General features: G+C 35.5%; 2 protein-coding genes and 2 long non-coding RNA genes across 4 annotated transcripts; 2 read left to right on the top strand and 2 right to left on the bottom strand.

Annotated features, from left to right (window-relative positions):
* Window positions 1-3,015: 3,015 nt before the first annotated feature.
* Window positions 3,016-5,874, bottom strand: LOC147077015 (uncharacterized). The gene is made up of 3 exons (XR_015069401.1): window positions 5,267-5,874; window positions 4,267-4,361; window positions 3,016-3,397 (listed from the first exon to the last, which is right to left on the bottom strand). It is a non-coding gene; the product is annotated as an uncharacterized LOC147077015 (long non-coding RNA).
* Window positions 5,875-12,292: 6,418 nt separating this feature from the next.
* LOC147077014 (uncharacterized) lies at window positions 12,293-23,245 on the top strand. Its single transcript, XM_085940966.1, has 5 exons — window positions 12,293-12,521; window positions 15,356-15,439; window positions 19,579-19,758; window positions 22,027-22,194; window positions 23,237-23,245. Exons 1-5 carry the CDS (start codon window positions 12,345-12,347, stop codon window positions 23,243-23,245), a joined length of 618 nt encoding a protein of 205 aa, XP_085797092.1. The 5' UTR covers window positions 12,293-12,344.
* Window positions 23,246-24,831: 1,586 nt separating this feature from the next.
* Window positions 24,832-54,270, bottom strand: LOC147077013 (uncharacterized). Its single transcript, XM_085940965.1, has 5 exons — window positions 53,958-54,270; window positions 51,796-52,155; window positions 49,468-49,647; window positions 36,508-36,687; window positions 24,832-25,041 (listed from the first exon to the last, which is right to left on the bottom strand). Exons 1-5 carry the CDS (start codon window positions 54,138-54,140, stop codon window positions 24,832-24,834), a joined length of 1,113 nt encoding a protein of 370 aa, XP_085797091.1. The 5' UTR covers window positions 54,141-54,270.
* Window positions 54,271-57,376: 3,106 nt separating this feature from the next.
* On the top strand, window positions 57,377-62,233 carry LOC147077012 (uncharacterized). Its single transcript, XR_015069400.1, has 2 exons — window positions 57,377-57,609; window positions 62,097-62,233. It is a non-coding gene; the product is annotated as an uncharacterized LOC147077012 (long non-coding RNA).
* Window positions 62,234-72,089: the final 9,856 nt, after the last annotated feature.

Here is a 72,089-nt window from a genome sequence, read left to right as displayed (position 1 = left end):
TCGAATTAGTGTCTTCTGCCAGAACAGTGACGATTAGTACTGGACAAACAAGAATACGAGCTAATAAAAACGTGGTAAAAAATACAGTTTTAAAAATCAAAGTCTTTCATCATAGATAAACAAAATAAAACCTACTTAAATGCATATGGTAAATATGATGCACTTTGTCACTCAACAACTGGTTATTTTATCAGTAAGTAGGTATTTATTTTTGCAAAAGCGATTTCGTTAACTCAAAGAAAAAAAACACTTAATACCAAAACCATTTTTGTTTTCACGGATTTTAAAATAATATTGTCAGCCTAGCTTTGACGTCATGCGTACTTCAGCTTAGAAATTGACTGAGCATTTGTCAACAAAATAATGAATGCTCTCGCCTAAACAAAATATTAGGAATCGACTTACCTCTTTTAAGTGTACACTATTATTGCTGTCATCTTCGATATTTTCCTGTTTGACAGACACGTCAAATCGACCCACGCTCTTGAAGTGGTTTACATCAATCCATTGGTATGCACCGTCGCTGATCACTTCCGCCGTTTTATCCGGCAGTATGCATTCATTGTTTTTTTCGATTTTAACCTCCATCTTTTGCGGTATTTGGTATCAAAACTGACAATAGCTTCACGACGGGTGCGTCCTGGTTTATTGGTTAATATGCAGAGGGCATAGACTAAAATGGCTTCTATAATGCAACCATAGACATCGGGAGTTCGGCCACAATTTTACAGCTACTTTGACTTTATACCTACTTATGGCACGCAAATGATTTAAAGTTCATTATATATTCGAAACTGAATCAAACAAACCATACCAAACGATAGACAATACACGTACAGATATTGTATGCGTAGAAAGTAAACTGGAAATGGTTTTAGATTTGACGTTTGGTTCACTGTTCCATTGGAAATCAAACCATTCACGGACCGTCATAAATGGTTGTGAATGAAACCTCAAACCACTTCTGACGATCCATAGACTAATGACGATCAGTGAAAGTGACGACGGCCCAGACATGACCTAACCTAAAAATTACCTATAATATTTTTTTTATTATATTATTATTCCGTATCTTTCATAATTTCGACATATTGCCTATGAACATTTTTTTTCAATTCATCCATCCAGGGACATGGTTATCTATGTCTCTGCTGTTTCGTACAAGGTGGTTGTATGTAATTTTGAACAATCACAAACACCCAGGCTCTAAGAAAAACACATAAATATTGTATCCTCACCGGGTTTGAACACAGAACTCTCGGGTGGAATGCCAGTGTCTTACGCACTGCACCACGAGACCCGCCTGCCTATGAACTTTATAATAGTTTTAAGATTAGGAAAAATTTAGATGATAAGCATTATTCGGCATCTATATTATCGTGATATGATCATATTAATATTTTAGACATGTACACTATAGGAGTTCACTTGATATATGTATATTATAGCATAACAATCAATATCTATCATTCATAAGTAACCATACGCAAACAAGAAACCACTTTTGGTCTTATTATTCCAAAATTATAGCCATATTATTGTCTATGCAGAGTTCGATTTATTATCTTTACCTGCCTAGGTAGGTATATTATCATTCTTTTATATTTTCTAACGGAGATTCTAAGCTACAAACTGTGTTAAATCAACGCGGAATGATCAGGTTTTATATTACCTAACGAATTTTATCAATTTATGTTCGATTGTCGTCTAAGTTACAATATCATAATATTGTAGACATGAAAACAATCAAACAAGTGGGCAATTATAATGAAATATTTGGGCGATTTTAATTTTTAAAAACCTTTGTCATACGTATAAATCTTATAGATGAAGTGCTACCGATTCATGAAGCATTATTTATATTTTGTACATTTAAAATAAATGAATACGACAGTTATATTTGGGTTATCGTACACGGCGGGCTATAGGAGGTTATGCCAGCGCTCCATTGGCGAGCCAAAAGTCCGAGGACAATAAGTCTTCAGATTTTTCTACATTCTGCTACTGGCTAACAGACGTTCAACGAAACGAGGTATATTATTAATTTGACGAGTAAAACCGTCGACTTTGACAGCATAGATAATATACGTAAATTTGACAGTTAAATCGTGATGGCGTTAAATGATACCGACGTTTTGTGTTTTTTGGGTTATTGGGTGGCAGATAATCTAATAACGAAGCAAAGGGTACACAAATACTGGGTGAAACAATGGTTAAGGAAACGAACGACATTATCCCACACAAATTTAATATGAGAATTGCGTTTGCAACCGAGCGATTTCCGCAATTATTTGCGAATGTCGGAGGATGTATACACAGAACTGTATAATTTGGTCTCCCCATTTATTAAAAAAAAATACTATTATGAGGGAAGCTATTTCTCCTCATGATAGATTATGTGCAACCCTGCGATTTTTGACTGCCGGCGGAACGTTCACTGACTTGCATTATAGAACTGCGATTGGAAGACAAACTCTGGGCAAGATAATTCCCGAAACTTGCCAAGTCATTATTGACGTTTTGAAAGGAGAATATTTCAAGGTGTGTATTATATTATATGTCATCTAATAAAGTTGGGCAAATTTACAAATATATAATTAACAAGTAGACGTCGGTTGGTCTTATAAAGTGAACGTTTAGTGGATTGTTTTACCTATATAACTCATAGACGGCAACAGCATAAGAATGACAGACAAGATGCATTTGAGATAGGTACCTATATATATAGTCACAAATAAGGCCATCGTTGACATGCTAAATATTCAATAGACCGTTAGAATTGTGTACCTAGCCAGGACTCTCCATATAGGCTGTAAGCAAGCTACTTAATTATTCCTGTTGAATGTATTGTAATACTAGTCATATTCTTCGAAAAGCAAGCATGGAATTTGATTTCTAAATGAGGCCACATAATAATATAGGTATGCCAACATAACTCAAATACTTACCATTTGTTGTATCGCTTAAGCCTTAAGGTTTATAGGCATAAAAAACAAACAAAAAAACAAATATTTTACAAGATATTTATTCACACAAAAAACATTAATTTATTATACCGGCTTTTGTACATTTTTGCTTAATATATGATAAACTGGTTGAGTATGAACAGTAGTTGCTGCCATTATTTTGTCACTTTGTCCCATAAAGGCAACTTCATGCATCAGCTTCTCGGCCAGCAATCTTTGTCCCTGTGACATCGATCGTAGTTTCATGGCCATCATTTTGCCAAAAACATCAAATTCATCTTCAGTCTTGCTTAGTTTGTCGGTGATTAATTCTAACACTTTGTTGGCGCTATCATTCGATTTTTTTCGTTTGAACGATGGGGTTCTGGTGCTCTATTGAGATTCGACCTTGGAGTAGTCGACAACGTTGATGTTGAAGGCGAATATTCTATCTGTAAATAAAATATTGATTATTTTTTGTTGCAGTTCCCTGATACGCACGAAGAAATGGAGACGATTGCAGAAGAATTTAATAGTAAATAGCAATTTCCAAATTGCCTGGGCGCAGTTGATGGTAAACACATTGCAATCGTGCCACCTGCAGGCGCCGGCTCCCACTTTTATAATTACAAACATTTCCACAGCATTGTTTTGATGGCGATTGCAAATGCTAATTATGAATTTATTTATGTTGATGTTGGAACAAATGGACGTATTTCTGATGGAGGCGTACTGAGAAATCTATTTTTTTCAAACGTTTAGACGAAGGCAGATTAAAAATACCTGCACAAAAAAAACCTACTGCTAATTCTGATGCACTGCCATTTGTTTATATTGGCGATGAAGCCTTTGCATTACGTAACGATTTCTTAAAGCCGTATTCACAAAGGCAATTAAATCACAGTAAAATAATATATAATTATCGGACATGCAGAGCCAGGCGAATTATAGAAAATGTTTTTGGCATTTTAGCTGCTAGAAGCTCCAATAAACATGAAAATTGAAAATATCAATACAGTTGAATTAGCTTGCTGTGTGCTGCACAACTTTCTTCGTCGCAAATCAACACATTCTTATACTCCTTCTCATGACCTTGATAGGGAAAATCCTGAGACAGGTTTAATAGAGCTCGGACTGAGGTTACAGGACACCTTAGCGCCTTTGGAAGCAACGACTAATCGGAACTCGACTGCCAATGCTAAGAAAGCGCGAGGAGATTTTGAAAAATATTTTAATACTACCGGGGCTGTCACATGGCAAGAAAGTATGATAAGCAATAGATAAATTAAACCAATGTAACAGTTTAGTTAAAATGTTTTACCTCAATACAATCTTCGTTGTTTAACGAGTTGGAGTAACTCTCATCAGGAGACATGTTTTCCAAATCGTCCGCCATGCTGGATATTGAGCTCGATTCTGTAAAACAAAATGTAAATTGTTAAAATACAACATAATACTCAAACTTGTTTTTTATTATCTCTCCCCTAAGTACCCATTCCTTCATACGGTTAATATTGATATGATTATTTATATTGGTATAATTGGTGTAATCCAGTATATCAGGTATTTTCAAAATGTGTTTTCCGCTGTATTCCTCATAACCAAACTGTACCATTAATTTTGATTGATGATTGACGATTTATTGATTGTCTCTGAAGGAACCTAACTCGAGCGATTTTTGATTTCATGATCATTTCTTTTATTCTTCTTTCGACCATGTCCGATCATAATATGGACCTCCACGGAGTGGAGGTTTGTATTGACAGATTTTGTTTTTACGAGAAATGGATGTCAGCCACTTGCTCAACATATTAGGTCCATACTCTGACTCATACACAAATTGAAATTCAATGTGTACTTGTCAGACCCAGGATTTGAACCTGGGACCCGACCACGACTCAATAAGCCAACGCTTAAGCCGCGCTTCCACCGCCATGATCGTACCTATATATTATTATTTCTTACCTACCTCAGCAAAGAATAAGTAATTTTATTGTGACTAGAAATGATTCATAGCTGTATGTTTTAATTGCTTAATAGTTGCTAATCTAATGCGATGTCACTTTCAGAGCTACGACAATTTCATAATCTGCACGTGTATAATAAATAGCTTTAAAGCATTCCCTCGTACCTATATATTATTATTATTTATTACCTACCTCAGCAAAGAATAAGTAATTTTATTGTGACTAGAAATGATTCATAGCTGTATGTTTTAATTGCTTAATAGTAGCTAATCTAATGCGATGTCACTTTCAGAGCTACGACAATTTCATAATCTGCACGTGTATAATAAATAGCTTTAAAGCATTCCCACGTACCTTCCATTTGGTCGTTCAAGAACTCCAAATTTTTATAGTACCACAGTTTGGGTAGATATACTGCGTCTGTGCCGGCTCCGCTTCGATATGATGTCCTTACTTTATTTCTCTCCTTTCTGTAACCCGACCTCAATGTCTGTATTTTCTTTTTGACATCGTTGACCGTTGCCTGCGGGTCCACCTTGATTAATATTTCCAAAAGTTCCGCATACGCCAAGGACTTGGCATCACGATTCTTGTCGTCTTCCACAACGACGGGTTGTCTTTAAAACAACTAATAAAATCTTCCAAGAAACTTTTCGAATGCACCGTAGATCTACCATTGTTGTTTTCGATGTCCGAACACTTTGAATGACAGTAAAATAATGATGGCGCTCATAGACTAATATATGGCGCTGTCGTCCGTCGGCATAGATATAAATAATGTGACGGTAAAGCGTGGTGAACGTACGAATTTCAGCGGCTCGGCGAGTAAAATATCAAACATGTTTGAAATCCAACGAGCCTAGTCTGCGGATTAAAAAGTCCGCAGACCTGGGGTGCTCCACGCGAAAAAAAAGTCCGAAGACTGTAAATCGTCTGACTTGCGTGCCAATGGAGCGCCGGCATTAGAATTGCATAGAAAGTTGCCATTACAATAAATGTGTTGCTGTTTTAAAGACGAATAAGTTATTGAATTAATTTTAATACTGGCAACACTAATTAGTCATAAGAAATTGCGTTCACGTGGAATTTCTGCCAAATGGTCCGAAATCCAGCCTTTCGTTTGATTTGTTTGATTCAGTTTTAATGGAACGAAACTTTAATAACAATAAGACAACAGGAGACACGTGTCACATTTTAGGTTATGACAGACTGTCAATCACTTCCTTAATGGCAGTTTTTACATAACTAATCCATACAGCAAACTAGCAATCACTACTATATTAAAATGTAAAATTGACACACATGAATGTGTTTTAATTAGACTTTTATTGGACGAGAATAGGTACATACTTTGTAGGGTGAGTCTATCAAAATAAAGAATGAGAAACAAAATGGCGTCACATTATTTAGAGCAGTGCTGCCTACACTTAAACTACCATATACAGTAGACACAAAATGCTGTTGAGTTTTAAAAAATAATGAAAGGAGTTTTACCTACCAATAAAACTCTTATTATTCATGTTGATTTTGAAGTCCTTGAGATAGGGTTTGCTCTTTCTTCTTCGCGTGAGGATATATTCTACTAATTTATTTTCCCTTTTCTTGTCGTTGGTCGTTCCTGTTTTTATTTACTGGTCATACCCGCGCGTAAATTTTTTATGTATGTAATTTGGGATTCTTTTGTCTTCATTATGATATGACTCAAGGAACCAGGTAGAAGTTACCTGGACTTCAAAGTCAACATGAATAATAAGAGTTTTATTGGTAGGTAAAACTCCTTTCATTATTCGAATTTGACTTTGAAGTCCTTGAGATATCTGTTTGTTATCACCTGGTGTTGGGTATGCCAAATTCCTGTATGTGACAATGATTCATTGACGAGGTAAAAGGCCATCGTGACTTTCCATGTATATGGTTGAATAGAGAAGTTAATGGGTTCTTTTCCCCTTCTGATGGTGGTGTATCCATCGTTCTCTGGTAGTTGTCGTGAAATGTTGACTCACTACGCCAGATACCTCTCTTTAAGATTATCATTGGGTATATGTACAGTTTAAGGAAGTCACCACTGAGCGGATACTGCCTGGTGGTTCTTGTACCCCTGCTTCCAACAGTACTGACCTTATCCAATTCCCTATAACTGTCCTGGTGGCTGGTTTTGGTGATCCTCTTGAAGATATAAATAATTCCGAAATATCCCTACCTTCCCCTCTCCTAGGGTTTGACATGCAGACGAGTTTCCGTAACCAGAATAATACTGGGTCGATGTTTTGACACGTGGAAGCGCTTAGCTTCCATTCCGATTGACGATGCTTGGCGGTATTTGTATTTGCGCCAAACATTGGCCATACAATTATGTAGTCACGTTTTTCCACCAATCCATTGTCTACTATTAGTAGTGTGAGGCCATGAACCCTTCGTCCCGATGCGAGAAGCAGCCGAGTAGGTAGCTGTCCTGCGAGAGGTTTCGAATAGGTTGTACTCCACCGGTGTTGTTTTCCTAAGATGATCTACCACTCGTCCTGGATCCCAAACCGGTGGTTTGACGGGTTTCGTTTTATGTACCGAAATTGCCTGTAACATATTGTGTTGTACTACCACGTTGATGCTGATATCTACAATGATAATCGGTTTGCAAAAAGTGGTTATGGCTGACTTATGCACCAGGATGGTGTTGTACGACAAACCCTCTTTGTTGTGCATGTTGCCTAGGTATCTGGCCAATTCCATTCGTTGAGGGCTATTATGATCCATTAGGTTCTTGTTACTCATGTCATTGTCTTCCATTTGTTCCAAGCTGGTTTGTAAGTTTTTAGAGTCGAAGGCCGCCATCTGAAAGTAAAGAGTGCCCTTTCTTCCACCATTCAATTTGATGTTATTTCCACCCCACCCGAAATTAGCCATAGTTGAAGGAACAGGTCCTGGGTCCTTGGAGGTGGACGGTTGGTCTCCATACCTACTAGTGTCGTATGTAGGTGCGGCATTGTATAAGGAGGTACTATCGCCCTTTTTCGTAAGTCCACTCCCCAAAAGCATTATTTCCAGCTCGGTGCCACTAGTAAGTACTTCCCTTTTTCTGAGTTCAGGTGCGCTAGGACTCGTGAAATTAAGTTTGGTGGGGGAAATATTCACGCCAATCTGAAGTCATACACTCGGCTGAAGGCGTCGTGAAACAGCGCGCCACTGTTTGTAACGTCTCGTGACACATACGTTGCAATGACATGTGCTGTTTCGCTTGCGAATAAATCCACCTCGGGAACAGAAACAGGGGGGTGGTTGCGGTGTTGATGAGGTGCCATTCGGGAATGAGTTGTCTGCGGGAGAGATGATCTACCACGCAGTTGTGTATAATGTAGTAAACATGATGTTGGCTAGACTGGTAAATACTAGTGTCTGTCGGCATAGGTTTAGGAGGGTGACAGATTTTGTGTCGCCCTCGTTGTTGATGTATGGCACCACTGTTTTGTTGTCTGTCTGCAGAAGCAGATCTGATCCTATGATTGATTGTACCTGAGATTGAATTGCAAACATTTCCTTCCTGTTGGAATGCCATGCCATGGTAACTGGTCTTGTTCCCACGTACCTGATAGGTGGTGTTCATTTAGTTGGGCTCCCTAGCCTGTGTCAGCTGCGTCTGTCATCAGGAAGTGATTGATGTGTGTCAACTCTGAGGAGCCTATCACCTGAAGCCACCACATGATGTCCTGTTAGGCCTGTGGTGGGATTGTCGTCTATTGGCGAGAATGGGACCTCGACAATATTAATGACTGGAGCTTTGTAGCCGTCGGCAATGCAACCTTCCTCGTGGAGGTAGGATGCGAAGTTAAGTCGCCCCAGAAGGGATTGAACATGTGTCTGCCTGAGGGACCAACTGCCTTTTTGTACCTGCGTTATGTCAACTCTGAGGATCCTATCGCCTAGAGCCACCACGTGATGTCCCGTTGGGCCTGTGGTGGGATTGTCATCAATTGGCGAGGATGGGACCTCGGCCATATTGATGACTGGAGCGTTGTAGCCGTCGGCAATGCAACCTTCTTCGTGGAGGTAGGATGTGAAGTTGAGTCGCCCCAGAAGGGATTGGATATGTGCCTGTCTGAGGGACCAACTGCCTTTTTGTACCTGCATTAGCAGATGGTGACGGAGTGCTACACAATTCTCCGGCGACAGGAACCTCCGCTTGGTGTGTGTGTCCTACGTGATGTCCAGGGACCCTCATTGTTGGCTTGGGTTCAGACAGGATCTTTTAATATTTATTAACCACCCTAAAGACTGTAGGAAGGTTATCCTGTATTCCACCTGAACCGAGACTGTTTCTCGTATTGGTTGGCTACTAAGAAGTCGTCTAGGTTAGTGAATATTCTCAGCCATTCTTTCGTAGGCGTTCGGCGACCCAATTGGTCAGGGATGCCAACATAATCGGAGCGGTTGGCAGCACGAACGGGAGTCACGTGAATTGTAGGAGCTCCCCTTGATAGGCTAGTCGAACAAATTGACGATGTTGAGAAGCCATTGGTACCTGGAGGGACGCCTGGCTTAGATCTATTATTACTAGCCAGTCTTCTGTTTGTAAGACGGCTGCAACCTCGTAATGGTGAATTAGTTTGAATGGCTTTGGCTGTAGGAACGCATTCAAACGCTTTCGGTTGAAAACAGGGCATAGAGCCCCGTCTTTTTTCTTGATCAGAAACAGGGTTGAGAGAAAAACTGGGGGTTTGACCCGCTTCTTCTAGAACCCCTGAGTTCTTTAAGTCCTCGATCTCGAGAGTGACCTCTGCTGATTGTTGCGTTTTAAAATCTTTCCGTAAAAGTAAAGAAGGACTTACCAATAGTGGTATCCGCACAAAAGGTATGCGGGCTACGGCTATTATTTTTTACCAATGTTGGGGGGGGGGGGTACACTACGCCATCCAGACTCCACGAAAGTCTCTTAGGCGGTCCCCAATGTTATTGGTCGTCCAGATGCGGTCACCTTCGCTTAGAGTACGGATCCCTGGTGGAGCCCGTACCTCCGATGGAGAACTCCCTTCCCACAGGACGTCGCCCCTTGGGAGTACCCCGGCCATAATTTGAGTTCGAGGGCCTTCCGGGCTTTAAGCTCGGAGGAATCCTTGATAGTGCCTCCCGAGTGAAGGTATCCTTCCGGTAAGGATCTGAGTCATGTTCTCGCAAATTTTATTATGTGTTGTCCCCAAAACCCCCTTCGATTTTTTGGTACAGGCTCATCGCTGTTATGATTTTTTGAGGATTGGTTGCCCAATCCACTAACCCTTGCATACGCTTTCAGAAGCTGTCCCGATGGGAAAACATCGCATTCTGGAGGGCCGCGATGGTCCTCTTCGTCAGATGGTTAGCTGATGACGAGTGGTCGCACCGACGCAACTTGTCATTTAGATCTAACTCTACGACCATAGGAGCAAGAATTGTTTTTTGGGCGTTGTGGCACTCCTTGCTGGTCCCCCTGCTGAAATAAGGTACGTAACGAGGATACCTCAAACATTAGCATCTTAATCGACGCTCGTACCTACGTTGAACTTTTCCTCCTGTAGCAGTTCTGCTTCGCCGTCTGTTGTCCATTGCTTTTAGAATATCCTCCTCACGGTAATTCAGATGTTGCGCCATAATCACTGATCACTTAACGTTCACTTAACTATCACTTAACGTTCGTCCAAGATAATTTTTTTGATCGGTAATTAGAAACGTCAAATCATAGGCTACATCTGAAACTGTCAAAAGGCAAATCCATAATGAAGACAAAAGAATCCCAAATTACATACATAAAAAATTTACGCGCGGGTATGACCAGTAAATAAAAACAGGAACGACCAACGACAAGAAAAGGGAAAATTAATTAGTAGAATATATCCTCACGCGAAGAAGAAAGAGCAAACCCTATCTCAAGGACTTCAAAGTCAAATTCGAATAATATATAATACATCATATTATTTGAACACAATATTACCTACCTAACCATTTTAAATTCATTTGTATTAATTTGGACGTTGGCACGCAAACTACTCTACTTGATCCTAGTCAAATGAAAATTGTGCCGGCTGAGAGAATAATAATATATGCCTTCTACCCGCATCGGGTATTGCTTATTTGAATTCGACCAGGGCTTATGAAATCGCCTTGCAAAAACCCTCGAAAAGTCTTTGTAGCGCAAGGCGGTGGTGATTCTGATGAATATTTTGTCGTATTCATTGGGAGCTGAGGACTGCGATTTGTAGCCGAGTTTTTCACGTGGTAAAAGAAATGTCGCATAAGACTGATACTCTGAGCATATTCATAGCACTGGATCTGAAAGGAATGAATCATCATTACGTCATGTCACGATTTATTATTTTAATTCTTTTTATTATATCAATACAGAAATTAAAAAGTGCATCTCTTCCGGCCTCGTTTGCCAGGGTCCACGGAAGGTCTCGAAAGTCCGCATCTGCCATCAGTAATAAAAAGTTCAGGTTATGCCGCTCCTTGCTAAAGATTTGACAATCTAAGTGTAAATGTAAGACATCCTGGTCGCTTCCGTCATCGCATGGGCACTTTCCATAAGTGATGTTATTTTAAACCCGTGCAGGTATGCTCGCATGACTCCGTGACCTGAAAGAATCTGAGTCATCTCAAAACACAGCCCCTTATGCACCCTGGCGTCTCGTGCTGCTGAAATTGAAGGTAGAAACTTTCGGACCAACCCCCTTGTCGATTAATTTAGGTATCGTGAGTTCCATTGGTTTTTCACCATATTCTGAAATTGTAATTTTCGCGTCTTGGGTTCAGAGGCACCGAGCCTAGTCCATTTGTTGGTTATTTCATTTCTTTCTCTCGTGTATAACCATTATTTTAGTAAATCTACCAGGTTAAATTATTAATGTTGTTATTAAATGCAGGAGGACGACACCGCAACCGCATGCTAACTATCAATAGATGATAATATCATTATCAAGTCATTGTTTGATGTAAGAAATATACAATAATTGAAATATTATGGAAAAATGCCGTAGAATACACACGCCTTCGGCAATACGCTTATAAAATACCTACTTGCTTTTCAACTACATAGCAACACATTCTCCTATCCAAGATACGATTAAGGTCATAGTATTAATTGACATTATACCTACCCATTTCGCGGACCTAGGGGCTGAAACTGCGGACCTCTACGCTGCAATTAAATATTCCAATAATTCTTTCCAAGAAAAAGCAGACACAACCGTCATTAAAATCAGTCAAATTTATAAAAATAGTCAATTAGATAATTGTCTATTATGTAAAACAATATAAAATTTAATTATTTTCCCTAATAAGCATAGTAGGATTTTTTGGTCGAATTCCTGATGTCTATGGTACAAGCCATATTTTTAATTATTAGCCGAACAAGCACGACGCACGTGGTTAAAAAGCTATTGATAGGTTTTGACATCAAATACCGTATAAAATGGATATAAAAACTGAAACACCCGATGAAGTTTTGGCTGACGACACGGTGGACGTAATCGGTGACGGTGTATATCAATCGATTGACGTAAATCACTTCGAGAGCGAGGGTCGATTTGACATGTCGCTCAAGCAGGAAAACATGGAGGACGACAGCAATAATATCCGCTTAAAAGACGTGAGTAGTTCCCTAGTATATTTTATTTAGGCGAGAGTGTTCATAAATTTGTTGCGCAGTCAATTTCTATACGGAAGCTAGCACGACAATTCTTCAAAGTTAACAACGATAATTGCCTGTGATCTATTGCTACACAATATTGTTTTAAAATAGGAAGGAACAAAAAAGGTTTATACAGTGATTGGAAATCAGTACCTACTGCAAAAATGAATAGTTATTTAGACAACAACAGCACTTACTGATATCAGAATACGTTATTTGTTGAATGAGACAGTACCTATAAGGAAATCAATATTCAGTGGTATCATAGGCACCGGAAAACTGCCTTGCAAGTGTTGTGGTATTGTTTTCGGTGTTTACTTCCATTTTATGCTTATTTGATATCAAAATATGACGAATGGCATAGACTAAAATGGCTTCTACCAGTCTAGCATAGACATTAGAAGTTCGAACACAATTTTCAATTGTCTTTGCTGTTTGGAAAAATTCAATATTATATTTTCTATGATGCTTTAACTATTCTAAAACATTTTTTTTACATGAATCGAAACATTATTATGTTGTCCCATAACTATTAAACTGTTCGTTTGTTTATTACACCTTTCTAGTAATAGGTGTGACATAAAAAAATAGTATCAAGAACATAAAATGGGTAGGTACATTATTATTAAAGTAATATATTATATTGCATACGCTTAGTTATTTAAGTATTATCTTGCGAACGTGAAGTAATGGGTCTTGGAATATGTACACTTTATATTATGTAGTTGCCTTAATTTTATTAATTATAATTAATAGGTAATTATAATAATATTACAATCAACTGGGCTTATAATTTTATTTACCTCACCAGAAGTATAATTAATATAATAATAATAAATTAAGTATCATGTAAGCAGAATGATAATATTGACCATGTTGAATTAAACAGTACCCTCTAAATTATAATCACTGCAATAATGCAATACCTTCATTATCTTAAAAACTGGAGATAAAGGTATGTACTTACATTATTACTGTAATCAATTGAAAGGTCCTTTACCTGTGGGACCCTACATTAAATTATTTCCCCCAGTTAAATGGACCTTCAATTTTTAATTTGACTAGAAAACTGTTTCATTTTTAATTAAATTTTTCAATTCAATCTCAAAGCACAAAACCTTGACCTTTGTTTTAAATGCACATTATGCAATGCGGATGATTTTATCAGAAACCTTTTTATCTTTTTTTCGGATTCCCTTTTTTTAAATTATAATTCATGGTTATATTTTTTAAAAAACGGAGTAATTTTCACCCACACGATAAGATTATGTCTATAATAGTGTTGCCAACATTGCTCTAAATGATTCGATGCCAATAATTAGTTTCTTTTTTCACCGCTGCCCGTTTAATAAACTTACACGCTACAAATAATAATGATGTATTATCGTCCTATAAAAGGCTATTTAAAACACTTTGATGAGTGTTAATCTTTATATTTTAAGATAATAGTCAGATAGATTACATAATGAATTTGTTATGTAAAAACTGCTATTATAGCAACACTAATTTATACTGATTGTCAGTCTTTCATTGCCTGACACGTGTCTCATGTATTATTGTTAAAATGGACATTAAAAGTGAACCGCTAGAGCAGTGCTCTAGTAGACGATGCTAGGTGTGCCGCGATGCAATACCCAAATTTGCGTACATGGCTGGTAATATATTTGAGAACCTGCATGGATTTAATAAAACAATGCAAGGTCAGAGTGAAAATATATTGACGTGCTCTGATAAATTAGAAGAATTCAAAAATAAACTCGAACTTTGGCAGAAGGAGTTAAGACAAGGATTTCTACAAATGTTCCAAAGGAACTACCAGACCACCATTGAAAACAAGCAAATAATTTTGGGTCCGTCTCAAAACTTTTAACTTTGCTGCAAAAGAAATTTCATTAGTACTTTCATACAATCAATGCGACTGGAGACGAAACCATTTTGCAACCAATGCCGAAAATTCTATAGAAGCGCTTTTCCTAGAGATTCGAGAGGAATTTGTTGAATTGATTAACGACGGGACGCTAAAACTGAACTTACATTGGCTATTTTCTGGATTTCAGTTAATAAAAAATATCCTCGGATTTCGACAAGGCTATCGCAATTCAGCTCCTATTTTCGATTCAATTCGAGGCTATCTTTCTACACTAGTATTAATATTTTAAGACATGTGATTGTAGGGTACAATTTATTATTATTGTGTCAATACTCGACAAATAATTATTCCTAACCCGACAACTAAACATAATTATATTAATATAATATAGCCATACAAAAAATCGCTAAACATAAAACCAATCCCATTAATTTTACCTCGAACACTATTTGAAAAAACACTATTTTAGAGTATCACACTGTCTTTAGCCATAGCGATAGGTAGAGGGGACCCGCCAAAGATCTTGTCATGGGGTCATCCTTAAGGATATGGGGTCCATGTTTTGGTGTACAAATTGTTTTACGTGTGGTGTGCCGCGGAATTCTGGGAAGACCTTTGGTGTGCCGTGGGTGGGAAAAGGTTGCGGAGCACTGCGCTAGAGGTTGTGTCAGATGGCGAAACACTGCACAGTGATATAGAATACAATATCCATTCGTTTTGTCCGGTAGGTCATCGATCATCACCAGAACTTGTCGATACCACAATAATTATTACCAGATACCAGAACTTGTCGGTTATTTTGATAATGTTTAATTATTAATACCTATTGTATTAGATAATGTTTTTTACACATTACTCTGTCTTCGAAACATTCTATTGACAAAGTATCCATACTAATTAATTAATATTTGTTTGCTTGTAGGTTGATGTCAAACATGAAATCTGTCATCCGTTTGACGAATTCGGTGTTTGCTCGACTGGGCCGCTGTTAAATGATGATTCACAGGTGAGTTACCTAACTTATCGATTGTATTGTAAAACTATAATTCGCGGCATAGGGGTAGCATTTTCAAGAAATAATGATTCATCGAATTTATTTTTATTTAATAGACTCCTCAGTTTAAAGCTGTCGTCAATCAATGGTGCACTCAGGATTTTATATTGGGGGAAGCCCAAGGAAGAGATTGTAAATTAGTCCCATAGGCCTTTTTTCTTCTTCATATAATTATTTTTACATATTTTCACAATACACGGCGGCATGTTTATACAGTTTTTCCTAGTTTTTATTAAATTGTGAAGTGACTAACAGCAACCATGCTGGACATGTGCATCATTACTCAAATAATATCGGCTGAACTACCCGCTTGGTCCAGAGAGCTACAATATTTATGCCGAATTCCACTGAAAAAATGTTCTTTTGATTTACACCACCACTGACTGTAGTGGGTGTAGTCGTTCTTTTCGCCGAATATTTGTCGTCGACTTTTGGTTTTTTAATATTGAGGTTCCTTCCAAAGACAAAAAAAAATATTATTGCATTTTTTAACTTATACTTACACAAACCTACTCAACACAACACAGCCTAATTTCTCGTTTATCGGTCTTTTGTCTATTGCACTCCCACATCCTGAAACGGGCCCTCAGGCTAGGATATTTGGCGGGCTCCATACCTACCGCTAAGATTAAAGGCAGTGTGAAACACAACAATAACGTTTTTCAAATTGAGTTTTAGTTCAAATTATAAGGCTACCTACTTATACAGTGAATTATTAGCGATTTTTAATACATCTACGTCAATAATGGAGCTGTCAAGTATCGACACATAAATGTCCATGGGCATGAAGTATAATGGCGATGCAGGCGACTTTTTACTATTAAAGCTATATTATTTGTGTTTATCTCACTTATCTGGTCAACTCGACGCGCAGCGCCCCCAATTTCAATGTTTAAAATCATTCTGATATTTTTTATGTTTAGTGGGGGCCAGGGCCCCTTGCCCCGCCACCCATGGGTGCGTCATTGTCGTCAATCGTGGGCAACTAACTGTTTCGAGACATTTCCATGACACCATAACGCGTCATTTATTTTGCTCAGTAGTAAATAATATTACTTAGATAAATAACAGACAAATAAAACAATAAAATATTAGTCTAGTTTGGTATGCTATGGAAAAATATCCACCTGCCGATGACATTGTATTTAATGACTATAATTAGAGTCGCTTTAGTAAAAATAACGGTAGGTGCAGAATTGGCCTGTTACCAATTGCTACTTCCATACTTACACAAGTAATCAGTCACCTGCACCTGACAATTATTGAACTAGGTATGGAAAAGAACATGGTTTACGGTAAAAACAAAGAAAAATAGTATTTGAGGGTCCACTTCGGAAAAAAATACCAAATTTGTATGGGGGCAAAGGGGTTATAATAATATTAATTTAATTTTGAGTATATAAGCAATATTTTCCAATGGTAACCATGTACTGCGGACTGCATTTCGCATAATATTTGTGTGATACTCTTGCACACGACTGCTCACTACGTAGTTTCGGAAAGTCCACATTTTAAGTGGTGCCACTTACTAACGGTTTGATTCCGTCTACGTCTCTGTCGATTCCACCGTAACCCCTTCACTTCCTCGGTTACATTCCCTATCCCGTGGGAGAAGGCAGGTCATGCGTCGTTTAGTGCGGGAAAATACAACTCTTTAAATTAGATACAGCGACACAATCTGACAATTACTAAAAGAAATAGGACCGATGATGCCACTTGGTAAACCTATTAAGCCCATACTCTGACTGAACACACATTGAAAATCAGTATGTGTATTTGCCAGACCGAGGATTCGACACTCAGACCCACGACATTATAAATCGACGTGTAAGCTGTCCGGCCATCGTCACCTTATCCTGCTGATCATAAATTAATCTATCAAGACACATTAGAAACAAACATATCACAGTCTGCAGGGCGAACCGATTTTATTGTAGGTGCATCATTCAATTACTTTATCTAATCTGAGATTTTGCATTCAAAACGCGAGGGATGGTTTCCAATCCTGGTGTCCTAATGAATTTGAATTTACATGCGCCTGTCAATTACCTACGTGGTCGCAGCCATGATTTATTCTGAATTGGAACCGTTTTCTCGTGTCAAGCCTATCAGGCACCATTAGCGAGGGTTGCAATATTAGTAAATGCGCTCCCTAAAGACATAGACATTTTTTTTTGAAACTGTATTTTTCTGTATAAAATTGTATGTTTTTTCTTTTCAAAAATTTATTTTTTATTTATATGTATTTACCTAAGTATGTTTTGACTAATTTTTTTGTTGTTATTATTATTATTATTTGTATTATATATATTTTTTTCTATATTCTCTTCCTCTCTCTTGTGAGGGTAATGTTTGACTTTTAATGTAAATCTCATGAGGTGTACGTCTTGAATTTAGATTTGTTATGTCCACAATGTTTTGTATTCTTAAATAAATAAATAGATAAAACTTTAATAATTTTAGACAAAATAAATTATATAGGTAGTGTTATACCACAATAATTGTTATCATATTCTGTTTTATTTATTTCCCTTTGGATGGTACACGTGGGTTCAATTATTTAAACTAGGTATTTATGGATTCTTCCGTAATAATATTGAATTTGTTTATAATACGAGGGTGGGTCAATAATTCCTTAGAAAAAAGCATTAAAACAGGTTTTATTTTTGTATTTTTTTTTTATTTCTCAACATAATTTCCTTGGAGCACAATACACTTGGTTAGACGTTTCTCAATTTTTTTTAAACCGTCAGAAAAATAAGTTTTCGGAAGGTCCTCAAAATAAGCATTTGTCCGATCGATGACTTCTTCATTTGAAAAAAAACGTTGTCCACTTAGCCATTTTTTTAAGTTTGGGAAAAGGAAAAAGTCACTGGGGGCTAAATCTGGCGAATACGGTGGGTGGTCGACCAATTCGAACTTCAATTCTTCAATTTTAGCCATTGATCGTAAACATGTGTGAACACGGACATTGTCCTGATGAAAGAGGATTTTTTTCCTGTTTAAATGAGGCCGTTTTTCTTCAATTTTGTTTTTTAGCTGGTCCAATAAAGATGCATAATAATCCCCTGTTATTGTTTTTCCTTTTTCCAAATAGTCAACGAAAATAATTTCACGTGCATCCCAAAATGCAGCAGCCATAACCTTACCAGCTGATTTTACGGTTTTCGCCTTCTTTGGACATGGTTTGCCTTCGCAATCCACTGCTTTGACTGTTTTTTCGTCTCGGGAGTATAGTGGTGTATCCATGTTTCATCTACAGTCACAAAGCGACGAAAAAATTCATCCGGATTGCGTTGCATGAGCGACAACAGGGCTTTAGAGGCCACCACCCTACTGCGTTTATTGTCGACTGTGAGCAAACGCGGCACCCATCTTGCAGAAATATTTTTCATGCCCAATTTGTCATGTAAAATAGAAATGACGCTACCTTTTGAGATCCCTGTAACCTCAATTATCTCACTCAACTTTAATTTTCGGTCACTTAACACTATATCGTGGATTTTATTGATCATTTCTGGTGTAGTCACCTCTACAGGACGTCCTGAGCGTGGTTCATCCTTTGTTGATGTACGACCACGTTTAAATTCATTTAACCAGTTATAAATAGTTGCAAGTGAAGGAGCAGATATGCCGTGAACTAAATCCAACTCATTTTTTATTTCCTTTGCTGTTAACCCTTTTATATTAAAATGTTTAATAACAACTCTAAACTCAATTTTCTCCATTTTCCATTTTTCCATTTTCCACAAGCAATTTTTTTTTTAAATGTACGAGAAACACACAACAACCCGACCAATCTGATTGAAACTTCGCAGCATACTGAATCGGTAGTGCCGCTTCATGAAAACAAACCGCTTGCAGTACTAGTCGCGCCACCTGTCGGCTTTTCTAAGGACTTATTGACCCACCCTCGTACCTTGTTAGCGTAGGTACTTTTATCATTTCGTGTCGTCATTTTAATTCTCATTTCATTACTTAATGTCTGAAAATGCCTAAAAGCAAAAACGTTGAAAAAGGATAACTTAAACGGAATAGTACAACAAATTATTTAGATTTTATAATAGGTAACGATAATTTTGATTTTCTAGGTTTCTACCAAGAGATTTTTGACAGGGCATGACGATACAGATAAGAGTCAACAATCCTCGCCTGATGGAATCCAAGATCAAATCATGCAGTATTCTGAAGTGACGATAGATGAACAAAACATCAAAGAAGAAGTCTTTAAAACAAATACTCCTAAGGAGCTTCGACTTATTCTGACAAGGGTAATATATTATTTCTCACGTTTGATTTGCAGTATTTGTAACGCAGTTTTTGATGCGGAAATACTCTGAAAAGTCACCGTGTGAATCGGACATGATTGATCATCAGCAACTTTCAATTATGTATAACATCCTCGATAGCAGTTATAACATAACTACTAGTAGCAAATTTGAGTTTTAGAACGAACGAACTTAAGTAGGATCCTAGCGTGTTCTGTCAGATAGTCGACAGTGCCAAACATTTCAAAATGATTTGTGGCATATGGCCACCGCGGCTGTTCTTGACAAATCGCATTCCGGACGTCCGGTTTTGGGCCACTTTTTCAAGCACTGTTGGCCGTTTATAACACTATTGGCTTCCATAGCTTCAATTATATATGGCAATAAACGTATACCAGCGATTTAACCTAGCCACACAGTCATTAATATTCCATATATATTTATAAAATCGCACGACTTTCGAGGTAAATTGACTGCTTCATATCATGAAATAAACTTGCCAAATTTGTTTACAATATGTCGGTGGTTACGTTCGTTTCATTACATGTAGATTCATCCTGTAGATACCACATCTTGTCCGGATCAACGCCATGCATATTTGCAACAGCAACAAATATCATTGATCATTGTCCAGTGCCTTATGATCTCCATTGACCGTACCGACCTCATTCTTTAGTAAATAAAGTTCGATGATTCCACCAGCATGTAATCGCACAAGCCAGTGCATTTATGTGGATGTTATGGAGTCTGTAAGGCTTCAAATAGGTTGGCGCAGATGAGCGTCATGGCATAAGTCTAAGATTATTTTGATAATTTGGAATCGCAGTTCGATCATCAGTCTATTCATGGTTTGCCCGTCTAAATACTGACGATAAAAATGTCAAAAACTATGCGCAGTATCTCGGGTTGGATTTCGTTAGTTCTATCTAAGCAATAAAAAACAGTTGTGGAACCCTAACAGAAAGGTATTTAATGCAAATCGCATCAGATAGTCATGAAACTAGCAATATTTCGCCCCCCATAAAATAGGAAGTATCCTATGTGTTCTGCAATAAATTTTGTTATTAATAATTTAAAATAAGTACCCACCATCTTTTATGAGTGTAGTCGTGTGCAGTGGTTAAGAATTCATCTCTAAAGTAAGAAGTCTTGGTCCACTTCTTGCATGCAGCTTGTATTTTTAGTGTGGATAAGTGATTGCACCGAATAGTCGAATAACTTTATATCAATCATTTCTAGTTTCTTCTTAAATCGTCAGTAAAGTTACCCTTAAAATTGCACTTTTGTAGACAGTGTTGTTTCACATTATGAACTCGAATTTACTATGCATTGTTAAACGACCAATAATTTATAGGCGAAAGCGCGTTGTGCCGCAGCAGTGGGCAAGCCAAACCTTATTAACTTATTTGCTTGGCGCGTAACGATTAGGTGGCTATTTGGTATAATTAGCATGCTATTTAAATTTGGTAATTAAAAAGTAATTATCTAGTAGGCAGTCAATATATATTTTAAATTCATGAAATAGTGAAACTAACGGTAAAAGTTTCCGCCGGGCATAGTAATTTTGTACTTCGCTAGGTACGAAATAGCATTTCCGACATATTTTTTCCAATACGTGGTATTACCTGTCGTAGTTTTGTATAAATCATGCGGAATTCTGTAGTATGAAATATTAAAATATTGGATATGATCGAGGTTGCTTGATGAAATTTGAATATAAATTCTAGTTTCGTCTTTTAGCAATACACGCACTGTGCACACTCTCTAACTGCAAATTTAAACAGAATAATATAGTTAGTAACTACACGAAAATCACAAATAATTCTTTTCGAAAATGGTGCAAACTGCTTCACTGGTGACATAATATATTTTAACAAGAAATAATCGAAATAAGCGAAGCACAGATGCAGAATAAACCTATCGTAGTCAATTACTTTACCCAATATGGTGTTTTCTCTTCGAAACTTTAATAGATTATACATAATTACATATAGGTATTAAGAATATTACAATAAGTATTGTATCATAGTCTGTTTTGTGCATTTGTTGTCGGATGTTACTTATTTGTGTATTTAATACGTATCTACGGTACTATTATGCTTTTTCAAAGTTACTTTAATGTAACTTCGTTATTCAATATCTGAGGGTGGTAAAAAGCAACGGCGTCGAAAAAAAAACAACTTGAATTAAAATTCAAGTTGTTTTGTTTTATATTAAATTATAACTCGTAATTATTCATAATATTGATATCGGTTATTATGATTTTTCTAGGTTTCTACCAAGGGATTTTTCACGAGGAATCACCATACAGATGAGAATCAACAATCTTCAGATGATGGAATCCAAGAAAGAATGACACAGTATTCAGAAGTGACTATTGACGAGAAAAAAATTAAAGAACGAGATGCTCCGAAGGAACTTCGACTTATTTTGAGAAGGGTAATCCATTTCTCGAGGAATTTTGTTTGCTGCATTTGTTACGTAGTTTTTGGATGTGAAAGTGCTCTAAAATCTCACAAAATAGCTCACATGGACGTGATTGATGATCAAAATCAAATAATGGTATATTCTCAACATAGTAATAAGAAAGCACGTACAGAGACTGGTGAAAAACCTTATAAATGCAATGTATGTTCATATAGATGCTCAGAACTTCACAGTCTTGAAAGACATAACAAGAAACATACTGGTAAAAAACCTTATAAATGCAACGTGTGTTCATATAGATGCTCGGAACTTGCCAAACTTAAAAGACATAAAATGACACACACTGGTGAAAAACCTTATAAATGCAATGTATGTTCATATAGATGCTCCAAACTTCCCAGTCTTAAAAAACATAACAAGACACATACTGGTGAAAAGCCTTATAAATGCAATGTGTGTTCATATAAATGCTGGCAACTTTGTCATCTCAAAAGACATGAAATGACACATACTGGCGAAAAACCTTTTAAATGCAATGTATGTTCATATAGATGCTCGGAACTTCACCATCTTAAAAGACATAACAAGACACATACTGGTGAAAAACCTTATAAATGCAAAGTGTGTTCATTTAAATGCTCGCAACTTGCTAATCTAAAAAGACATGAAATGACACATACTGGTGAAAAACCTTATAAATGCAATGTATGTTCATATAGATGCTCGTTGCTTAGTTGTCTTAAAAAACATAAAATGAGACATACTGGTGAAAAACCTTATAAATGCAACGTGTGTTCATATAGATGCTCGGAATTTGCCAAACTTAAAAGACATAACATGACACACACTGGTGAAAAACCTTATAAATGCAATGTATGTTCATATAGATGCTCGTTGCTTAGTTGTCTTAAAAAACATAAAATGAGACATACTGGTGAAAATTTTTATACATGCAGTATATGTTCATATAGATGCTCGACATCTAGTTGTCTTAGAGTACATAAAATGACACATACTGGTGAATAAACCCCATAAATGCAATGTATGTTCATAGAAATGCTAGCGTCTTGGTAATCTCAAGAGACATAAAATGACACATACTAGTGAAGAACCTTATAAATGCAATAAATTTTCATATATATGCTCGACATCTAGTATTCTTAAAGAACATAAAATGACACATACTAGTGTATAACCTTCTAAGTATAACGTATGTTCGTACAGATGCTCGCTAAATTATTATCCATTATTTCATAATAATTGTGTTGTGTCGTTTATAAAGACGTACCACTGATGCAGTCTGTCGAATATCATGTTAATAATATTAATCACTGGTATTTATGTAACAAATAATTTTTATTTGTGGCATAGCGTCGGAGCATATTGACACTAGGGCAGGGGTCGGCAGTTTGTCAAGTGAGAATTCCCAAGTTTTTAAATAAACAGGATAACAAATGTACGAGAGAGCCGCATATATATATACATGTGTATATGGATTTCTAGGGGTTTTTATTAAAAAATTACATTAGAACAGCGCACCATGCATCCATCGCTTTTGATAACTTTACTATATCTGACAAATAGCTAATTATTTTAAATTGTATACATGATTGCAAATTTTTATCTGTCATTCTTCTTCTAAGTATATTTTTGATTTTGTTTATAGATGAGAATACTTAGTCGCATATATAATATGTAGAGCCAAAGATAGTGAGAATACCAAAAACTATTTTTTTCAACATGTCATATGTTTCAGGCAAAGCTTTTCCATGTATTAAATATAATTGATTCTATTTTAGACAGTTGTTTTACAGCTGTCCACTTGTGCTGAGCATAAAATTAGATTTCTGTGTTTCGAGCTCTTCCAAATGGCTGGTCAGATTTGTGAATATGTTGGCTCCACAGTTTTTTGCTTTTTAAATCTGTTAACTGTTTCTGGAGTGAAGTAAAGAGTGGTAGAGAGTATGCCGTACGAGTCTAAGTTTGTTCGGCGGCTCTATCTCATAAAGTTATAAAGCTGCTTGAGATGAGGTGAAATTGGTGTTTATGTCTGAAGAGCCGCAATCGTCTATGCAAAGAGCCGCTTTGGAAGGGAATCCAATGACGTGATCCCGGACAATTTTCGATACCTATGAATGATAATAAATTGCTGCTATACGTATTTGTAACAATATTGGAGGAATAATAAATCCAGTTAAACGCCACTGACGTCCTGGAATCCGAGCAGCGTCTAACCGCCAGTGTCACGGATGTGCGGGCGCGCACTTGTTTCAGTGCTGAATTTTATGGATGAACTATGTTTTAATTTTCTCATTGAATTTTAAAACAAACACATCCACATATGAATAGCAATTGTCAGAATCTCGGAATGTTTGTCAATTTTTTTATGTGTATGTATGGTATTTTTTGTCAACACATTAATATATTTTTTTATCTTAATCAAACATGTATTTTTGATGGTCTTCTTTTCTCTAATAATCAAATGAAAGTGTTTTACATACTTTAACATTATTATTTATATTACCCGAATATTTTCTACATAAAACCTATTGATTTCCACGATTGAACGAACACAATATTGTCACGATGTTTGTGAACTAGAGAATTATTCCTGTCGGCTAAATTCTCAGGACGGCAACACTTGTTAAATCAGCATACGCATGCACGGAATGTTGGTACAACTAGCAGCGAACAGACCACGGAGGAGGTAGGGGGCCGGCGGAAGCGGTAGCGCGAAGCGGCCTCGATTCTCATTCTCTCTGATGGTGGCGCCACCCGGCGCGTGGGCTGATAGCCCGCTTTTGTGTTTTTATACTCGTGTGGTGAAATGTGAATTAGGGAAGGACATGGACTCGGTCTCTGTAAATAGAAAATTGTATCATTATCCTGTAGTAACTATGTAGTATTATTGTTAAGGTTGTCGCTTAATTGTGTGCAAGGTAAATCTTACGATATTGTCCCTGTCTAGTTTAGTTATATGCCGCTTTATTCAAGTGTAATGCTTATTTGTGCAATACAGTGACTTTATTCTATTCAGATCTTGTTATTTAATCTTTGAGTTATCCCAATTACTTAAGTCGGGCTTTTGCAGTTGTTTCCACGTTAGTGAAAAACTCGCTGGCGCTCAATCAGTATAGTAAGATTGATCTCAGGGGTCAGTAAAGCATGCAGCACTCACTCCAGACTCCTTTCGAGTCTGGGAATCCTCGCCATGGAAACTAGTTCCAAGCTTGGGTTTCACTGCACTGAACAGAGCACGTATTCACAACCTGAGAGCATGTCTCGTGCCCTACACCACAGGGTGGTGGCAAAAAGGGAAGGTGAGTTTGAGGTTATATGAAGATTTTATCGATATATGCTGATGTTCCAATAATAATAGTATTCAGCGTACAAGAAATGTCTTATTACAATATTAATATTAAATGTCTTAGAATAGTATAAATTACGCTAGACATATTTTACCAATTTTATCAATGCTAATGAGTTGCTCACAAGCCAAGTAAGCCAAGTACTTTCTGGTTCGTTTTGAGTAAACTAAGGTTAAACATAATATTTGGGTATTTCTGATATGTGAGGGTATGATTGCCCGAATCCATGTGCTCCATTAGCACGTAAGTCAGACGATTTACATTATTCGGGCTTTTTTTCGCGTGGAGTACCCCAAACTGCGGACTTTTTAGTCCGCAGGCCAGGTTCGTTGGATTTCAAACATATTTGATAGGTATTTTACTCTCAGAGTTCCCAGATTTTGTCCGTCAATCACAACGTCAATTGGATTTGACATAAATACACAATCATTTGAACCGAAAAAAAAAACATGTAGGTAATTGTTCTAAATAGTTTTATTGATTCATTTCTTAATTAACATAAAAGAAAAAGATAGTTTTCACAATTATTTTTTTAATTTGAATTTATCAAATTCTGAAAAGATTACGTAAAATGTGTGTTGTTTTTACTTTAATATAATTTTATACAAATCTATAGTTACCTATATAAACAACACAAAATTTTATAATTATCGCAAGACATTACCTACGATAATCGAAACTTTTGAGTTTTGACAGCTCGATTTTTTTATTCTTTCGTTGATCGTCTGTTGGTCAGTAGCAGATGATAGATAAATGGACGATTTATTATCCTAGGACTTTTGGCTCGCCTTTGGAGCGCCTATTTAGCTGGATCGCCCAATGTTAAAACTTCCAACATTTTTTGGGTGCGTTTGTTTGTGCAAAATTAATACACGTTTGTGCACGATTTTTTTTTCGCTTGTGCACCTATAATCGAATTAAAACACTTGTGCATCGGCAGTGAACTTTAGTGCATGATTTTTTTTTGGTTTACCACCTATATTCAGCGCGCTATTTAATCTTCAAGTTTGTATGCAAAACCTGACTGTGTGGTTTTAATTTTTTTTAGCTTAAACTCTTGTCGATTATGTAGTGCGCCTTTGTGCATACATTTTTTTCTCATATAGGTACTGCTTGAGATAGTTAATATGAAATATTTGTTGAACGTTAAGTAGAACCACCCAACCAACTTCTTTCATTTTTCATAAAGTCATCTATTTGCCTATTATTGGCTTATGTTTGTGCACATCATCATCCGAGTTTTCTCTAAAATAGTATGTGCAATAGCTAATTCTATCTTGTATATACCTTTTTAGATAAATCTCTGTATAAGTACTAACCCCCATCCGCGAGTATGTTCTTAGCGTTTTTCCTAGTTCTTCAAAGACCCGCTATTAGAGGCAGGAACATGGAATTCTCAGTAGGTATACCTGCAAGCCATCAGCCTTCATATATTTACCTATCATCCATATCAATAAATAATAAACTGTGTGAATTACCACGGTTTTCCTCTAAATAGAGAGAGACAGGAGGGCTGTCTTTTTCTCAGCCATTCCCTACCAAAGTTCCTCCGGGCACAAAAAGAGCCCGGATTTCTATTGAATTCAGTTCCGTGCAAGTGATATTCTCCGAAACACATGCAAGATGTCTTAAAAACTACTTCACACTTTCCGTAATAATCCTCGTAAATCGAATTACCTACACACCCGCGAGTAAACCGCTCACAATTATTTCATTTAGTGATAATTGAGCGTAGTTATGCACAAAGCAGCCGAGCCACACAAACTTCAAACAGAGATAGAAGCACTTTTATGTAAATTGTGTTTTTTTTAATCAACAAAGCCTCTGTATACTGTTTATACTTTTTGAATGTTAGATATTATATAATATATTCGTCACCGTTCAGGCAAAAGTCACCAACCCTGAAAATGGCAGTTTTGAGTTGAGTATGTCACCCGAAGCGTAAAATTATACTCACCTTGGTACATTAGTTAGTAAAATTTTGCTTAAATCCGAATTATTTGTTTTTCACTAAATGACTTTCGATAAAATCTTAACAAGCAAAAGTCATTATAGGTGAATAGACATTATTGACTCTATAAAAAAAAAATCCTTCGTTATAAATATACAAGCAAAAGTCACTATACTATGGATGGTGAGTTTCACTGATGCTTCTTTTGGCTAACTTTGTTCAGATTATTAACAAGCAAAAGTCACCAAACCATAATTTGAGCTACCTTGCCTCCTTTAAAACCTTACAGATGTTTTAATTAGCATCAAAAAGTAAAAGTACCTTAAAGAAATTATTAAGAAGACATGAGAAAATAATTTAATGTAGATAAAACCTTAAAAACATTAAAATCTGATTTTTCCTGCATTTTCAAACTTTCAAATTGCGATATCTCAAAACTATGTTTTTAGGGTTGGTGACTTTTGCCTGAACGGTGACGAATGGTTTTGTATAACTTTTGAAGAGATAAAAGCATATAATCTATGAAATTTTGGTGTTTTACCAGTCCATGGTGTTTTGTGTAAAACGATTTTTTTAGAATGTTTATTCTGCAGAATGCAGCCATCTCTTATTTTTGTAAAAGAAGTCTTTATTTTTGATTATTATCTAAAAATAGCCTTCTTAGTTACTAAATTATTATGGGAATTGCAAAATTCACATAAAAATTCGAAAAACTTTTAAATTATACATCAATAATATTTAGCTGCCTGGCACTATTTTTATATGAAAAATCTGTTTATTATATTATATATATAAAAAAAGAGAAACATAATGTAATTGAGAAAATAATGTTTATTAATTGAATGGAGAAAAACACACCTTACAATCACGATTTAAAAAATTAGGAAAGTAATTAATATTATCAATTGGCTGCTTTTTGCAGAACGAATATGGCATATTTTTGGAACGCATTTATATGATATTTTTGTATGACAGCAGCTTGGTTGCTTTAAGCAAATCGAAAATGTCATATTCTGCGATTTGCAAAATCTTTAAGACGCATTTATATGAGATTTTTGTATGACAGCAGCTTTGCTGATTTGTGCAGAACGTAAAACAAACGTGTGCGATTATGGAAATCACAATAACTCATTTTTTTTTAAATTGTGACTTGGCTGCTTTGTGCATAACTACGCTCAATTAGTTATACCTCGATGACATCATCCGCTTTAGTGACCGTGAATAAGTACCTAAGTACCTACTTCGATCAGGTATTCCGCTGCGAACACAATATATTAATATTACGTGTACGGTTCTCCAACTTTCTTATTAGCGACTAATACCTCCAGAGTTACATAGTGTTACTAAATCTAGTCTTTATAATTAATTAGGTATATACACATATTTTTGTAATTTTAATGATGTGTTAAATTTAAGTTTTATAAATAAATAAATAAATGAAAATTTTATAACTTTAATTATAAAACCGAGTCCCCGACAAAAAGACTATTAGAAATAATTATATAAGTAAATAAACCTATAAATAAACACGAGTTTTATTATAACTTTTTATAAGTTTATACATCAACTTTATAGATTATAACCAGAAGTTGTTTATTTACAAATTATTCAACGAACAGAACTGTGCCTTAATGACACTTTTTACAAGTTTATAAGACTGGATAAATTAATTCCTATAATAATTATAAACTACATAAAATTTATAACTTTTTCTAAGAACTATATTATACAATATATAACATACCTGTGACCTTAACCATAGAATAAGGGTAGTGCGAAAATCGTTATACTAAAAGTGAGTTTTATTCGTTAAACAATAATTGTTGGAACACCATCATCGAGTGTTTCCACTATCTACTCCAAGTTCCTCACCTAAGATGATCACCAGATCCTACATCTGAGCTAGCCGAATCTGGTTGGCTGTCAGTAGGTAGGTTTCTTGTGAGGCCTTTTTGTCAGTCTATTCAAGAAGGACTCACTGTATTCAGTTATGGTTTCGGCAATGTCGATTCCATCGTGTTTTGCATTGATGTTTGATGCTGGTGAGGCTTGAGTTCGTAGACGATTCGCAGGCATCTGTTCTCTATTGTTTGCAGCGTTCTTTAAATTGGATTTGATGATGTCAGTAGGAAGGTAGGTTCCTGGTAATATCAGATGACACATTCTGGTAATTCACATTATAAATGCAAGGTATGTTAGAAGCCTGTGACCCGTAGTCTTGAAAAACATGAAATGTACCTAGCATAGGTACCGGCGAAAAAAATTATAAGTGAATTGTATGTTTTTAAGATAGCTACCTAGATCATCGCATTACGTACTGTTGACATTTTAAATAATTAGCACTCTTTTAATAAAATACTTTTTTTATTAACATACCTACTGGATGTTTCGTATATTATTTAGACTTACTGAATAATTTTAGGATTTTGAGAAAGCTGATAATAATAAGAAAAAGTAATTTGAAAATGAGTATCAAACTGATTTACAAAATAAACAAAAAATGGCTCGTAAAGAAAAATTCAATGACACTATTGAACCATGTCTGTGGATTCAAAATTATGTTTTGACCTACCCGATCTTCTCCAAGTTAGGTACCTGTGGTGATAAAATGTCAATTTTTTTTAAGAAAAAAAGTTAAAATATGTTTAAATTTTACAATATAATTAACACAAATGGTGAATGCCAAAGAGGTGCACCGTCAAATCACTGGTTCTTTGGCAAACATAAGTACCAACGTAATCAGTTCTAGAGTTTTGCTGCACCTAAACGAAAATTGTAGTGGCAAAGACATCATTTTCTATATTGAATATAATTGCGCTTTTCAGAATCAAAATAAATCAATTGCCAGTATGTACTTATCTATATACCTACCATCAGGAACTTGGACGACTATTACTCACGAATACTTGGTTGTAGATCTCACATAAAACGAGGTTGATTCTATACATTCCTCAAAAAACTGAGCAATAGAAAAATAGAGTAGGAGTAAAATCATACTTCTCATTAAAGTAGGTAAATAATATGGTCAAATTATATCACAGCTTTTCTGTGCTTCATAAGTTCTAGTTTACTATACTTACGTCATTTTGCCTCATTTGCTTTTGTTGAAATCTTTATATTGGTGATTTAAGCATCTATATCTTCATGGTAGGTACTCTTATACAGCCGCACATAACTAGCTTTCAGTCTTATTATTTCAAGTCTAAGCTTTGTTTTCACAGACCAGAACGTAGTTTACCTACCTACAATAAATTATTTTTTATGAATATAGCATCTGATCTCTTGAATGTTAGCATTTAAAATAAATTAACTTGTTGATTCCCCGACCATGTCTGATCCTAATAGGATCATATGGGCCTCCACAGAGAAGAGGTTTGTATTAACAGATTTTGTTTTTACGAGAAATGGATGTCAGCTACATGTTCGACCTATAGGTCCATACCCTGACTCACACACAAATTGAAAAACAATATGTGTACTTGCCAGACCCAGGATTCGATTCTGGGACCCACGGCGTTATAGTTTAAAGCTTAAGCCGCGTGGCCACCGTGGGTGTTCTACTCTGTTTACGTGGTGATTAAGTACTACCAACTACACTCTAGTTAGACAGGTCCCTACAAAGTTGATAAAAAAAATCCTTCTTGTATAGAGATAGAGTATAAGAATGAAATTAGCTACAAGAATTTTACACAACATGTTGCTAAAACATTATTATTTCCTAATATGCAGGGTGTATAGAAAGACAATCCATCACAATAAAAAGATTATAGGAGCCAATAATACAACACGTCATCATTAATATTTAGTAGATAAACCATATTAAATTTGAGCAAAACCATTTATTACTGTGCGTAAGTAAATACATAATCACATAGATCAGCGTTTCTCAACCTTTTTTAGCTCGCGTACCACTTGGTAGTACATCACGCTTAATTGTACCACTTCGTAAAAATGATTGTATTTCGAGAAATTTGTTATTCTATTTGCATTATAAATTTTATAGGGTAACTATATTTCCCAGAACTCAATTTATTTCAGTTTAAAAAAATCACAACGGTTTTATTTTTTCTGATAAAAATGAGACATTTGAACTTTACATATCACAATGTTTTTTTTTTTAATAAAAGGTGCCGAAGCTCATTTCTTATCGAAATTCAAAACCAGGACATTTAAAGAATTTTTTTAACAACTAATTCTTATAAAAAAAATTTACATAGAATTAAATAAACTTATTTGTACTTTAAAAAAAAATAAATGCATCGCAGGCAACTTTTTTCCAAAAATTACCGATATTAATAGAAAATAATATATCGACACACCAGTTCAAGACGGGAACAAGTCCGAAAAACGAATTTTTGAGTTATTACCATCATTGGATTCATCTTGCCAAGATCTATATGTTTCCATAATGGAACAACTCTTATTCAATATTGTACCTAAGATATCGCAAAAGTTTCTTTATGGAATTACAACTTTTCACTACATAACATGGTTCAAGAAAGGAACAACTGAGTTGTTCCTAAATGGTAACCCTGTCTCATTGACTTGTTCCTCTATGGAACTAAAAAATGTCTATTATGTTGTAACTGTCACTTATGTCATTCTGTGTTCCTCGTTCGCATGAGTTATTTTGATATTACACAAAGTTTTCATTGTTTAGCAAACTGTAGTGCCAATCTATATCGTCGGTGTTTTGTAAAAATGGCGAATCAACCAAAATGCTATTTTACAGGAGGAGGATATTTAACTTTTGACATTTAATTATTAATTACCTATGGATGATTATAAATTTCTAACAAATACATAATAAAGCTTAAAGGAACTACTGTCTTGATAATATAAAAAAAATGTATAAACTTGTATAAAAAGGTCGGAAAAATTATTTTAAATGGATATTCGCCCTTTATGTGTGATTAAAAATACGGAACAGTTGCACGTTCGCCCTTAGATATGTGGGTTTCTCAGGGAATAATTATAAGGAAAGTAATTTTTATTATGTTTATAATATTTTATTTAAACTTTTACAAGACAAAACAATATATTAGTGAAAGTTAAATTAAATCAAAACCATATTCTAGTAAACATTAGGAGTGTTTTTGTCCTTAAAAGGCATTATATACCTAATCAAAATAGTTATGGAACATCAGATTATTTTTTATTAAGTAAGGACAAATTAACTGGACTGGAGATACAAAATGAATAAAATTGTGTGAAATATTGTTTACATGCTGCCTTTTGGGGTTTTCATTAGTTATACTATCTGAAATATATTGTCTCCGTGCATCTTGGTTGCCATCGTTTTCACCGAGTTTCCAAAATTCTCCAAAAATCTATCATTGCATTTATAATATGTACATTTTCTGCAGAAAAAATTACATCGTTTCCTTTGTTGAACAACATATCCCGCCGCAGTTTTATACTCTTTTCCAGCGGCTCTCAGCTCTCAGCCATAGCCTGATTTCCGGTATTTTATCTTAATGTATATTACATATCGAAACCAAAATTGCTTAACAACTGTGAGATTTTTTATTACAACACATGGTGCCATTTATTCCAAAATACAAGCCGACAGTTATAGGAAGTAGCAGATGCTTTAATTATGGTTATTATTTTGAAATAGAAAGCAACCGAACCTTTTTTTAAAATACTTTGGATGTTTGCAATAAAATAATATTTACTGCCACGAATAAAAATAATAATGAAGGGGTCATTCTTGAAGATGGTAGAGGTAACCATGGTAACATTGGAAGAGCTGTTGATGATGAAACAAAGGCTGGAATAAAGCAACATATTGAGTCATTTGAAACTATTGAATCACATTATTGTAGAGCTCGAACGGGAAAAAAATATGTTGATGGTAGTTTGAATATAACCTTTATGTATAGGCTGTATAAAGAGTAGTGAAATTCAAAAAGCAGGCCTATTGCAAAACAGTATGTATGCACAAATATTTAATACTGAGTACAACATAGGGTTTTTCCAACCCAAGAAGGTAGGACGAAAAAGAAGAAGACGAAGACGAAGAAGGAAGAACTGAAAAGGGCTTACAGTACTCCACCAAAAATTTCAATGGAGAAGAAAAGAGGGTACTGTTCGGTTATACCGGAGGCAGCGGAAAACGCATTTTGAAAATAGCCGATAAACTGGATTATTTGTTAGGTTAACCTAACCAAACTTTCAATTTACTTTTCAACTTCAACTTACAATTCTGACAATTGCTTTTCACTTGAGAATGGGTTTGTTTTAAATTTCAATAATAAAATTAAAACATAGTACATTCTCAAAATTCGGCACTGAAACAGGTGCGTGCCTGCACATTGATATTCTTTTTTGCAGTCCCACAATAAGGCCATAACATAATAGATAATAAGGTGACGAGCGTCTTTACGGAAATACGTAATATTTAGAAAGGTATACACCAGATACACAGTCGTGTTAACACAATGTTTACGGGCCCTGTTAATTATTTTTGTAATTAACGTGTTAATTTTCATTTGAAAAGCAATTAGCCAGAACACAATTTTGTGTGGCCCGTAAGCATAGGGTTGATAAACATGTCGGGAGCCTCTATATAAACAAACATTGCATTCACAGAGTTTTTCACCTGTATGTGTTATTTTATGTTTTTTAAGATCATTAAGTTACAAGCATCAATATGAACACACAATACATTCATAAGGTTTTTCACCAGTATTTGTCAATTTATGTAATTTAAGCAATGACATTAATATGGACGAAGCATCTGAAAAAAAAATGACACTCACTTGTTTGTCGGGTCTGCCGAATGGCATTATTCAGTTCTAACGCCATTACAATAAAGGTAATATTGCTATAAATTCCCGATGCTTTTTGTCGAATTTACCGAATAGTTTGGTTCGGACGGTTTCGCTTAAATGAACATTGACACTAGAAACACTGTTGTAACGCCATTACAATTAAGGTGATATTGCTATAAATTCCCGATGCGTGATATCGCATAATGGAAATTGCGCGACGTCTACCTATACATGTGCGAATGTCGCTATGAATGATTTTACTTGCAAGCTACTGTATTGAGTGCGTTGTCATTTTATTTAAGACCACTAGTTGTCGGTATATTTATGAAAACACATTGCATATATAAGATTTTTCACTACTTTGTGGTTTTATGTTGTATAAAATCGCTTAGTCGCAAACATCTCTAAGAACATACATTTTAGTTATAAGGTATTTCACGAGTATGTCATTGTATATGCATTAAGATAACGGAGTCGGGAGCATTCATGAGAGCATACATTGCATTTATAAGGATTCACACCAGTGTGTCTTTTTCTTATTTTTCAAGATCACTAAGATGACGAGCATCTATATTAACAATCGTTGCATTTTATAAAGAATTTCACCAGTATGTTACTCATTAGTGGCATAGGTGCCCATATGGACACATCAATTTCGTTGTTGGTGTGACATGAATGATTATTTGTTCTAAAAATTGTCTACTTATCATTTTTATCTATCTGTTATATAACAGAGAATGAATAGTGAAAATAAAATTTTCATATAGTTTTTGAGTTTTGAAATAATAGCCGTGTCTATATGGACACGCGTAACACGTATGTTGCCAATTTATGAGTATAAACATACACACAAGCTAATATATCATTTTCTTCACTGCGTTCTGATTTCAGATGTTTTCTTTTTTTCAAAAAATCAGTCACAGCATCGCCTTTTTCTATTTTTTTTTTAATAAAATAAACTAACCCATTAAATCGTATAGCATCTAGAACCATTGATTTTGATGTACATAGTTTTGAATATCCATCCTGTCAAGATCCATCAGCGTTCTTATTTTCCACATTTTCCCCGTAAAATTGATATGTTGTGAAGCTAGGTGTAATTGCGTATAGAATTTCGAGTCACAGTATAAAATATCAGATTGGTTAAATTATTATATTAATTAAATTACCAGATGTCGAGCATCTATATGAACACACATTGCATTCATATGGTTTTCCACCAATATATCATTATATGCTTTTTAAGACTACTAGATATCGTGCAACTATATGGACAATCATTGCATTTATAATGTTTTTCACCAGTATGCATCATTTTATGTGTTTTAAATTACAATATGTCGAGCATCTATATGAGCATAGCTTGCATTTATAGGGTTTTTTCACCAGTATGTCTCATTTTATGTTTTCTTAAATTACCAAATGTCGAGCATCTATATGAACATAGATTGCATTTATAGGGTTTTTCACCAGTATGTATCATTTGATGTGTCTTCAGATTACTAGCTTGTGAGCATCTATATAAACACACATTGCATTTATAAGGTTTTTCAGCAGTATGTGTCATTTTATGTCTGTTCAGAGAACCAAGTTCCGAGCATCTATATGAACAAATATTGCATTTATAAGGTTTTTCACCGGTATGTATTATTTTATGTTGTTTAAGATTACTAGCTCGTGAGCATCTATAAGAACACACATTGCATTTATACGGTTTTTCGCCAGTATGTGTAATTTCATGTTTTTTAAGATTACCAAAGTTCGAGCAACTATATGAACACATACTGCATTTATAAGGTTTTTCACCAGTATGCGTCATTTTATGTGTCTTCAGATTACTAGCTTGTGAGCATCTATATGAACACACATTGCATTTATAAGGTTTTTCACCAGTATGTGTCATTTTATGTTTCTTCAGATTACAAGCTTGTGAGCATCTATATGAACAAATATTGCATTTATAAGGTTTTTCACCAATATTTGTAATTTCATGTTGTTTAAGATTACCAAAGTTCGAGCAACTATATGAACACATTTGGCATTTATAAGGTTTTTCAGCAGTATGTGTCTTTTTATGTGCTTTGACATTACTTTTTTGCGAGAATACATTGCTTTGGTTTTGATCAGCAATGACGTCCATGTGAACCATTTTGTGAGTTTTAAGAGCACTACCGCATCCAAAAACTTCGTCACAAATGCAGCAAATAAAATAACGTGAGAAATGGATTACACTTCCCAGAATAAGTCGAAGTTCTTTTGGAGCATCTCGTTCTAAGATTTCTTGTTTAATGTTGTTCGCATCTCTTGTCACTTCTGAATACTGTATCGTTCTATCCTGGAATTCATCATCTGAGGATTGCTGACCCCTATCTGTATCATGATGCCTTGTGACAAATCCCTTGGTAGAAACCTAGAAAAACCATAGTAATTGATATCAATATTGAGTTATAATTTTCAATTTGTTTTTTTCGTCGATTTTGGTTTTCAGAATTTTCAGACAATATTAAATAACAAAGCGACAGTAAAATGACGTTATGAAATCATAAAGTGCCTATCAAGGTATTACGTATTAAACCCTGACGGCTAAAATTTAAAAAAACATGGAACATAATGTTAAATGATAACATCTAACCACCATTCAACACTGTTATCCAAGCTATGTGGAGAACAGGCACCGCTAGCTCAGGGTACTGGGTTTCCACACTATCTCTCTGATGAATTCCAATCCTGTTACGGAAAGGACCATCGAAATCAATTGGTATTCGATGGATAATGTCTACCATACCGCTGCAGCGGTTAATTGCGAGCACTGAAAACTTGACTCTATTGGACGCCAAAGCCTTTTCTATGAAAGAAAAGAACATAAAAGAACATAATATTACGGGATACAATTAAATTAAATGAAACACCGTGATAATTTTAACCTCACTGTATTTAAAATAAATGCAATTAAAAGTCAATGATACATAAATGGCGACATGACGCCATAGAAAAATCACCACCGTTCACAAACGACGAGGTTATAATACATAAATATTTACGTTATACAAAAGACACCATATCAGCGTCTGCTAACTGAAATTCTAACACAATAAGTTCTCAGCAACTAACTTAAACTTAAACCAAAATATCCACATGTGAGTGAGGTTATAATTAAAGCAAAGACTTAAAATTAATTAATACTAAAAAATGAAATGTATTTACAGCCGCATAGCGATTCCGCTATGCGGGATGTGCTCCTCCCACGTCCACTCGTGTCAAGGGTCAACCAGAAAGGGCGGAAATCCAAACAAAATTCGATCGCCTGACATCGATCCCCCCACCACTCAAACAACCCGGAAGCTTGAAGTGCCAATCGCAGGATTTTTGTGTTGCCCGCGAGAGAAAAACCTCTCCACTAATTACAATGGTTAATTAGCCCGTTGGTGACGTCTGCAACGTCACAATACCCCATCAGTCGGGAGAAATTGACGCCGCAAGAGTCAATTTGTTTGTGACCACAGCATTCCTTGGGTCTTCTCATGGCGGACTGTCTCCTCTTGAATAAAGGAAGGGTGTCTCGTTTTCTTGGAAGCGGGTCCCTCAGTGGCGCAGGACAACCAACTGGGTTCGGTGGAAGCTTGGTCCGGGTGAAAAGTGGTGGCGGGGCGAAGCAGTCGATCCGCTGATCCAAGAGTCTTCTGGATCCTTTTCTGGATGAGACTGCCTTTGCGCTCCTTGATTCCTTCTTGCCTCCTCAGTTAACCTTGTGTTAAAACATTCGCCTTTTTTTAAATTTGCATTTTAACTTAACCTATATATAATTAAATGAAACTAACATGACCATTCAGGTACATGTTTGGATCTGAGAGTTCTCAAAAGTGAGGTGCTCACACAATATTGAGCATACAAGAAACTTATTGCGCATCCTCGAACAATGAGGGTTTACTAACACCTAAATACAATATTGCTTATGCTATTGTCACCTTGCGCTGGCCTTGTATGTGAACCCCTATTACTGAGTTTAAATCAATAATACTTTTCTTTTAAAACAAGAAATTTACAATATCGTTAAGCAAAATATAGCTTTACAATAATTGTGCCCATGCACTAGATTGATTATTTGAGAGCAAAGGCTCTCCGTTTTAGACTGTTATGCTTGAGCAAGCTACAACAAATCATGCTCGTTTGCTTGTGGAGCGACCATTCCTTGGTATTGCGGCATGGGTGAAGCCCAAGCTTACCTGAAATCTTAATATTAAATATTGAAATGTGCAAGATGTTGCTAACTCATCATGCTTTCTTACTGTTGCTTCCTAAGCAAAAACAGTAAGAGGGGTTTGTTCTAGAGAAACACAAGAAATGTGATGCAGCTGAAGACGGTGGTCGCGGGCGACTCTCCCAAACCTTTCCCTGCAAGAAAACTACAATACAATAAAGTCCTAATGCCACGTAGGCTTAAATATTTTATACATGAATAGATACCTCCGATTAATCGCGCGGAAGCTTTATATTGTTATTTTAATCGCACGACTCTATACCCTATGAACTGCAATCAGCGTTGTATGGTGGGGACTCCGACAGCAGCCAAGGCTCATTCTTCGAGACTACGCTACTCCTGTGATGTGTGTGCTTACATGCTAGTTTTATAAATTACTCCGCCTCAAACACTGCGAAGTCCCTCCAGACAAGCTAAGAGTTCTTCATGCGTTCTTCGAGCGTACGCTCCCCTGGCGCTTCTTATAACTAAAATGATCTTATGCTAATGCGCATGGGTTGCGCACCACCTATGAACAACATGACATTATCAAGAATTTAAACAGAGTTTGCTCAGGTTTGCCACTGACGCGAGCCTCCTTCAGACTTGTATCTGAATTTAGGATAAAATTTTGCGATGTGTCGATTGACATCATCTTATTGCCCGATCTTTATGCCAAGCTGTTTTCTGAAATAAATGATGCTACAAGCCTCTAGAAAATGCAGGTTAGGCACCCCCGTTTGTTCAAGTCTCGCTGAACCAAACTTAGTTTACTATGCTATATTAGAGATTGCATATGGGACCTCTGCTCAGAGCTGTTGGTACGAAACCCCTCAAGATACCACAATCAACGAGTACTTGATGGTCTCAATTACTACAAAAAAATTAAAAAAAACATGACAAAATCCAGACCTAAGCACAGGACACTGCTTTTCCCAGCTGGGTCGTCTGTCAATCGTTTGCATGAACCAAACTTCAACGCCATGCACACGATTTGCAAATTACCAAGCATAATTCATAAGCATGAATCCCATTTCGTTGGCTTTCGCACAACTGCAATTCTCTTAGCTTTACTATTATTAAAATAAAACAAATATCAAACTTGCGGTCATCTCCACTCACAAACCAGACTCCACCAGAATTCTTGGCCAATGCAAGGCACTTCACTCTGCGTGAGTCAGTAGAATTTATGATGTGTCGCAAACTAGCAACAATTATACGTTTCTTTTAAGGAAGAAACGGATATTCTTTTTCAGAAGAAACTGAAAACATCATTGTGGAGGTCCACACACAAGCTCACCGCTTACAATAACTAGGTAACATTACAATTTAAAACACTTAACTCTATTGGACTCGTGAACCACCGCTTCGGACTGCAGTGTGCCGAAGTCACCAGGAGGTGGAGCGTACAAATGCGGCTGGCATGCCGATGGTCACTCGCAGACAAACTCCTGCTGACCTCGACAGCAACTGCACTCCGCACGACGTCCCAGCATCAGACAACACGTACAATAGAATACAGCGACTGAAACTTAAAACAATTTTATGTATACAAAGACAGTAAATGAAACTGCTTTACAACAATGTAAGGTGATAAACCTATCACGATCCTACATGAATTGAAATCAAATAGATGTATTTGACAATTTAATCAAATATATTCTTCTATATTGCAAATAGAACAATGCATCTTGCATTTAAAAGCTTTGGCAATTAACTAATTGACATGTGTCAAAATACTTTCACAGTGAAAGATATTTATATAACATTTTTATATAACATTAAATTATTTGACTGTTAATATAACATAAAGCTTAATCTTTAACATTGTGTGGTGCACTAGAAAAACAGCACAAGTTAACCTAATGTAATCCTAAATATATTACACATTTTAATCTAACATGAAATTATATCATATTGATTATCACAGGAATGTAATATTTGTACTTACAAAAATATGTACTAACATATCGAAGTTTGCGTATGTCAGTGTGACACAGAGCGCAAAATGAAACGCTGGATGATATAATCATCTAGCATATGTGATATCACATATCACCCCTTCAGTCGTCAAAAGATAAGCAGAAAAAGCGCTTATCTCACAGGAACCTCTGTGTAAGGAATACATTTGTCTTGCCTTTACAAATCAGAAATCAGCTGCGATGCCGATTTGTAAAGACGAGACACAAGACAACGGTACTAACTAAGTAGGCCGGTCTATGGTGTATAAATGAGGCAATCGATGGTGTGAAAGAAAATCAAATCAGTGTTCGCGCACTGTGATTATGAAAATACACCACGATTACTCCGTTCACAATTCGTAGGCATTCCTTATTTATAAAAAAAAATGTGAGAGGTTATGACGAAAGCATACCCTTACTATTGGTAACTTTAATACTTGGCAATGTCTTTGATATGGAAACGACCGAGGGATTTGCCTGTGGTGTCACCTAATTCGTAGACTAGTGGTGAAATTTTGGTTAAGACCACATTTTCAACATAACGAGCTGCCAGCTTGCTCGAAAAGAAGCTGGCCGCGTTTGACTGCACGAAATTCTTTCGCCACACTCGCTGTCCCACGACAAGCTGAGCGTCTCTTCTCCTTAGATTGTATCGTTTAGCGCTTGACTGGAAATTTTCCAACAGTTGAGCCTGAACGATCTCGAATACAAACGGTAGGTCTTTTAAACGATTAGCGTATTGATCATGACCTGTAGCTGCAGGGAGAACTGAGTCCCTGGCTTTGAGATAATCTTTTGGGAGGTGGAAACGACCATCTAGGATTATCTCGCGCCCGTGCATCAGAAAATAGGGCGAGAACTTGGTTGCCATGTTTATTGATGCGTTGATCGCAGTCTGAACATTCTTTAGATATTTTGACCACAGTCTTTGATCATTGCTTGCTAGAATAGCCAATGACGTGTTGACTGTCTGGTTATACCTTTCTACTGTGTTACTCTGTGGAGAGTATACAGCATTTAAGAACAGCTTGGGGATTGAAAACCTATTTAAGAATGCCTTGAACTCTTTTGAAATGAATTGTCGGCCATTGTCAGATAAAATACTGTTCGGTACTCCATATTTTAAGAAGATTTCCTGCTCTAAAAACTTAATGATGGGTGACGTAGTGGCTCTTCTCAATGGATGCAGCCATACGAACTTAGAAAAGATGTCTACTACAGAGAGTATATATATAAAACCCTCCTTAGACTTTGGAAATGGACCAATTAAATCCAAGGATAATGATTGCATTGGGCGATCTACCTCCTTGGGATTTGACATTAATCCCGCTGGAGCATTGGTAGTATGCTTAAATGCTTTGCATGTTTTACAGTTTTTAATAAATTTACGTACATCGTTATAAATGCCAGGCCAATAAAACAGTAAAGATATGCGCTTAAACGTCTTGAATGTACCAAAATGTATCGAAGCATCACCATTGTGGAAGTCCGAAATCAGTTTCCCTCTGTCGCAACTCTTAATGCATTCCTTCCAATTAGAATCGTCCAATGGCAGTTCCCCTGATTTGAATCTAAGTAATTTTCCTGATGTAATCTTGAATCTAGGGAACTTTTCTGGATGAGAATTTACACCATCCATGATACTATTAAACCAAGAATCGGGGGCATCGGCTGTGGTACTATCACAGCACGAAATTACTGCCATCGGATTTCTGGACAAAACATCGGGAACTGTGTTCAGCCTTCCAGGACGGTGTTTTATGTCAAAATCGTATTGTGACAGTCGGGCTGACCAACGAGCGAGTCTTCCCGACGGACTCTCCAGGGTAGTCAGCCACTTTAGACTGGCGTGATCAGTAATCACGGTGAACCTACTCCCTTCTAGATAACGCCTGAAGTGGAAAATGCTATCCAAAATTGAGAGTAACTCCAATTCTGTAGTCGTGTAATTGCGTTGAGCTTTAGTCAATGATCGAGAAAAGAAAGCAATGGGGTGCTCGGCGTCAGGAAATTCCTGCGTGAGGACTGAGCCTAACCCTAAACCACTAGCATCACATTGTAGCGTGAAAGGCAAAGTGAAGTCAGGGCAAGCTAGGACCGGGGCTGATGTTAAAGCAATTTTGAGTGCCTCAAATGACGACTGCGCCTCCTCTGACCAAACAAAAGTAGAAACACCTTTGCGTCCACCCATCAAACAAGTCAGAGGATTTGCGAGTTTGGCAAAGTTGTTAATGAAGCGTCTGTAATATGAGCATAGTCCGATGAAAGACTTTACATCTCGAGACGTTTTGGGAACTGGAAATTTTCTAACGCTATCAATTTTTGTTGGATCACAATGTAGACCCTCTTCGTTAACAATATATCCTAAATATTTTAATTCCTTTCTGCAAAACTCGGACTTTGAAAAATTAATCGTTAGACCCGATTGCTTGAACTTATTGAAGACTCTGAGCAACAACTTTAAATGGCTGTCAAAGTCCTCTGAAACTACAACGACATCATCAATGTAACAAAACACCCTCTCTTCGAACTCTGGTCCAAATAGGCAATCCGACAACCTTTGTAGTTCCGCGCTCGAATTGCGTGACCCAAAAGGCATGACCGTAAACTCAAACAAACCTCGTCGCGGGACCACAAATGCTGTCTTTTCACATGAGTCTTCAGCTAGGGGGATCTGCCAGAAGGCTTTGGACAGGTCTATTGATGAAATGAATTTTGCATTTCTTAGATTGTCTAAGATCTGCGATATGAAAGGCAATGGATAACTATCTGCGGTGGTCACCGAATTAAGTTTCCGTGAATCTAAGCAGAATCTCCCTGTACCATCCTTTTTTTTAACAATCAGAACTGGATTGCTCCAAGCGGAACGTGATCTTCTCACCACGCCCAGTTCTAACATGTTGTCTAGCTCTTTTTCCAAAGTGGCTTGTTTCGCTGGGGATAGGGGATAGTATCGTTGCTTAATCGGAGGTCCACTGGTTACGATATGATGTTGAACCAAATGAGTACGACCCAGACCACAACGTTCGAATGAAATTGATTCGAATTTCTCTTTTACAATCGCCAACTCGTGCTGCTGCTCTGAAGTGAGACTGAGCAAGACACGTGTAGATACAGAATTCACCATCCACGATTTAGGGTTAGCTTTAACAGTGAGATTTAGGACCTCCGGAGCAATACCAAACATTTTCCAGAAGTCAATGCCTAGGATTACGTCCGGTTGAATACTGGGAATGACAGTGAACATGATGTTTCTTGTTTCATGGTCCATTTTGACCGGAATGCTCAAAGCCCCAAGCGCGGGTTGTGTTGTACCATCAACAGACGCGATTGAAATTCTAGAATTGTACATAACGAATCCTTTTCTTACTAAAGTAGCAGCCATCTCCCTGCTTAAGCAAGATAGGGACGCTCCTGAGTCTAACAAGCCATCCGTTATAACCCCTCCCAACGAAATTTCCACAAAAGGTCTCACATCGGAATCCTCTCTTTGAGAGATCGGTGCGACTAACCTGTCCGTTCTAAAAAAATATTTTACATAACCTATAAGTTCACTCCACTCCTTCTCACGCACAAAAGCAGAAGGCCTGAAGGAGCGGGGCGGAATTAGTTTTTTGGCAAAGCATTTGGTCTGTTTGCATGAGTTACCTGTGGATTCCTGCCAACACCACCCGCTTGAGGAGCAGGAGTGGGTTTGCTATTCCGAGCACAAGCACTGCATTTCTTGTTAGAGCTTTGCTCTTTCCCACATGAGAAGCAAATGGGATAAGGGTACTTGGGGCAGGCTGACCAGTGGTGACCCATGCCATTGCACTTTGCACAGGTTTGAGAAATATTCCTGGTGTCATTCGATTGGTGCGTGTTGATCGCCGCGATTTCTGATTGGTTTGGGCGAGAAGAGAAGAAGGGAATGGGTGCCCTTCCTGTCTTTTCGATATCCCGACAGACCTCGACCAGCTGGCTAAATGTTTTTGGCTTTTGCATGCCGACTGCCTGGCGAATGGGTTGCAAAAGTCTGCATGTTATGATCTCCATGAGATCACTTTCACTATATGCAGGTCTCAACCTTCCTGCTAAAAGTCGCATGTCCAATATGAAATTACATGCCATCTCACCTTCTTTTTGTCGCCTGACTAATAAGTCCTCGACAAGAGAAGCGGTTAAGCTTGGTGTCTCGAATTGTACGTATAACGCCTCTTTCATTTGCTCCCACGTATTGACTTCGTTTTTTATAAAACGAAACCACCCGAGCGCTCTACCTTCTAATATTTCCGAAAAATAAATAAACATTGTTGAGAACGGTAGATCCCTATTTTCCATTATTTCCTCAATCCGTGTAATGAAATCATGAACCGACGTATTTCCATTGAATCGTAGATTGAACGAGCTTAGCATTTTATAATTTATGGCTGGTTTTTTTATGACCGCCATCTCTTTTACGGCTGGGGCAGGCGAGTCTAAAACTCGTGCTCCTTCCTTGGAGGATGCCATAGATAGTTTTTTGTTCCACAGGTCTGCCTGCTCCTGCATCTGTGGGAGTTTATTACCTGGGCGAATACCCCGCGCCTCAAGGGCTGGTTTTAATGTGGCAACATGCCACGAGAGTGCCATATCAATTGGAAGGTTAATAATTCCTGAACCATTTTCATCCATCTTTGATGAATCAAGATTTGACTTATACACGAAGTTGTATGTACTAACTTAATTGCCTAAATATTTTCTAATTCACCACAACAATAGTTAGATGAACAAACCACAGAACTATCTGTGAGAAAAAAAAATTCAACTCTTAACTACCTATCTAGTAGTATAAGAGTTATACTTTTAATTGAAATTGAATCTGAATCAATCACGAATCACGAATGAAATTAACTATGTATTAAAAATCATGACTCAATTTCAAATAAAAATTGTCGCTGCACAGACGAACTAACAAAAAAAAATATTTCGTGAGCCTCTTATGCGTAAGAGTGTCAAGCGTGAAATTCTGTGTTGATTGATTTGTCACGTATTCTAAGCGAAAAACTTGAGCTGAGCGCCACCGAACATGAAAAAAAAATTTTGATGCGAAATTAAATTTTAAAACTACCAAATTATTATTAAATATTAAGCCACCCACTGGGAACGTAAACTTTTCGGAAGTCGAAGAAAGCCTGACCCTCACCAGATGGAAATGGTGAAATAATTGAGAAAAAATTCTAGCGAAAATAAGCTATGAATTTGAAATTTCTAAAAACAGCATAAATTGTCACCGAAATAGGTAGGTACTTATCTTTGATTTGCGAGCGTGGTTTCGTTTCTGTGCACGGGCTTCTATCGGAAACGTCCAATGTCTGCCGTCAGCTTCATGGGGATGTTTTCATCTTTGGTTTGCGAGCGTGGTTTTGTTTCTCTGCATGGGCTTCTACCGGAAATGTCCAATGTCTGCCGTCAGCTTCGTGGGGATGTTTTCGATGAATCTCCTATGTCCACGAAGAAGATCGCAGCGGAAGTCTGCTTGAAGTCTCCGATTGTCGTCGCCACGTGCCAAGATGAAAAGACCCTCTTCTAGCTTCAACCCGCAAATGCCGGTTCGAAATTTCGCCAACGCCCGTTTTCAATCAAACGAATCTAGCTGTGACATTTGATTGGAAACAACAAAGCATTACACAATTCAACAACACATTTGAAAAGATGTGAAGGATGTATTTGATAAAGTTGGATTTGCAATTTTCGGATCTGAGCCGAATGCAAAATGGCCGTTTATCAAGCTACGAAATCCAACACACACTTTCCAGCCTCACGCGTTCAAAATGAAAACCGCGTGTTTCTTCAAATTAAATGCCACAATTATTGAAAAAAAAAAAAAAATGAGCAATGATTGATGAACACTTTTGTAACAAGTGATTGTTATAAAAACTGGAGAATTGAAACATTCGCTAAAAAATATTAGTGAAAACGGAGCGCAAAGAAAAAAATGCTTCCTAATTGCTTGAAGGCACAAACGGAAAAAGGAAGTAATTATTACGCCGTGATCGAAGTAACTTATTATGCCGTGATCGAAGCACGCGCTCGTAGCGCTCTACTCGCGTGAATTTTCACAAGCACAAAATTTGTTTGAATCACACACATTCCCTTTAGAATAAAAACAAAAGGGTGACTCAAATCGAAACGACACATTATTTCACACTGACTTTAAGATACTTCATTATAACTAAATGTAACTAGAGTTTCACATGTGGATAAAATAATGTTATTACATGTAAATACAAAAATACTTTCACATGCGGATATAATAGTAAAAATAACTGCAACGATATGATAAAATCTTACGATATATCTTCAACAGAGAGACCGCGTTGAAGCGCCAAATGTTAAATGATAACATCTAACCACCATTCAACACTGTTATCCAAGCTATGTGGAGAACAGGCACCGCTAGCTCAGGGTACTGGGTTTCCACACTATCTCTCTGATGAATTCCAATCCTGTTACGGAAAGGACCATCGAAATCAATTGGTATTCGATGGATAATGTCTACCATACCGCTGCAGCGGTTAATTGCGAGCACTGAAAACTTGACTCTATTGGACGCCAAAGCCTTTTCTATGAAAGAAAAGAACATAAAAGAACATAATATTACGGGATACAATTAAATTAAATGAAACACCGTGATAATTTTAACCTCACTGTATTTAAAATAAATGCAATTAAAAGTCAATGATACATAAATGGCGACATGACGCCATAGAAAAATCACCACCGTTCACAAACGACGAGGTTATAATACATAAATATTTACGTTATACAAAAGACACCATATCAGCGTCTGCTAACTGAAATTCTAACACAATAAGTTCTCAGCAACTAACTTAAACTTAAACCAAAATATCCACATGTGAGTGAGGTTATAATTAAAGCAAAGACTTAAAATTAATTAATACTAAAAAATGAAATGTATTTACAGCCGCATAGCGATTCCGCTATGCGGGATGTGCTCCTCCCACGTCCACTCGTGTCAAGGGTCAACCAGAAAGGGCGGAAATCCAAACAAAATTCGATCGCCTGACATCGATCCCCCCACCACTCAAACAACCCGGAAGCTTGAAGTGCCAATCGCAGGATTTTTGTGTTGCCCGCGAGAGAAAAACCTCTCCACTAATTACAATGGTTAATTAGCCCGTTGGTGACGTCTGCAACGTCACAATGCGTTGCCTTAAGAATCTCTGAATGCTGCTTGGCCAAATTCAAAATTTTCGAGAACAATAATTATTTCGTGGTTTTCATGTAGTTGCTAAGTATATTCAGTTTTAATGTCGTTGGAGAGTGTGCACAGTGCCTGCTATTCTGAATGGCGAAACTAGAATTTATATTTAAATTTCATCAACCAACCTTGATTATAGACATTATTTTTATATTTTATACTTTAGAATTCCAAATGATGTAATAGAATATTAACGAAAGGTAGTATTTCGTATTGGAGTAATTGTAGACCAATAATTCCCAGTCGAAACCTTTACTGTTGGTTTTATTATATCGTGAATTTGGAATATAATTATTAAATATCACTATAATTAATGTAAAAATAAGATAACAACGTTTGCCTTGCCCACTGATGCGGCACATCTCGCTTTTGCCTGTAAATGATTGGTCCTTCAACGACGAAGAGTTAGTTGAACATAAATTTTCAATAATCTTTCATTTGTATAGCCCAAGACAGATCAGGGTGAGGGTGCAATCACTGATCCACGCTAAAAATGCATGCTGCATGCAAGTGGACTTATTTTTAATTATTATTAATTTCTTACAAAGCACGTAGGATACTTCCTATTTTATGGCAGGCGAAATATTGCTAATGTCATGACTACATGGTGAGATTTGCATGATATGCCATTTACCTTTTTGTAAGGATTTTGCAACTGTTTTTTTTTCTTTGCTTAAATAGAACATACTAAAGGGTTCTGTCAAACCGAGCTGTGATACCGCGCATACTTTTTTTTATATTCTATGATCAATATTCTAAGCGGCAAATCATAAATAGAGTGACGATCGAGAACCGATTCCAAATTATCATAAAAATCATTGACTTATGCGTTGACGGTCATTTTGGACCAAACGGATTTGTTAAGGACGGACATACTCAGCGTAGGTCAAAATGGAGCTTTTATTGCATTTTCAATGCATGATCCTGGACATTCCTTAAACGTTGTACATAATCTATTTATATAATTTTTAAGCCTTATTATCCTTCATATTTATTTTAAACATTTGATGACTGCATAAAGTATTTTTATTACATAAAATAGTATTCTTTTAAACCTCTCGCTCTAATGTTTTAGAATATAGTCATATTTCAGTAAATCCATGAGCAGTGGTGTTAAGATTTTACATTTATTAATTTTTAAACGCATTTATAAAACCATTCGTATAGTTTATGTCGACATAATTATAGTGAATATTTACGATAAAAAATTATATTGATAATCTCTGTGATCCCAAATTTGACAAGAATTAGGCATTTTATTATTCAAAAAATTGGCAAGATTAACACATTTGGCGTATACAGTGTCCAATCTGGATGAGACTCTACAGACTCAATTACATCAAAATAAATACACTGGCTTTTGTGGTATTTATTTATTGCTGATATACATGCTGGTATTATTTATTAAAAAATGAAGCCGGCGCTCGCGTTACGGTCAATGGAGATTGTTAGGCACTGGACAATGATCAATGATATTTGTTGCTGTTGCAAATATGGGTGGCATCGATGCAGACAAGATGTGGTATCTACAGAAAGAAACTAAGTAGTTATAACAGCTAGCGAAGATGTTATACATAATTAAAATTTCAAGTAATTTATGGTTACCAAGTTGTTGATCAGCAATCACGTCTGTGTGAATCATTTTTTTAATCTAGAGTTTTACCGCATTCAAAACTGCGTTCCAAATGCTGCAAATCAAATTATATTAATGCTGCAAATCAAATTATATTATATTAAGAAATGTAATACCCTTGTCAGAATAAGTCGAAGCTCCTTCGGAGTATTTAGTTTTAAGATTTCCTTTTTAATGTCTTGTTCATCTATCGTCACTTCTGAATACTGCACCATTCGATCTTGGATTCCATTAGGCGAGGATTGTTGACTCTCATCTGTATCTAGATGTCTTGTGAAAAGTTCCTCAGTAGAAACCTACAAAACCAAAATTATAGAAACTTAATGTTATTAATTCTAAATACTGTTTAATACCATTTTTTATTCAAACAAATAACTAACAAAATTGAAGAATGTAACATTCTTTTTATTGAACATACTTAATTTCAATACACAAACGGGAACGAAATTTAGATATTGCTTCAGAGAGTATTGTAAGAACCATTAGTAAATATCCTCGCAATTAGATACAATTCCTATAGCATAGTGATAAATGCACGTGGACACGAATTCCGAAAGACACAGGTTCAAATTCTGCTGGGTGTCGTATTTTTTCCAAAAAAGGTTTTTCTATTGGTTATATTTTTTTAGGAGTGTTTTAAAATTTTGTGTGTTTTATACTAATCCATGTATAATATATTCAACATCTACAGACAATATCAAGTAAAGACCTACTTAGACAATACAAACACATGAAATAAATAATGTTACTGTATAATATAGTAGGTAAAAATATGCACTTATATAAATTGACTTAAGAAAGGAAAAGGGGCGTAACCTAATAACCACATATAGTAATATGGAAAAAACTACTTAACAATCATTTCTGCTTGGTTTTTTTAATTAACTCAAAATTAATATCAGATTATGCATTCAAAAATTAAATTATTAACTATCATGCACTTGAAGGCTATGTTTATTTTGTATTTTAACTTTAACCGAAAACCATAAAAACACGTTTTTGTGCCTCCTGTAAAATTTGATTATTGTGAGTTACGCCCTTTTACCTTTCCAAGTCGATATTAGAACATGCAAAATCAAATGCATAAAACAGACTTTGATCGATTTATGCTACAATACTTGGTACCAATATAATTATGTACAAAAGTATTATAGTATCTCAGATTGGATAAAGTAATAGACATGTGAATAGGATTGGTTCGCTCTGCTACTGTGTAACTTATATTAACCCAATGCTTACGGGCCCTTTTAATTAATTTTGTAATTTACGTGTTAATTTGCATTTGAAAAGTAATTAGCAAAAACACAATTTTGTGCGGTTCGTAAGCATTGGGTTATTCACCAGAATAATGTAACTATCTAACTAGCAAATACACATATAAATTTTCATTTTGTTTGTGGTCAGAATTTGGGTCTAATACGTTGAGCAAGTGGAATACTCGAATAAAATTTCTAAAAAATAATATTTCTTCAAAAATGAGACTAGAGCTAGCGTTAGATGTGGTTTCAACAATATGGCCATACAACGACTGCAGCCATCAACTTATTGAAATCTAAATTAAATGATTGTATTGATACGTGAATACGTGATTATCTGTTAATTTTAGCGTAATTAGTTGAGGTAGGTACAGGTGGTTAAACACATTGGCCGGAATCCTATAGATTTGATTTTTTCCAATACGTATGTTTCAGACGTGTTTTCAAATTAAAACGATACCTATATATAATTATTTACTTTAAATTGACTAATTTGTGTAAGCGGGGACTTATTTCACAAGAGATTGTGGTGAATGCTGTCGTATATTATTATATATTATTGTAATGTGAAATAAAGCTGTAAGCCAGCTATACACACACGTGAACGCTCTTAGAAAACGGTAGGGGGCTTTATTTAAAAAAAAAAACAATAATAACTCATTACGTATTGATTTTTTAGCTTTCATTGACGTCATGTTTGATATCAACCTACAAGCACACCAATAAGTAAGTATGTGTACAGATATTATCTATGGTAAACAGTTTCAATACGACGTTTTGGAGATAGGCAATAAATGTAAAAAGCATTTTATAATGCAACATTATCAAAACAACCTGGATTGTGTAATCGTCAATAAGTTCTAGTGATGATCGACCTTCAACACTGCGCAGTATTTCGCTATCTGACCTAACGTAGCGTGTAGCGGTTCACTTTTAATGTCCATTTTAATTAATAATATAACGGGGGACAGGTGTCACAATTTAGGGTATAGAAGACTGGCAATCACTGATATAATTGCAGTTATACATAACTATTTCATACAGCAAGTAACGATCACTATTATATTAAAGTATAAAGAATAGCACTCATGGCTGTGTTTTAATTAAACTTTTATTCGACGAGAATGAATAAATTATAAGCTCCACCGATAAAAAGAATAAGACTGAACGATTATATGAGGTTAGTACCTGTGAATCATTACAAAGCGTTGGCGTATCACAGCATTCGCCAAGCTTTTGATAGTTTTCTTCGAGGGCTTGTGCGCGTAGAAAAACCACTTCTTCCAAAGTCAACGACACATCGTGCATACTTGTATGGTAGTTTAAAATGTTCCCAGATGAAAAAAACATACAGCACACGTTGCAAACAAAATTTTTACGATACAATGAAGCTCTGTTCATCTTCAGACGGACTTCTTTGGCAGAAGCAAGCACTATTTCCTTTTTGATGTCCGCTTCTTGAACTTCAATTTCACCAAACGACTGTGCGGATTGTCCCTCAAAGATGGCAGGTGCTGGACAAACCATGTCGGGGTTTACGCATGGGGTCTGTCACGAAATAAAATAGAAACATACATCAATCAAAAGGTAATATAACATACATATTGTCAATTCATTGAATAAAAAAATAGTTAATCAAAACATAAAAGTTTATAATTAAGTAACAATATAAAAAAAAATCCCAATTATGACCGCCCGGGTTTTGTGTCTCCACAATTGGATGAGCTGATCAATGAGGTTTGATCATTTCGCTGCGCTGCTCTTACACACGAAAATAATTCATCATTTATATATTTAACAAGAGAACATAGTGGACATAACAAATCTAAATTCAAGACTATGACAACATGAGATTTACATAACAAATATTACCCTCACAAGAGACAAGAAAAACTATTAAAAAAAACATAGGTAGGTATAATTTTATACAGTAAATAAAATTTCGAAAACAAAATACATAGCACGCCACTGAACATGTAAATATTTTTGGGGAGCGTATTGACTCGTCTTGCAGCCCTCGCTTTCCAATAAATTTGTTATTTCTTTTTTGATAACATTTTCATGGTCTTCATTTATTAGTGGGTGATTTACACGCAATATTTGCTCTTAAATAAATTGCCTAAAAATGCCTTACGAACTGTCTGAACTTTTGTATGCATCAAATTCATCCGAATTTAACCAAAAGCGTTTCCTAGGTATATGGTAAATCAACAACTTTCGATTGTAATCACCATTCAGATTATCATTGTCGTTGTTTGTGTTGCGGAGTTCTGAAGGAACAATAGTATACTTATCGCAAAGATTTGCAAAGAAATTGACGAAAAGGCTAGGCGCCTCAGTCTGACAGCGTAATGCGTTTGTTAAATAGCTAGAATGACATAAAAGTGATCAATAGAGCTCTAGATCGACGATAAAACAATTTGTCCTTGCGTGTTATGAGAATAACGCAGATTCAAATAATATATAATATGGAGCGACTCGACGATCGTCGCCGAACACAGCGGGAATAGTTTTTTGCATTCATCACCAAATAACAATAATTACAAGATAAACCGAACATTTTATATACCACGTTTTTAAATTTTCTGTTGAATCATATAAACTTGACAATTCTATGTATTAATAAATACTTTTTTTTAGTTGATAATGAAATACTGAATAAATTTACAGTATACTAAAATGTCATATGACATTTCATATTGATTTCCATAGTAAGACACGTATCTATTAATAATTTAGCTGTTAGGACTCCCTTAGCAACCAATAATAGTGTTTTTACGATTTTTTTCCGAAATAACATTCCATACAAAACAGAATTCATTAAAAATGAATTCAATTCTGCTTAAAGATGGCCAAACGTATTAAAAGAATGCATTGTCATCGTGGTCTGAAATATTCAAAATGTTTCAAATGTCTATCTAGTCGGTTGTTAGTTAAAAAACGATTGCAAGATTTGGACAAACAAGAAATATTTGTACTGGACAAACAAGAATACGAGCTAATAAAAACGTGGTAAAAATACAGTTTCAAAAATCAGTCTTTCATCATAGATAAACAAAATAAAACCTACTTAAATGCCTATGATTAATATGATGCACTATGTCACTCAACAACTGGTTATTTGATCAGTAAGTAAGTAAGTAGGTATTTATTTTTGCAAAAGCGATTTCGTTAATTCAAAGAAAAAACACTTAATACCTAAACCATTTTTGTTTCCACGGATTTTAAAATAATATTGTCAGCTTAGCTTTGAAATATAGTCGTGCGTACTTCCGCTTAGAAATTGACTGAGCATTTGTCAACAATATAATAAATGCTCTCGCCTAAACAAATATTAGGAATCGACTTACCTCTTTTAAGTGTACACTATTATCGCTGTCATCTTCGATATTTTCCTGTTTGACAGCCACGTCAAATCGACTCACGCTCCTGAAGTGGTTTACATCAATCGATTGGTATGCACCGTCGCTGATCACTTCCGCCGTTTTGTCCGGCAATATGCATTCATCGTTTTTTTCGGTTTTAACCTCCATCTTTTGCGGTATTTGATATCAAAACTGACAATAGCTTCACGACCTACTTATGCCTACCTTATACCTACTTATGGCACGCAAATGATTTAAAGTACATTCTATTCGAAACTGAATCAAACAAACCACACCAAACGATAGACAATACACGTACAAATATTGTATGCGTAGAAAGTAAACTGGAAATGGTTTTAGATTTGACGTTTGGATCACTGTTCCATTGGAAATCAAACCATTCACAGACCGTCAGAAATGGTTTGGAATGAAACTTCAAACCACTTCTGACGATCCATAGACTAATGACGATCAGTGAAAGTGACGGCGGCCCAGACATGACCTAACCTAAAAATGACCTATAATATTTTTTTTATTATATTATTATTCCGTATCTTTCATAATTTCGACATATTGCATATGAACATTTTTTTTTAATTCATCCATCCAGGGACATGGTTATCCATGTCTCTGCTGTTTCGTACAAGGTGGTTGTATGTAATTTTGAACAATCACAAACACCCAGGCTCTAAGAAAAACACATACATATTGTATCCTCACCGGGATCGAACACAAAACTCTCGGGTGGAAGGCCAGTGCCTTACGCACTGCACCACGAGACCCGCCTGCCTATGAACTTTATAATATTTTTAAGATTAGGAAAAATTTAGATGATAAGCATTATTCGGCATCTATATTATCGTGATATGATCATATTAATATTTTAGACAATTACAATATAGGAGTTCACTTGATATAAAATGTATATTATAGCATAATAATCAATATCTATCATTCATAAGTAACCATACGCAAACAAGAAACCACTTTTGGTCTTATTATACCAAAATTATAGCCATATTATTGTCTATGCAGAGTTCGATTTATTATCTTTACCTGCCTAAGTAGGTATATTATCAACGGAGATTCTAAGCTACAAAAAGTGTTAAATCAACCCGGAATGATCAGGTTTTATATTACCTAACGAATTTTATCAATTTATGTTCGATTGTCGTCTAAGTTACAATATCATAATATTGTAGACATGAAAACAATCAAACAAGTGGGCAATTATTATGAAATATTTGGGCGATATTAATTTTTAAAAACGTATAAATCTTATAGATGAACTAAGTGGCCACCGATTCATGAAGCATTATTTATATTTTGTACATTTAAAATAAATGAATACGACAGTTATATTTGGGTTATCGTAGACGGCGGGCTATAGGAGTTTAGAATTGCATAGAAAGTTGCCATTTCAATAAATGTGTTGCTGTTTTAAAGACGAATAAGTTATTGAATTAATTTTAATACTGGCAACACTAATTAGTCATAAGAAATTGCGTTCCCGTGGAATTTCTGCCAAATGGTCCGAAATCCAACCTTTCGTTTGATTTGTTTGATTCAGTTTTAATGGAATGAACCTTTAATAACAATAAAACAACAGGAGACACGTGTCACATTTTAGGTTATGACAGACTGTCAATCACTTCCTTAATGGCAGTTTTTACATAACTAATCCATACAGCAAACTAGCAATCACTGCTATATTAAAATATAAAATTGACACACATGAATGTGTTTTAATTAGACTTTTATTGGACGAGAATAGGTACATACTTTGTAGCGTGAGTCTATCAAATATAGAATGAGAAAGAAAATGGCGTCACATTATTTAGAGCAGTGCTGCCTACACTTAAACTACCATAGACACAAAATGCTGTTGAGTTTTAAAAAATAATATTTTATAATACATCATATTATTTGAACACATTATTACCTTCCTAACCATTTTAAATTCATTTGTATTAATTTGGACGTTGGCACGCAAACTACTCTACTTGATCCTAGTCAAATGAAAATTAAGCCGGCTGAGAGAATAATAATATTAATGCCTTCTACCCGCATCGGGTATTGCTAATTTGAATTCGGCCAGGGCTTACGAAATCACCTTGCAAAGATCCTCGATAATGCTTTGTAGCGCAAGGCGGTGGTGATTCTGATGAATATTTTGTCGTATTCATTGGGAACTGAGGACTGCGATTTGTAGCCGAGTTTTTCCCGTGGTAAAAGAAATGTCGCAAAGGACTAATACTCTGAGCATATGCATAGAACTGGATCTGAAAGGAATGAATCATCATTACGTCATGTCACCATTTATTATTATAATTCTTTTTATTTTATCAATACAGAAATTAAAAAGTTCCGGCCTCGTTTGCCAGGGTCCCCAGAAGGTCTCGAAAGTCCGCATCTGCCATCTGTAATAAAAAGTTCAGGTTGTGCCGCTCCTTGCTAAAGATTTGACAATCTAGGAGTAAATGTAGGACGTCGTCGCATGGGCAGTTTCCATCAGATGTTATTTTAAACCGATGCAGGTATGCTCGCATGACTCCGTGACCTGTAAGAATCTGAGTCAAGACAGTCCTCAAAACACAGCCCTTTATGCACACTGACGTCTCGTGCTGCTGAAATTGAGGCTAAAAACTTTCGGGTCAACTCCCCTGTCGAAGAATAATTCTTTATTTAGGTATCATGAGTTCTATTCGTTTTTTACCATATCTGAAATTGTAATTTTCACCTAGCTCAAAGGCGATTTGTTATAAGCTATCGCGTTCTTGGGTTCAGAGGCACCGAGTCGAGTAAATTTGTCGGCTATTTCATTTCCTTCTATCGTGCATAGCCTTTCTTTTAGTAAATCTGCCAGGTTAAATTATTAATATTATTATTAAATGCAGAAGGACGACACCGCAACAGAATGCTAACTATCAGTAGGTAGATGATAATATTATTGTCAAGTCATTGTTTGATTTAAGAAAGATACAATAATTGAAATATTATGGGAAAATGCCGTAGAATAAATACACAAGCCTTCGGCAACACGCTTGTAAAATACTTTCTTTTCAACCACAAAGCTACACATTCCTATCCAACCCTAACCAAGACACGATTAAGGTCACAGTATTAATTAACATTATACCTACCCATTTCGCGGACCTAGGTGCTGAAACTGCGGACCTCTACGCTGCAACTAAATATTCCAATAATTCTTTCCAAGAAAAAGCAGACACAACCAAGTCATTAAAATCTGTCAAATTTATAAAAATAGTCAATTAGGTCATTGTCTATTATGTAAAACAATATAAAATTTATTTATTTTCCCTAATAAGCATAGACAGTAGTAATTTTTGGTCGAATTCCTGATGTCTATGGTACAAGCCATATTTTTAATTAGCCGAACAAACTCGACGCACGTGGTTAAAAAGCTATTGATAGGTTTTGACATCAAATACCGTATAAAATGGATATAAAAACTGAAACACCCGATGAAGTTTTGGCTGACGACACGGTTGACGTAATCGGTGACGGTGCATATCGATCGATTGACGTAAATCACTTCGAGAGCGAGGGTCGATTTGACATGTCGCTCAAACAGGAAAACATGGAGGACGACAGCAATAATATCCGCCTTAAAGACGTGAGTAGTTTCCCAGTATATTTTATTTAGGCGGAGTATTCATAATTATGTTGGCAAATGCGCAGTCAATTTCTAAACGAAAGGCAGCACGACAATTCTTCAAAGTTAACAACGATAATTGCCTGTGATCTATTGCTACTTATTGTTTTAAAATAGGAAGGAAAAAAAGGTTTATTCAGTGATTGGAAATCAGTACCTACTGCCAAAATGAATAGTTATTTAGACACCAACATCACTTACTGATATCAGAATACATTATTTGTTGAGTGAGACAGTACCTATAAGGAAATTACCTTCTATACCCAGCATTGGAGCATAGGGCAAGCACAAGTTCACGCCACTTCCCTCGGTTCAACGCCAACTCTTGCGCCTCCCGCCATGTCAGACCTGCAGCACGTAGGTCGCTTTTGTAGCACCGCTGCAGGGTGAGGGAGGGCCGACCATGGCAACGGAACCCATGAGGCTGTGCCATAAGGGTACGCAGTGTCACACTCTTAGGCGGCATCAGGAACACTTGTCCTAGCCACGTAAAGGTCGTAAAGCGTCTCTCCATGATTACCTTAATCACCGAAGGCTGTCGTGTCAATAAGCTAAGATAATATTATCTTAGTGTAAAAAAACCGAAACGTCGAACTTCTCAGAAGGTAAATTAAATATATCTTTGTTTATTTATTCTATTTCATAAAAAAGTTTTTAAACAGTTGATTTCATTTCAGCAGAATGATTTATTATCAATAAAGAAAAATAAATGTCACGGTTTACGACTGTACGCTCTGGGCAAACAATCCTTCAGCCAAATAAATAACCGCTGATGTGTTTTTTTGTTTATTGAATGCATTTGAGTGGTTTAGAAATAAATGCGGTAGTTTGTATTTTCGTAAAAGTTTGGCGATTCATTAAATCTTAAATGTGAAATTGTTAAAAATGAACTTGCCAACATTGTTATAAAACAGAAACTGGCGTTTTTGTTTCTAGAGTCCTAATTTCGTGCGCCGATCGAAAAGTGTGTAAACAATTCTACACAAACGTCATTACGGGACATTCGACCACGGTTTAAGAAGTATATAATGACCTTATTGTAATCCTGTGCAAACTCAAAATCTGTTTGGATCGTAATCGCTTTGCGCACGAACGGAGTATTGTTCATAGTTCGCGAAGTGAGTGATACACTTATGAATAACAATGAAAAGTTGAATGTTGTCTTCAAAGATGCAGGCGGTGCGTAGCACTTGGATGGTATTAGAGTAGCCGCCGCTGGTGGCACCATAGGCAAAGTAAAAGTGCCTTGGAGGTGTAGTGGTATTGTTTTCAGTTTTACTTTCATTTTATGCTATATTAAGTATTTGATATCAAAATTTGACAATAATGGTACAGACAATAAGTTCGTATCATTAAACCTGAACTGAACGAATCAAATGGCACCGTTGGATTTATTTGATTTGGAATCGTTACATTACATTTTAAAGGGTAACTTTTATACAATGGTTTAACTGTTTAACACAATGAATGCAGTCGATGAGTTTTAGTCAAAGGTTGTATTTAAACTAAACTAAAAAGCTGTTTTTGGTTGAGTACTATAATATTACAAAACAAACAATGACATTGCATATGAAACTTTCAGACAACAACAGGAAGTTTGAAATAATAAAAATATAAAAAGGTTAACCAGATAAAAATAATACGGTTCAAACAATGCTTGGTAGGTAATACAATACATGCTCGATGAAATCGCGAGGCAATAATAATTAATAACAGAACAACGTTTTATACCTGTTTCCTTTAACACACTGAAAAATGTATTGTTATCTCTTTCTCGGACAATGACGAAAATCTTGCCTATGCTGCGTCAAAACAAATTAAAAAAAGACTGGCGAAATGTGTGCTTTCTCCGTTTCACATATGGAAAATGGGAGAGAAAGAGAAATATTTAGAAATATTTTATCCGGCGTATTCCCAAATGCCCCAAGGTATAGCGACCGAGCGGATTCCTTTTGTTTGAATTTTAAACACACAGTTCGTCCGTCCGTGGGCGTCTCGCCTTGACGTGTTAGCCGATAATTATTATAATACCTTGTACCTACATCTTAGATTATAACCTACATAGATTGTAAGATGTTTATTTTTGGAGGGTCATTGACAAAATGACCTAATGGACCAGGCGCCATTGATGGTTACATTCATTGCATGACATGTAGATTCGTCCTGTAGATACCACATCTTGTCCGGATCAACGCCATGCATATTCGCAACAGCAAAAAATATCATTGATCATTGTCCAGTGCCTAATGATGTCCATTTGCCATAACCACTTCATTTTTTAATTAATAAAGTTCGATGATTCCACCAGCATGCAAACGCACAAGCCAATGCATTTATTTGGATGTTATGGAGTCTGTGGGGCTTCATCTAGATTAGACTTCATATCGGCTAATTTTGTTTATTAACAAACCCGTTTAGACCAAAATGAGCGTCATCGCATAAGTCAAAGATTATTTTGATAATTTGGAATCGCTATTCGATCGTCAGTCTATTTATGGGTTGCCCGTCTAAATACTGATCATAAAAATCTCAAAAACTATGCGCAGTATCACAGTACACCCTTTCGTTAGTTATATCTAAGCAATAAAAAAACAGTTGTGAAATCCTAACAGAATGGCAAATGGTATTTCATGAAAATCGCAACATGTTGTCATGAAACTAGCAATATTTCGCTCCCCATAAAAAAGAAAGTCTCCTATGTGTTCTATAATAAATTATATTATTAATAATTTAAAATAAGTACCTACCATCTTTAACGAGTGTAGTCGTGTGCAGTGGTTAAAGATTCATCTCTAAAGTAAGATATTCTTGGTCCACTTCTTGCATGCAGCTTGTAGTTTGTAGTGTGGATAAGTGATTGCACCGAATAGTCGAATTACTTTATATCAATCTTTTATAGTTTCTTCTTAAATCGTCAGTATAGTTTTCCGTTAACTACATAACGTTACTCTTGTGTTCATACTTTTTTAAAACCATACCTATAAATTTTAACATCTCCATAAACAAAATAAATGTTTAAAAAAAGCGGGATTTTTTCCAATACGTGGTATTGCGTGTCCTTAGTATTCTATTAAATCATGCGAAATTCTGAAGTATGAAGTAATATTAAAATATTGTCTATGATCGAGATTGTTTGATGAAATTTGAATATAAATTCTAGTTTAGCTTTTCAGCATGGCAGGCACTCTGTAACTGCAAACTAAAACAGTTAGTAACATGAAAATCACAAATAACTGTTATCAAAAATGGTGCAAAATGCTTCACTGGTGATCATAAAATATGTTTATGAAGAAATAATCGAAATAGGCGAAGCACAGATGCAGAGTAAACCTATCTTAGCCAATAACTTTTCCCAATATGGTGTTTTCTATTCGGAACTTAATAATTTACTAATTCATTAGGTACCAAGAATATTACCACAATAATTATTGTATCATAGTCTTTTTTGTGCATTGTAACGTATGGAAATGAGGTGTGTAGAAATTATGCCGGATTAAGAAGGGTGGGGCTTATGAAGGAAGGAGCGCGTGGGTATGGGGTGATGTGGATATGGGTGAGGATATGGATAAAGGATGGATAGGTTAGGAAAGGGCAGAATGGATAGTGAACCAGGCAGAGCATGTGAAACGGGATCAGGTTCGTGGGAACTTGAAATACCTCTCTAGCCTTAGTTTCCTGTCGGTCTGCATGCGGTCACGTGGCTTCTGCTGTAAATAAATAAAAAAAGGTTAGGGCGCCACTCTATGAATGCATAGATCAATAAATAAATAAAACGCGACTAAGAAAGTTTCACAAGTGTATAATTAGGTGAATTGAATTCGATAACAATAATATAATAAGATAACGAGTGTAAAAATAATTAAACAAACTAACGAGGTCCTGCATAAAATAATTATATTTAACGAAATTAGAAATACTAGAACTCAAATAAGGCCATGAGGTTCGGGACCGTTTAAATGTAACATGTAATTAAATTATTTATATATACGTGCGTTACTATGGAAATCAATATGACATGTCAATTACAAATTTTTTTGATCGTTTAAGCTCGTCAAGTCAAGTTTATTTGGTTTAACAGAATTTAAAAACGTTGTATATAAAAAGTTCGTTCTATCTTGTAATTATTTATACTAAATTAAGTTTTTTTTCTTTGTTGTAAAGTAATACTTTTTTAGCTATTTAAAAAAGTTATTATTTAATGAAATAAAGGGGGGAGGGACCAAGATTAGACCTTTTTAAAAGGGAGTCGTAGTAACATAAAGTTTGGAAACCACAGACGTAGATAGGTACTATTATGCTTTTTAACGTTATTTTAATGTAACTTCTTCATCTGAAAAGCAACGGCGTCGAAAAAAAACAACTTGTATAATATTCAAGTTGTTTTGTTTTATATTATTATAACTCATAATTATTGATAATATTGATATTGATTATTATGATTTTTCTAGTTTTCTACCAAGGGATTATTCACGAGTCATCACGATACAGATGAGAATCAATAATCTTCAGATGATGGAATCCAAGAAAGAATGACACAGTATTCAGAAGTGACTATAGACGAGCAAAACATTAAACAAGAAATCTTAGAACGATATGCACTGAAGGAACTTCGACTTATTTTGAGAAGGGTAATCCATTTCTCAAGTAATTTTGTTTGCTGCATTTGTAATGTAGTTTTTGGATGCAGAAGTGCTCTAAAAACTCACAAAATTTCCCACATGGACGTGATTGATGATCAAAATAAAATCATGGTATTTTATCAACATAGTAATAAGAAAGCACATACAGAGACTGGTGAAAAACCTTATAAATGCAATATATGTTCATATAAATCTTCGAAACTTTGTAATTTCAAAAGACATGAAATGACACATACTGGCGAAAAACCTTATAAATGCAATGTATGTTCATATAGAAGCTCGGATTTACGCAATCTTAAAAAACATAACATGACACATACTGGTGAAAAACCTTATAAATGCAATGTGTGTTCATATAAATTCTCGCAACTTGGTGATCTTAAGAGACATAAAATGATACATACTGGTGAAAAACCTTATAAATGCAATGTATGTTTATATAGATGCTCGGATTTTCGCAATCTTAAAAAACATAACATGACGCATACTGGTGAAAAACCTTATAAATGCAATATGTGTTCATATAAATGCTCGCAATTTGGTGATCTTAAGAAACATGAAATGATACATACTGGTGAAAAACCTTATAAATGCAATGTGTGTTCATATAGATGCTTGCAATTAAGTAATCTCAAAAGACATAAAATGACTCATACTAGTGTATAACCTAGTATAACGAATGGTCGTATAGATGCTCGTTTCCTTATTACCCATTATTTTATATTTATGTTATGTCGTTTATAAAGACGTACCACTTATGCAGTCTGTCGAATATCATGTTAATAATATTGGTCACTGGTATTTATGTAACAAATAATTTTTATTTGTGGCATAGCGTCGGAGCATATTGACACTAGGGCAGGGATCGCCAGTTTGTCAAGTGAGAATAGCCAAGTTATCAGTTAAACAGGATATTAAATGTACGAGAGAGACGCATTTATGTAATATACATAATATGTATATTGATTTTTAGGGTTTTTTATTAAAAAATAAAATTAGAACGGCGCACCATGCATCGCTTTTGATAGCTTTACTATACCTGTCAAATAGCTACTTATTTTTAATTGAATACATGTTTGTAACCTTTTATCTGTTATTCTGCTTCTTTGTATATTTTTATTTGGTTCAAGATGAGAATACTGAGTCGCATATATAATATGTAGAGCCAAAGATTGTGAGAATACCAAAAGCTATATTTTTCAACGTGTCATATGTTTCAGGCAATGCTTTTCGATGTATTAAATATTATTGATTCTATTTTAGACAGTTGTTTTACAGCTGTCCACTTGTGCTGAGACATAAAATTAGATTGCTCTCTTTCGAGTTCTTCCAAGCGGCTGGTCAGATCTGTGAATATGTTGGCTCCACAGCTTTTTAAATCTATTAACTGCTTATGGAGTGAACCAAAATATGAGTGAAGTAAAGAGTGGTAGAGAGTATGCCGTACGAGTCTAAGGTTGTTCGGCGGCTCTATCTCATAAAGATATAAGGCTGCTTGAGTGAGGTGAAATTGGAGTTTATATCTGAAGAGCCGCAAACGGCCATGCAAAGAGCCGCTTTGGAAGGGAATCCAATCACATGATCCCGGACAATTTTCGATACCTATGAATTCCGGGGTTAGTTAACATTTTACTGAAACATTCGGGATTGATTTTTTATCAGTCACAATCAATCGGTATGTGTACAAAATCATTATGTCATAGGTAGTATCGCCGTTTGCTCGTTGATAATAAATTGCTGCTATACGTATTTGTAACAATATTGGAAGAATAATAAATCCAGTTAGACGCCACTGGCGTCCTGGAATCCAAGCAGCGTCTAGCCGCGAGTGCAACGGATTTGCGGGCACGCACTTGTTTAGGTGCCGAATTTTATGAATGAACTAAGTTTTAATTTTATCATTGAATTTTAAAACAAACACATCCTCAAATGAATAGCGATTGTCAGAATCTCGGAATGTTTGTGAATTTTATTACTTATAAGTATGTATGGAATTTTTTGTCAACACATAATATGACATTTTTTAATTTAATCAAACATGTATTTTTGATGGTTTTCTTTTCTTAAATAAACAAATGAAAGTGTTTTACGTACTTAAACATTATTATTTATAGTACCCGAATATGTTCTCCATTAAATCTATCTATTTCCACGATTGAACGAACACAATATTTATATTAAATGTCTTAAAATAGTATAAATATACGCTAGACAAATTTTACTGATTTTATTAATGCTAATGAATTGTCCATAAGCCAAGTGAACCAAGTACTTTCTGGTTAGTTTTAAGTAAACTAAGGTTAAACATAATATTTGGGTATTTCTAATTATAGGTTTCTAATGCAAAAGTGACTATTTCCACTTTTGCACTTTTTCAGGAATCGACATTTTCTATGAGAGACCTTTAGAATTAAAATACACATTCAATTTAAAGACATTGTGATAGGTAGAGTATTTTTTTATATTTTCTAAAAAAATTAGACCAGTCTATCAAACGTATTAATAGTTATTTAAGAAAAACAATTTTTTTTATTTTGAATTTTTCCAAAACTGACTATTTCCAGGAAATAGTCAGTTTTGGAATATAAGATTTCGCATGCTCATAATATTTTAACATTTTGGAATTGAATAGAGACAGTTGGTAGTAAAATAAGAACACAAAAATTACAAAGTTAAGTTATATGCTTTATTAGGAAAAATACGAAAATTGAAAAAAATGGCTTAATTATGATGAAAATAAAATAATTAATCTTCGTCTTCTGTCTCAGGTAGTTCAATGTCATTTGGCGCAAGCCCCAAGATGTCATCATAAAATTAGTTCGCATTTGGAGGGATGGTGAAGACTTCATAAGCTTCATGACATCATGACATCATCTTCTTTAACCTTCTTAACATGGCTTATTTTATTCAATATTTGAGTAGTATCGGTAGTCATAGTTTTGTTTCTTTTTAAAATCGTAGCTCCTCCGTAGCTTATGTTCATATTTTCTATTGTAGAACGTTCTCCAACCAAACATCCAATCCATAATACAAAATGATTTCATCATTGTTAATACCTTGGTCACTATGGCTTGCCATTCTACTAAATTAAAAACACTTTTACTGACGAATGAACGAAGACAAATAAAATTTCGAACAATACTTTTATGAATCTGACGTTTCATAAACGAGGAATTAGTCAATTTTGAAGGAAATCTTTTTTCTATGGAATTAGTGCACTATGGAATAAATCGCGCGATCTTAGTGTTGTAGTTTAATGGAAAATAGTCAGTTTTGGCTACAAACGCAAATAGTCAATTTTGAAATAAAACAGAATAATGTTCATACTAGAAATAGTTCGTTTTGAAAAAAGCGCAATTTTCAAACAGCAAAATCATATGAAAATATCGCGATTTGGTCGAAAACAAATATGCCAATCGATTGCTGGCATACCAATGCATAATCGTGCATACTTAATTTGTTTTCGTCAATTTTGGAAATAGTCACTTTTGCCCTACAATTATGTTAGGGTGTGATTGCTCGAATGCATGTGCTCCATTAGCAAGCAAGTCGGACGATTTACAGTATTACAGGTTCGTTGGATTTCATACATATTTGTTATTTTACTCTCCGAGTTGCCAGATTTTGTACGTCAATCACAACGTCAATTCGATTTGACATAAATACACAATCATTTGAACCGAAAAAAAACATGTAGGTAATTGTTCTAAGCAGTTTTATTGATTTATTTCTTAATTAACATAATAGAAAATGAGAGTTTTCACAATTATTTTTTTTATTTGAATTTATCAAATTCTGAAAAGAAAACGTAAAATGTGTGTTGTTTTTACTTCAATATAATTTTATGCAAATCTATACTTATATAAACAACACAAAATTTTATAATTATCGCAAGACATTACCTACGATAATCGCAACTTTTGAGTTTTGACAGCTCAAGTTTTTTATTTGTTCGTTGATCGTCTGTTGGTCAGTAGCAGAGTGACACGGCCTTAAAATGTAGGCCGTCTGCCGACATTTTCTTTTAATAAATTAGTGACGTCACAACTTTTCGATCCGACCTTAAATGTCGATTTTACTTGAAAATACGCGGCCTACCTCTAAACGAAGCTATATTAATTGTGTATGGAGTCCCATAGTACAATCTGAGAGACTTATAGCCCCTCAGAGTGAACTACGGATGAATTTTCTTTCAAGAAGACCGAACGGTCTTATAAGGTGAAATGTAAGTAATTGAAATGTATAGGATTAAGGTTAAAAATAGATAATAAATTGTAAACGACTTATGGGATATCTTTTGTTAAACATTGTAAATAAATGTCCAATTGTATTTAATCTGATTTTGAATTATATAAAAATAAATTTTATTTTTTCAAATTTGGTCTCGATCTATTTGCCAATACCAAGGCGAGATAAATTAAATAAATAAATTATGATATCAAATATTGTCGTAATTAAAATCTAATGATTACGTTTTGTAAGTACTGATTACACACACTCAATTTAAATAATAAATTAATATTTCGAATTGTAATAAAAAGGGTACCAATTTAAGTACTTACTTTTGTAAAAGTTAAATGAAGGAATTTCGAAAATGGAAATTCTGATAATGTAAGTCTAAGGACTCGGTTGCTCTCCTAATTTACAAATAAAAATTATTCTTTAGATCTGTCAATTAACTCCGACAGATCAATATTAAATTACCCGAAATAGGTAATTTTCAAACTCGATAAATAAGTACTTTTGTCATTGAAATTTAGACTGAAACTAATGTTATATCTTTAAGTTGGAGGGATCTATAAATGTAATTAAATAAATTTTAATCGTAACCCCTTCAGGCTGTCTGTAATTCGCCCGCAAAAGTTCTGCATAAAAGAAACGAACAACTTCGATTTCTGCCTTTGCTTTACTTTTTTAATCATCATCCAGATCATCTCACTGAGATCTCCAACCCGGCCTCGCTCGGTCGCGAAGCCACCGAGGCCGGGTCCCTTCAACAACAACAATCAAGCGTCTGCACAGATAGGCACTAGATATTACGGGAGTAGACGCTAAAAACCGTCCTGGCATCCCTCATGAAAAAGCTTATATCCTAAGTAAGTAAGTAAGTAAGTAGATTTCTGCCAGTCTTGTTATATCCACGCTCTTGAACGGTGATTTTATTGATTCACGGTTCTGCTACGTTCTATTTTTAGCGAAAATACCTTCATATTTCTTTATCGCTAGTCCGATAAACGAATTAATAGATATTTGGACAATCTATGTCGAAAGCACTATAAAGATCTTTACGATTATTATCAAACTTGTACCACCTATAGGTATTAACTAATTGCTTATTTTTATTCTATTAAATGATCAAAATTTTCCGGAAAAGCCGGGAAATGAACGGCTTTTCTGTGATTGGTCCAAAACTTTGGCTCTTAGCTCTGTAGAGGAGGTAGAAAGATCTCCCATTGGTCCATTTTTTGAATGACGTCAAAATCTCGGGTTTTTACCGCTGTGGGTCTATATAACGACCTACATTTCATCTACCGTCAGTCGCCGATTTTTCGATATTGCCGGGAGGTTGTGCCTGGGAGCGATTTGAATTCGCATAGTTTTAAATATTTTCGTGAAATAATTCGTTCACGAAAATACTCCCGACGCGTCACGAGTTAAGACGTCACCGCAGATGACGTGTGATTCGGGCTGTCAGATGATATCGTAAACATATCGTCATAGTAACGCGTCATCTTTCGCGAAGTTTATTCTCGCGATATTTTTTTTGAAAGAGCATAGCTCTTTAAAGTTTACGGTCGGCGACTCATAGTTATAAGAGTGTAATCGTACATAAATTAAATATAAAATAATTATAATTAATTAATTTTATCTAATAATTAAGTAAATAAGTTTTATAAAATATCAGATACCTACGAAAGAAAGTGACAAATAGTCAGCTGACTTTGACGTTTACGTAAATGTTTACGGAAATAAGTTCGAATTTGAGGTTAATTAAATAATTAATAACCTAGACCCCATCCTATTACTAGGTGGCGATTCTAAACAATATAAAGTTACATAATATTGATCGAGTGTATTCCAAAAGTGTCAATCAAGAACTTTAGTTGATCACCCTCTCCCTCAATAGTGCTGAGCTAGCCAAACAAAGGTTCTTAATCGGTCCGAGGGCAGGACCGGTTGAAGATAGAGTACCTTTGAGACTATTCCGGGACCGGGGTGGACGTCAAGAGGATAGATAAACCGGACGATTTATTATCCTAGGACTTTTGGCGCGCATTTGGAGCGCCTATTTAGCCGGATTGCCCAATGTTAAAACTTCAACATTTTTCGGGTGCGTTTGTTTGTGCGAAATTAGTAGGTACACGTTTGTAGATGATTTTTTGTCGCTTGTGCACCTATAATCGAAAAATTGAAAATTGAGTGATCCAGCTAAACGTTGTTCACCCAGGTTCAAATTATCAACCTTTTTTGAGTGCGTTCGTTTGTGTGAAATTAGTACACATTTGTGCATGCACATTAAGCGAATTATTCGCATTTCAATTTGGCTGACCCAGCTAAATGCTGGATACTTATGTCACTGATCTTGGATTTTTTAAATTTACAACTTTAAACACTTGTGCATCGGCAGTGAACATTAGTGCATGATTTTTTTTTGGTTTACCACCTATATTCAGCGCGCTATTTGATCTTCAAGTTTGTATGCAAAACCTGACTGTGAGGGTTTAATTTTTTTTTAGTGTAATATCTTGTTGCATATTTATGTAGTGCGCCTTTGTGCATACCTACATTTTTTTCTCATATAGTGCTTGAGATTTTTGATAAATGAAATAATTTATGAACGTTAGGTAGAACAATCCAACCAACTTCTTTCACTTTTCATAAGTTCATCAATTTGACTATTATTGGCTTACGTTTATGCATATGATCATCCGAGCTTTCTCTAAAATAGTCTGTTTAATAGCTAATTATATCTTCTATATACCTTTTTAGATAAATCTCTGTACAAGTACTAACCCCTATCCGCGAGTATGTTCTTAGCGTTTTTCCTAGTTCTTCTAAGACCCGCTATAAGAAAGGGTGGAAGCAGGTACATGAAATTCTCAGTAAACCTGCAAACCATCAGCCTACATATATTTACCTATCATCCATATCAATAATTATAAACTGCGTGAATAACCACGGTTTTCCTCTAAATAGAGAGAGATAGGAGGGCTGTTCTCATTCCCTACCATAGTCCCTCCGGCACAAAAATAACCCAGGTTTCTATCGAATTCAGTTCCGTGCAAGTGATATTCTCCGAAAAACGTGCAAGATCTCTTCAGATCTACTTCGCACTTATTGTAAAAAAACTTCGTAAATGGAAGTACCTACACACCCGCGAGTAAACCGCTCACAATTTTATTTAGTGAAAATTAGTCATACCTCGATGACATCATCCGCTTTACTGACCATGAATAAGTACTTCGATCAGCTGTTCCGCTGCGAACACATAATATTTACGTGTGCGGTTTTCCAACTTTCTAATTAGCGACTCGTACCTCCAGAGTTACATAGTGTTACTTAATCTAGTTTTTATAAATAACTTGCTGAAGTACCCGGCTTCCCACAGGGTCGCTTCGTGGTTATATTTATCTTAGATGTTTAAAAAATAATAGGAGTTAATTATTTTTTTTATATTAAAATATCAGTGTTATACAATATGGAAATATGAAAATAATTCTAATAGGAGTAAATGTCAAACAAAAGACCACTAAATTAAAATTGAATCCAAAATATGCAAACGTTATTAATGTTATTAATATGTAGAAAAAAAAATCAAAATTGGATAGAACAAACAAACAACAAAGTTTGCATTATATATATTACTAATTTAGAAACCTACGCAGGTATCCGCACAACAACTGACAAAAGTTTCATCGCAATCGGATGAATGGTATAGGAACGCATACGAATAGAAGAAGAAGATGATTTTCTAATTCAGAAATCTTCGTGGGCACGTGCACGACAACTCACCAAAGTTTCATTGCAGTCGGATTAATGGTATAAGAACGCATACGAATAGAAGAAGATGGTTGTACTAATTCAGAAACCTTCGCAGGCGTGCGCACAACAACTGGTCAAAATTTCATCGCAATCGGATGAATGGTATAAGAACGCATACGAATAGAAGAAAAAGAAGAAGAAAATGGTTGTATCAATTCAAAAACCTTTGCAGGCGTGAGCCCAACACTTGATCAAAATTTCATTGCAATCGAAAGAATGGTATTGGTACGCAAACGAATAGAAACGATAGAATAGAAGAAAAGGGAGAAGAAAATAGTGGTATCAATTCAGAAACCTTCGCAAGCGTGAGCACAACACTTGATCAACATTTTATTGCAATCAGATACCATTCATCTGGAACTCAATAGATGGAATTCAATAGGAACGCATACGAATAGAAAAAGATAGAATAGAAGAAGAAGAAGATGGTTTTACTAATTCAGGAACCTTCGCAGGTGTTGACACAACAACTGACGAAGGTTTCATTGCAATTGGATAAAACCATGCGAATAAAAGAAGATATATTGAAGTAGAAGAAGAAGAAGAAGATGGTTTTCCTTATTTAGAAACCTTTGCGGGTGTGCGTAGAATAACTGACGAAAGTTTCGTCCCAATCGGATGAATGGTATAGGAACCATACAAATAAAAGAAAATAGAATCAAAAAGAAGAAGATGATGATTTTTCTAATTCAGAAACTTTCACGGTATGCATACAACCACATACCAAAATTTCATCGCAATCGGATGAATGGTATAGGAACGCATACGGGACAGACGGACAGACATACATTTTTATATATAAGCTATAGCCTATACTCTTCGCGAAGTGCAAGCAATAAGTTGACAAAGTTTTATAGCAATCGGATGAATGGTATGGCAGCGCATAAAATACGAACAAACAAACAAATATCAATTTTGATATATTAGATAATATAAACCCATTTTTATAATTTTAATGATGTGTTAAATTTAAGTCTTATAAATAAATAAATAAACATTTTATAACTTTAATTATAAAACCGAGACCCTGACAAATAGACTATTAGAAATAATCGTATAAATAATCCTATAAATAAACACGAGTTTTATTATACTTAACTTTTTATAATTGTATACTTTAACTTAAGACTATAACCAGAAGTTATATAAAAAATATTCAACGAACAGAACTTTGCCTTAATGAAACTTTTTACAAGTTTATACGACTAGATAAATTTATTCCTATAATTATAAAATAAATAAAATTTATAACTTTTTCTAAGAACTACCTATATTATATAATTTATAACATATGTGACTGTGACCTTTTCCATAGAATAAGGGTAGTGCGATTAACAATAAATATCGTTAGGTATACTAAAAGTGAGTTTTATTCGTTAAAATACCTATAGTGAAACACATCATCGAGTGTTTCCACTATCTACTCCAAGCTCCTCACCTAAGATGACCCCCAGATCCTACTTCTGAGCTAGCCGAATCTGGGTGGCTGTCAGTAAGGTGAATTCTTGTGAGGCCTTTCTGTCAGTCTATTCAAGAAGGTTTCTCTGTATTTAGTTATGGATTCGACAATGTCGATTCTATCGTGTTTTGCATTGATGTTTGTTGCTGGTGAGGCTTGAATTCGTAGACGATTCGCAGGCATCTGTTCTCTATTGTTTGCAGCGTTCTTTAGGTTGGATTTGATGATCTCAGTACGTAGATAGATACCTAGTTAATATCATATCTATCATATTAAATGACACATTCTGGTAATTCACA

This window comes from Rhyacophila brunnea, unplaced genomic scaffold (assembly GCF_057557595.1).
Source record: "Rhyacophila brunnea isolate RB1 unplaced genomic scaffold, BYU_Rbru_1.0 scaffold_13, whole genome shotgun sequence".
Classification (NCBI taxonomy): domain Eukaryota; kingdom Metazoa; phylum Arthropoda; class Insecta; order Trichoptera; family Rhyacophilidae; genus Rhyacophila; species Rhyacophila brunnea.
The sequence above is the reverse complement of the archived record's forward strand: the minus strand, read 5'-3'. Positions and strand labels throughout refer to the sequence as shown.

What these genes read in the sequence shown, in the direction of transcription:
- LOC147077014 (XM_085940966.1), top strand. Translation starts at nt 12,345, where the DNA reads ATGGATATAAAAACTGAAACACCCGATGAAGTTTTGGCTGACGACACG. An exon ending in TGTTAAATGATGATTCACAG is followed by an intron (nt 15,440 to 19,578) that starts GTGAGTTACCTA and finishes TTGATTTTCTAG; the next exon opens with GTTTCTACCAAGAGATTTTT. An exon ending in TTCGACTTATTCTGACAAGG is followed by an intron (nt 19,759 to 22,026) that starts GTAATATATTAT and finishes TGATTTTTCTAG; the next exon opens with GTTTCTACCAAGGGATTTTT.
- LOC147077013 (XM_085940965.1), bottom strand. Translation starts at nt 54,140, where the DNA reads ATGGAGGTTAAAACCGAAAAAAACGATGAATGCATATTGCCGGACAAA. An exon ending in CGCTTTGTAATGATTCACAG is followed by an intron (nt 49,648 to 51,795) that starts GTACTAACCTCA and finishes TTGGTTTTGTAG; the next exon opens with GTTTCTACTGAGGAACTTTT. An exon ending in TTCGACTTATTCTGGGAAGT is followed by an intron (nt 25,042 to 36,507) that starts GTAATCCATTTC and finishes TTCTATTTACAG; the next exon opens with AGACCGAGTCCATGTCCTTC.